This window comes from Camelus dromedarius, unplaced genomic scaffold, assembly GCF_036321535.1.
Source record: "Camelus dromedarius isolate mCamDro1 unplaced genomic scaffold, mCamDro1.pat HAP1_SCAFFOLD_14, whole genome shotgun sequence".
NCBI lineage: Eukaryota > Metazoa > Chordata > Mammalia > Artiodactyla > Camelidae > Camelus > Camelus dromedarius.
This window is the reverse complement of record NW_026989760.1, coordinates 153,256-225,344: the sequence shown is the minus strand read 5'-3', so window position 1 is coordinate 225,344 and position 72,089 is coordinate 153,256.

Sequence of the window (72,089 nt, the reverse complement as noted above, 5' to 3'; positions counted from 1 at the left end):
AGCGGAGAGACGTTCGTTCATCTAGCACCAAGGGAACGGGTTGCAGGAGACACTTTTTCTCTGCTTTCTCAGTCTGTTTCCTAGTGCCGGTTTGAAGTTCCTGCAGTTTTCACTGTAAAACCGTGTTGGAGCTAGTACCTCCCCATATATATGTATGGAATGGAGTTTGCAACTGAAAAGAAACTTTGTGTTCCCAACAATCTAGATGAAGGACGGCTTTCACACACACTTATCTCTCAGAACTGAGCAAGCGGAGAGACGTTCATTCATCTAGCACCAATGGAACGGGTTGCAGGAGACACTTTTTCTCTGCTTTCTCAGTCTGTTTCCTAGTGCCGGTTTGAAGTTCCTGCAGTTTTCTCTGTAAAACCGAGTTGGAGCTAGTACTTCCCCATATATATGTATGGAATAGTGTTTGCAACTGAAAAGAAACTTTGTGTTCCCAACAAGATTGGTGAAGGACGGCTTTCACACACACTTAGCTCTCAGAACTGAGCAAGTGGAGAGACGTTCGTTCATCTAGCACAAAGGAAACGGGTTGCAGTAGACACTTTTCTCTTATATATCAGTCAGTTTCCTAGTGCCGGTTTGAAGTTCCTGCAGTTTTCACGGTAAAACCTTGTTGGAGCTAGTACCTCCCCGTATATATGTATGGAGTGGAGTTTGCAACTGAAAAGAAACTTTGTGTTCCCAACAATCTAGATGAAGGACGGCTTTCACACACAATTAACTCTCGGAACTGAGCAAGCGGAGAGACGTTCGTTCATCTAGCACCAAGGGAACGGGTTGCAGGAGACACTTTTTCTCTGCTTTCTCAGTCTGTTTCCTAGTGCCGGTTTGAAGTTCCTGCAGTTTTCACTGTAAAACCGAGTTGGAGCTAGTACCTCCCCATATATATGTATGGAATGGAGTTTGCAACTGAAAAGAAACTTTGTGTTCCCAACAAGCTAGGTGAAGGACGGCTTTCACACACACTTATCTCTCAGAACTGAGCAAGTGGAGAGACGTTCGTTCATCTAGCACCAATGGAACGGGTTGCAGGAGACACTTTTTCTCTGCTTTCTCAGTCTGCTTCCTAATGCCGGTTTGAAGTTCCAGCAGTTTTCACTGTCAAACCGAGTTAGAGCTAGTACTTCCCCATATATATGTATGGAATGGAGTTTGCAAATGAGAAGAAACTTTGTGTTCCCAACAAGCTTGGTAAAGGACGGCTTTCACAAATACTTAGCTCTCAGAACTGAGCAAGTGGAGAGACGTTCGTTCATCTAGCACAAATGAAACGTGTTGCAGGAGACACTTTTCTCTGCTTTCTCAGTCTGTTTCCTAGTGCCGGTTTGAAGTTCCTGCAGTTTTCACTGTAAAACAGTGTTGGAGCTAGTACCTCCCCATATATATGTATGGAATAGAGTTTGCAACTGAAAAGAAACTTTGTGTTCCCAACAAGCTTGGTAAAGGACGGCTTTCACAAATACTTAGCTCTCAGAACTGAGCAAGTGGAGAGACGTTCGTTCATCTAGCACAAAGGAAACGGGTTGCAGGAGACACTTTTCTCTTATATATCAGTCTGTTTCCTACTGCCGGTTTGAAGTTCCTGCAGTTTTCACTGTAAAAACGAGTTGGAGCTAGTACCTCCCCATATATATGTATGGAATGGAGTTGGCAACTGAAAAGAAACTTTGTGTTCCCAACAATCTAGATGAAGGACGGCTTTCACACACACTTAACTCTCGGAAGTGAGCAAGCGGAGAGACGTTCGTTGATCTAGCACCAAGGGAACGGGTTGCAGGAGGCACTTTTTCTCTGCTTTCTCAGTCTGTTTCCAAGTGCCGGTTTGAAGTTCCTGCAGTTTTCACTGTAAAACCGAGTTGGAGCTAGTACCTCCCCATTTATATGTATGGAATAGAGTTTGCAACTGAAAAGAAACTTTGTGTTCCCAACAATCTAGATGAAGGACGGCTTTCACACACACTTATCTCTCGGAACTGAGCAAGTGGAGAGACGTTCGTTCATCTAGCACCAATGGAACGGGTTGCAGGAGACACTTTTTCTAGGCTTTCTCAGACTTTTCCTAATGCCGGTTTGAAGTTCCTGCAGTTTTCACTGTAAAAACGAGTTGGAACTATTACTTCCCCATATATATGTATGGAATGGAGTTTGCAACTGAAAAGAAACTTTGTGTTCCCAACAAGCTTGGTGAAGGACTGCTTTCACACACACTTAGCTCTCAGAAATGAGCAAGTGGAGAGACGTTCGTTCATCTAGCACAAAGGAAACGGGTTACAGGGGACACTTTTCTCTTATATATCAGTCTGTTTCCTAGTGCCGGTTTGAAGTTCCTGCAGTTTTCACTGTAATACCGTGTTGGAGCTAGTACCTCCCCGTATATATGTATGGAATGGAGTTTGCAACTGAAAAGAAACTTTGTGTTCCCAACAATCTACATGAAGGACGGCTTTCACACACACTTAACTCTCGGAACTGAGCAAGCGAAGAGACGTTCGTTCATCTAGCACGAAGGGAACGGGTTGCAGGAGACACTTTTTCTCTGCTTTCTCAGTCTGTTTCCCAGTGCCGGTTTGAAGTTCCTGCAGTTTTCACTGTAAAACCGAGTTGGAGCTAGTACCTCCCATTATATATGTATGGAATGGAGTTTGCAACTGAAAAGAAACTTTGTGTTCCCAACAAGCTAGGTGAAGGACGGCTTTCACACACACTTTTCTCTCGGAACTGAGCAAGTAGAAAGTCGTTCGTTCATCTAGCACCAAGGGAAAGGGTTGCAGGAGACACATTTTCTCTGCTTTCTCAGTCTGTTTCCTAGTGCCGGTTTGAAGTTCCTGCAGTTTTCACTGTAAAACCGACTTGGAGCTAGTACCTCCCCATATATATGTATGGATTGGAGTTTGCAACTGAAAAGAAACTTTGTGTTCCCAACAATCTAGATGAAGGACGGCTTTCACACACAATTAGCTCTCAGAACTGAGCAAGTGGAGAGACGTTCGTTCATCTAGCACAAAGGAAACGGGTTGCAGTAGACACTTTTCTCTTATATATCAGTCTGTTTCCTAGTGCCGCTTTGAAGTTCCTGCAGTTTTCACTGTAAAACCGTGTTGGAGCTAGTACCTCCCCATATATATGTATGGAATGGTGTTTGCAACTGAAAAGAAACTTTGTGTTCCCAACAATCTAGGTGAAGGACGGCTTTCACACACACTTATCTCTCGGAACTGAGCAAGTGGAGAGACGTTCGTTCATCTAGCACCAAGGGAACGGGTTGCAGGAGACACTTTTTCTCTGCTTTCTCAGTCTGTTTCCTACTGCCGGTTTGAAGTTCCTGCAGTTTTCACTGTAAAACCGAGTTGGAGCTAGTACCTCCCCATATATATGTATGGAATGGAGTTTGCAACTGAAAAGAAACTTTGTGTTCCCAACAAGCTAGGTGAAGGACGGCTTTCACACACACTTTTCTCTCGGAACTGAGCAAGTAGAAAGTCGTTCGTTCATCTAGCACCAAGGGAAAGGGTTGCAGGAGACACTTATTCTCTGCTTTCTCAGTCTTTTCCTAATGCCGGTTTGAAGTTCCTGCAGTTTTCAATGTAAAAAGGAGTTGGAGCTAGTACTTCCCCATATATATGTATGGAATGGAGTTTGCAACTGAAAAGAAACTTTGTGTTCCCAACAAGCTTGGTGAAGGACGGCTTTCACACACACTTAGCTCTCAGAACTGAGCAAGTGGAGAGACGTTCGTTCACCTAGCACAAAGGAAACGGTTTGCAGGAGACACTTTTCTCTTATATATCAGTCTGTTTCCTAGTGCCGGTTTGAAGTTCCTGCAGTTTTCACTGTAAAACCGAGTTGGAGCTAGTACCTCCCCATATATATGCATGGATTGGAGTTTGCAACTGAAAAGAAACTTTGTGTTCCCAACAATTTAGATGAAGGACGGCTTTCACACACAATTAGCTCTCAGAACTGAGCAAGTGGAGAGACGTTCGTTCATCTAGCACAAAGGAAACGGGTTGCAGTAGACACTTTTCTCTTATATATCAGTCTGTTTCCTAGTGCCGCTTTGAAGTTCCTGCAGTTTTCACTGTAAAACCGTGTTGGAGCTAGTACCTCCCCATATATATGTATGGAATGGAGTTTGCAACTGAGAAGAAACTTTGTGTTCCCAACAATCTAGATGAAGGACGGCTTTCACACACACTTAACTCTCGGAACTGAGCAAGCGGAGAGACTTTCGTTCATCAAGCACCAAGGGAACGGGTTGCAGGAGACACTTTTTCTCTGCTTTCTCAGTCTGTTTCCCAGTGCCGGTTTGAAGTTCCTGCAGTTTTCACTGTAAAACCGAGTTGGAGCTAGTACCTCCCCATATATATGTATGGAATGGTGTTTGCAACTGAAAAGAAACTTTGTGTTCCCAACAAGCTAGGTGAAGGACGGCTTTCACACACACTTATCTCTCGGAACTGAGCAAGTGGAGAGACGTTCGTTCATCTAGCACCAAGGGAACGGGTTGCAGGAGACAATTTTTCTCTGCTTTCTCAGTCTGTTTCCTACTGCCGGTTTGAAGTTCCTGCAGTTTTCACTGTAAAACCGAGTTGGAGCTAGTACCTCCCCATATATATGTATGGAATGGAGTTTGCAACTGAAAAGAAACCATGTTTTCCCAACAAGCTTGGTGAAGGACGGCTTTCACACACACTTAGCTCTCAGAACTGAGCAAGTGGAGAGACGTTCGTTCACCTAGCACAAAGGAAACGGTTTGCAGGAGACACTTTTCTCTTATATATCAGTCTGTTTCCTAGTGCCGGTTTAAAGTTCCTTCAGTTTTCACTGTAAAACCGAGTTGGAGCTAGTACCTCCCCATATATATGTATGGATTGGAGTTTGCAACTGAAAAGAAACTTTGTGTTCCCAACAATCTAGATGAAGGACGGCTTTCACACACAATTAGCTCTCAGAACTGAGCAAGTGGAGAGACGTTCGTTCATCTAGCACAAAGGAAACGGGTTGCAGTAGACACTTTTCTCTTATATATCAGTCTGTTTCCTAGTGCCGCTTTGAAGTTCCTGCAGTTTTCACTGTAAAACCGTGTTGGAGCTAGTACCTCCCCATATATATGTATGGAATGGTGTTTGCAACTGAAAAGAAACTTTGTGTTCCCAACAAGCTAGGTGAAGGACGGCTTTCACACACACTTATCTCTCGGAACTGAGCAAGTGGAGAGACGTTCGTTCATCTAGCACCAAGGGAACGGGTTGCAGGAGACACTTTTTCTCTGCTTTCTCAGTCTGTTTCCTACTGCCGGTTTGAAGTTCCTGCAGTTTTCACTGTAAAACCGAGTTGGAGCTAGTACCTCCCCATATATATATATGGAATGGAGTTTGCAACTGAAAAGAAACTTTGTGTTCCCAACAAGCTAGGTGAAGGACGGCTTTCACACACACTTTTCTCTCGGAACTGAGCAAGTAGAAAGTCGTTCGTTCATCTAGCACCAAGGGAAAGGGTTGCAGGAGACACTTTTTCTCTGTTTTCTCAGTCTTTTCCTAATGCCGGTTTGAAGTTCCTGCAGTTTTCAATGTAAAAAGGAGTTGGAGCTAGTACTTCCCCATATATATGTATGGAATGGAGTTTGCAACTGAAAAGAAACTTTGTGTTCCCAACAAGCTTGGTGAAGGACGGCTTTCACACACACTTAGCTCTCAGAACTGAGCAAGTGGAGAGACGTTCGTTCACCTAGCACAAAGGAAACGGTTTGCAGGAGACACTTTTCTCTTATATATCAGTCTGTTTCCTAGTGCCGGTTTGAAGTTCCTGCAGTTTTCACTGTAAAACCGAGTTGGAGCTAGTACCTCCCCATATATATGTATGGATTGGAGTTTGCAACTGAAAAGAAACTTTGTGTTCCCAACAATCTAGATGAAGGACGGCTTTCACACACAATTAGCTCTCAGAACTGAGCAAGTGGAGAGACGTTCGTTCATCTAGCACAAAGGAAACGGGTTGCAGTAGACACTTTTCTCTTATATATCAGTCTGTTTCCTAGTGCCGCTTTGAAGTTACTGCAGTTTTCACTGTAAAACCGTGTTGGAGCTAGTACCTCCCCATATATATGTATGGAATGGAGTTTGCAACTGAAAAGAAACTTTGTGTTCCCAACAATCAGGATGAAGGACGGCTTTCACACACACTTAACTCTCGGAACTGAGCAAGCGGAGAGACTTTCGTTCATCAAGCACCAAGGGAACGGGTTGCAGGAGACACTTTTTCTCTGCTTTCTCAGTCTGTTTCCCAGTGCCGGTTTGAAGTTCCTGCAGTTTTCACTGTAAAACCGAGTTGGAGCTAGTACCTCCCCATATATATGTATGGAATGGAGTTTGCAACTGAAAAGAAACTTTGTGTTCCCAACAAGCTAGGTGAAGGACGGCTTTCACACACACTTTTCTCTCGGAACTGAGCAAGTAGAAAGTCGTTCGTTCATCTAGCACCAAGGAAAAGGGTTGCAGGAGACACTTTTTCTCTGCTTTCTCAGTCTTTTCCTAATGCCGGTTTGAAGTTCCTGCAGTTTTCAATGTAAAAAGGAGTTGGAGCTAGTACTTCCCCATATATATGTATGGAATGGAGTTTGCAACTGAAAAGAAACTTTGTGTTCCCAACAAGCTTGGTGAAGGACGGCTTTCACACACACTTAGCTCTCAGAACTGAGCAAGTGGAGAGACGTTCGTTCACCTAGCACAAAGGAAACGGTTTGCAAGAGACACTTTTCTCTTATATATCAGTCTGTTTCCTAGTGCCGGTTTGAAGTTCCTGCAGTTTTCACTGTAAAACCGTGTTGGAGCTAGTACCTCCCCATATATATGTATCGAATGGAGTTTGCAACTGAAAAGAAACTTTGTGTTCCCAACAAGCTTGGTGAAGGACGGCTTTCACACACACTTAGCTCTGAGAACTGAGCAAGTGGAGAGACGTTCGTTCATCTAGCACAAAGGAAACGGGTTGCAGTAGACACTTTTCTCTTATATATCAGTCTGTTTCCTAGTGCCGGTTTGAAGTTCCTGCAGTTTTCACTGTAAAACCGAGTTGGAGCTAGTACCTCCCCGTATATATGTATGGAATGGAGTTTGCAACTGAAAAGAAACTTTGTGTTCCCAACAATCTAGATGAAGGACGGCTTTCACACACACTTAACTCTCGGAACTGAGCAAGCGGAGAGACGTTCGTTCATCTAGCACCAAGGGAACGGGTTGCAGGAGACACTTTTTCTCTGCTTTCTCAGTCTGTTTCCCAGTGCCGGTTTGAAGTTCCTGCAGTTTTCACTGTAAAACAGATTTGGAGCTAGTACCTCCCCATATATATGTATGGAATGGAGTTTGCAACTGAAAAGAAACTTTGTGTTCTCAACAAGCATGGTGAAGGACGGCTTTCACACACACATAACTCTCAGAACTGAGCAAGTGGAAAGAAGTTCGTTCATCTAGCACAAAGGAAACGGGTTGCAGGAGACACTTTTCTCTGCTTTCTCAGTCTGTTTCCTAGTGCCGGTTTGAAGTTCCTGCAGTTTTCACTGTAAAACCGAGTTGGAGCTAGTACCTCCCCATATATATGTATGGAATGGAGTTTGCAACTGAAAAGAAACTTTGTGTTCCCAACAATCTAGATGAAGGACGGCTTTCACACACACAATTAGCTCTCGGAACTGAGCAAGTGGAGAGACGTTCGTTCATCTAGCACAAAGGAATCGGGTTGCAGGAGAAACTTTTCTCTTATATATCAGTGTGTTTCCTAGTGCCGGTTTGAAGTTCCTGCAGTTTTCACTGTAAAACCGAGTTGGAGCATGTACCTCCCCATATATATGTGTGGAATGGAGTTTGCATCTGAAAAGAAACTTTGTGTTCCCAACAAGCTTGGTGAAGGACGGCTTTCACACACAATTAGCTCTCAGAACTGAGCAAGTGGAGAGACGTTCGTTCATCTAGCACAAAGGTAACGGGTTGCAGTAGACACTTTTCTCTTATATATCAGTCTGTTTCCTAGTGCCGGTTTGAAGTTCCTGCAGTTTTCACTGTAAAACCGAGTTGGAGCTAGTACCTCCCCGTATATATGTATGGAATGGAGTTTGCAACTGAGAAGAAACTTTGTGTTCCCAACAATCTAGATGAAGGACGGCTTTCACACACACTTAACTCTCGGAACTGAGCAAGCGGAGAGACGTTCGTTCATCTAGCACCAAGGGAACGGGTTGCAGGAGACACTTTTTCTCTGCTTTCTCAGTCTGTTTCCCAGTGCCGGTTTGAAGTTCCTGCAGTTTTCACTGTAAAACAGAGTTGGAGCTAGTACCTCCCCATATATATGTATGGAATGGAGTTTGCAACTGAAAAGAAACTTTGTGTTCTCAACAAGCATGGTGAAGGACGGCTTTCACACACACATAACTCTCAGAACTGAGCAAGTGGAAAGAAGTTCGTTCATCTAGCACAAAGGAAACGGGTTGCAGGAGACACTTTTCTCTGCTTTCTCAGTCTGTTTCCTAGTGCCGGTTTGAAGTTCCTGCAGTTTTCACTGTAAAACCGAGTTGGAGCTAGTACATCCCCTTATATATGTATGGAATGGAGTTTGCAACTGAAAAGAAACTTTGTGTTCCCAACAATCTAGATGAAGGACGGCTTTCACACACAATTAGCTCTCGGAACTGAGCAAGTGGAGAGACGTTCGTTCATCTAGCACAAAGGAAACGGGTTGCAGGAGAAAATTTTCTCTTATATATCAGACTGTTTCCTAGTGCCGGTTTGAAGTTCCTGCAGTTTTCACTGTAAAACCGAGTTGGAGCTAGTACCTCCCCATATATATGTGTGGAATGGAGTTTGCAACTGAAAAGAAACTTTGTGTTCCCAACAATTTAGATGAAGGACGGCTTTCACACACAATTAGCTCTCAGAACTGAGCAAGTGGAGAGACGTTCGTTCATCTAGCACAAAGGAAACGGGTTGCAGTAGACACTTTTCTCTTATATATCAGTCTGTTTCCTAGTGCCGCTTTGAAGTTCCTGCAGTTTTCACTGTAAAACCGTGTTGGAGCTAGTACCTCCCCATATATATGTATGGAATGGAGTTTGCAACTGAAAAGAAACTTTGTGTTCCCAACAATCAGGATAAAGGACGGCTTTCACACACACTTAACTCTCGGAACTGAGCAAGCGGAGAGACTTTCGTTCATCAAGCACCAAGGGAACGGGTTGCAGGAGACACTTTTTCTCTGCTTTCTCAGTCTGTTTCCCAGTGCCGGTTTGAAGTTCCTGCAGTTTTCACTGTAAAACAGAGTTGGAGCTAGTACCTCCCCATATATATGTATGGAATGGTGTTTGCAACTGAAAAGAAACTTTGTGTTCCCAACAAGCTAGGTGAAAGACGGCTTTCACACACACTTATCTCTCGGAACTGAGCAAGTGGAGAGACGTTCGTTCATCTAGCACCAAGGGAACGGGTTGCAGGAGACACTTTTTCTCTGCTTTCTCAGTCTGTTTCCCAGTGCCGGTTTGAAGTTCCTGCAGTTTTCACTGTAAAACAGAGTTGGAGCTAGTACCTCCCCATATATATGTATGGAATGGAGTTTGCAACTGAAAAGAAACTTTGTGTTCTCAACAAGCATGGTGAAGGACGGCTTTCACACACACATAACTCTCAGAACTGAGCAAGTGGAAAGAAGTTCGTTCATCTAGCACAAAGGAAACGGGTTGCAGGAGACACTTTTCTCTGCTTTCTCAGTCTGTTTCCTAGTGCCGGTTTGAAGTTCCTGCAGTTTTCACTGTAAAACCGAGTTGGAGCTAGTACATCCCCTTATATATGTATGGAATGGAGTTTGCAACTGAAAAGAAACTTTGTGTTCCCAACAATCTAGATGAAGGACGGCTTTCACACACAATTAGCTCTCGGAACTGAGCAAGTGGAGAGACGTTCGTTCATCTAGCACAAAGGAAACGGGTTGCAGGAGAAAATTTTCTCTTATATATCAGACTGTTTCCTAGTGCCGGTTTGAAGTTCCTGCAGTTTTCACTGTAAAACCGAGTTGGAGCTAGTACCTCCCCATATATATGTGTGGAATGGAGTTTGCAACTGAAAAGAAACTTTGTGTTCCCAACAATTTAGATGAAGGACGGCTTTCACACACAATTAGCTCTCAGAACTGAGCAAGAGGAGAGACGTTCGTTCATCTAGCACAAAGGAAACGGGTTGCAGTAGACACTTTTCTCTTATATATCAGTCTGTTTCCTAGTGCCGCTTTGAAGTTCCTGCAGTTTTCACTGTAAAACCGTGTTGGAGCTAGTACCTCCCCATATATATGTATGGAATGGAGTTTGCAACTGAAAAGAAACTTTGTGTTCCCAACAATCAGGATGAAGGACGGCTTTCACACACACTTAACTCTCGGAACTGAGCAAGCGGAGAGACTTTCGTTCATCAAGCACCAAGGGAACGGGTTGCAGGAGACACTTTTTCTCTGCTTTCTCAGTCTGTTTCCCAGTGCCGGTTTGAAGTTCCTGCAGTTTTCACTGTAAAACAGAGTTGGAGCTAGTACCTCCCCATATATATGTATGGAATGGTGTTTGCAACTGAAAAGAAACTTTGTGTTCCCAACAAGCTAGGTGAAAGACGGCTTTCACACACACTTATCTCTCGGAACTGAGCAAGTGGAGAGACGTTCGTTCATCTAGCACCAAGGGAACGGGTTGCAGGAGACACTTTTTCTCTGCTTTCTCAGTCTGTTTCCCAGTGCCGGTTTGAAGTTCCTGCAGTTTTCACTGTAAAACAGAGTTGGAGCTAGTACCTCCCCATATATATGTATGGAATGGAGTTTGCAACTGAAAAGAAACTTTGTGTTCTCAACAAGCATGGTGAAGGACGGCTTTCACACACACATAACTCTCAGAACTGAGCAAGTGGAAAGAAGTTCGTTCATCTAGCACAAAGGAAACGGGTTGCAGGAGACACTTTTCTCTGCTTTCTCAGTCTGTTTCCTAGTGCCGGTTTGAAGTTCCTGCAGTTTTCACTGTAAAACCGAGTTGGAGCTAGTACATCCCCTTATATATGTATGGAATGGAGTTTGCAACTGAAAAGAAACTTTGTGTTCCCAACAATCTAGATGAAGGACGGCTTTCACACACAATTAGCTCTCGGAACTGAGCAAGTGGAGAGACGTTCGTTCATCTAGCACAAAGGAAACGGGTTGCAGGAGAAAATTTTCTCTTATATATCAGACTGTTTCCTAGTGCCGGTTTGAAGTTCCTGCAGTTTTCACTGTAAAACCGAGTTGGAGCTAGTACCACCCCATATATATGTGTGGAATGGAGTTTGCAACTGAAAAGAAACTTTGTGTTCCCAACAATTTAGATGAAGGACGGCTTTCACACACAATTAGCTCACAGAACTGAGCAAGTGGAGAGACGTTCGTTCATCTAGCACAAAGGAAACGGGTTGCAGTAGACACTTTTCTCTTATATATCAGTCTGTTTCCTAGTGCCGCTTTGAAGTTCCTGCAGTTTTCACTGTAAAACCGTGTTGGAGCTAGTACCTCCCCATATATATGTATGGAATGGAGTTTGCAACTGAAAAGAAACTTTGTGTTCCCAACAATCAGGATGAAGGACGGCTTTCACACACACTTAACTCTCGGAACTGAGCAAGCGGAGAGACTTTCGTTCATCAAGCACCAAGGGAACGGGTTGCAGGAGACACTTTTTCTCTGCTTTCTCAGTCTGTTTCCCAGTGCCGGTTTGAAGTTCCTGCAGTTTTCACTGTAAAACAGAGTTGGAGCTAGTACCTCCCCATATATATGTATGGAATGGTGTTTGCAACTGAAAAGAAACTTTGTGTTCCCAACAAGCTAGGTGAAAGACGGCTTTCACACACACTTATCTCTCGGAACTGAGCAAGTGGAGAGACGTTCGTTCATCTAGCACCAAGGGAACGGGTTGCAGGAGACACTTTTTCTCTGCTTTCTCAGTCTGTTTCCCAGTGCCGGTTTGAAGTTCCTGCAGTTTTCACTGTAAAACAGAGTTGGAGCTAGTACCTCCCCATATATATGTATGGAATGGAGTTTGCAACTGAAAAGAAACTTTGTGTTCTCAACAAGCATGGTGAAGGACGGCTTTCACACACACATAACTCTCAGAACTGAGCAAGTGGAAAGAAGTTCGTTCATCTAGCACAAAGGAAACGGGTTGCAGGAGACACTTTTCTCTGCTTTCTCAGTCTGTTTCCTAGTGCCGGTTTGAAGTTCCTGCAGTTTTCACTGTAAAACCGAGTTGGAGCTAGTACATCCCCTTATATATGTATGGAATGGAGTTTGCAACTGAAAAGAAACTTTGTGTTCCCAACAATCTAGATGAAGGACGGCTTTCACACACAATTAGCTCTCGGAACTGAGCAAGTGGAGAGACGTTCGTTCATCTAGCACAAAGGAAACGGGTTGCAGGAGAAAATTTTCTCTTATATATCAGACTGTTTCCTAGTGCCGGTTTGAAGTTCCTGCAGTTTTCACTGTAAAACCGAGTTGGAGCTAGTACCTCCCCATATATATGTGTGGAATGGAGTTTGCAACTGAAAAGAAACTTTGTGTTCCCAACAATTTAGATGAAGGACGGCTTTCACACACAATTAGCTCTCAGAACTGAGCAAGAGGAGAGACGTTCGTTCATCTAGCACAAAGGAAACGGGTTGCAGTAGACACTTTTCTCTTATATATCAGTCTGTTTCCTAGTGCCGCTTTGAAGTTCCTGCAGTTTTCACTGTAAAACCGTGTTGGAGCTAGTACCTCCCCATATATATGTATGGAATGGAGTTTGCAACTGAAAAGAAACTTTGTGTTCCCAACAATCAGGATGAAGGACGGCTTTCACACACACTTAACTCTCGGAACTGAGCAAGCGGAGAGACTTTCGTTCATCAAGCACCAAGGGAACGGGTTGCAGGAGACACTTTTTCTCTGCTTTCTCAGTCTGTTTCCCAGTGCCGGTTTGAAGTTCCTGCAGTTTTCACTGTAAAACAGAGTTGGAGCTAGTACCTCCCCATATATATGTATGGAATGGTGTTTGCAACTGAAAAGAAACTTTGTGTTCCCAACAAGCTAGGTGAAAGACGGCTTTCACACACACTTATCTCTCGGAACTGAGCAAGTGGAGAGACGTTCGTTCATCTAGCACCAAGGGAACGGGTTGCAGGAGACACTTTTTCTCTGCTTTCTCAGTCTGTTTCCTACTGCCGGTTTGAAGTTCCTGCAGTTTTCACTGTAAAACCGAGTTGGAGCTAGTACCTCCCCATATATATGTATGGAATGGAGTTTGCAACTGAAAAGAAACCTTGTTTTCCCAACAAGCTTGGTGAAGGACGGCTTTCACACACACTTAGCTCTCAGAACTGAGCAAGTGGAGAGACGTTCGTTCACCTAGCACAAAGGAAACGGTTTGCAGGAGACACTTTTCTCTTATATATCAGTCTGTTTCCTAGTGCCGGTTTGAAGTTCCTGCAGTTTTCACTGTAAAACCGAGTTGGAGCTAGTACCTCCCCATATATATGTATGGATTGGAGTTTGCAACTGAAAAGAAACTTTGTGTTCCCAACAATCTAGATGAAGGACGGCTTTCACACACAATTAGCTCTCAGAACTGAGCAAGTGGAGAGACGTTCGTTCATCTAGCACAAAGGAAACGGGTTGCAGTAGACACTTTTCTCTTATATATCAGTCTGTTTCCTAGTGCCGCTTTGAAGTTCCTGCAGTTTTCACTGTAAAACCGTGTTGGAGCTAGTACCTCCCCATATATATGTATGGAATGGTGTTTGCAACTGAAAAAAAACTTTGTGTTCCCAACAAGCTAGGTGAAGGACGTCTTTCACACACACTTATCTCTCGGAACTGAGCAAGGGGAGAGACGTTCGTTCATCTAGCACCAAGGGAACGGGTTGCAGGAGACACTTTTTCTCTGCTTTCTCAGTCTGTTTCCTACTGCCGGTTTGAAGTTCCTGCAGTTTTCACTGTAAAACCGAGTTGGAGGTAGTACCTCCCCATATATATGTATGGAATGGAGTTTGCAACTGAAAAGAAACTTTGTGTTCCCAACAAGCTAGGTGAAGGACGGCTTTCACACACACTTTTCTCTCCGAACTGAGCAAGTAGAAAGTCGTTCGTTCATCTAGCACCAAGGGAAAGGGTTGCAGGAGACACTTTTTCTCTGCTTTCTCAGTCTTTTCCTAATGCCGGTTTGAAGTTCCTGCAGTTTTCAATGTAAAAAGGAGTTGGAGCTAGTACTTCCCCATATATATGTATGGAATGGAGTTTGCAACTGAAAAGAAACTTTGTGTTCCCAACAAGCTTGGTGAAGGACGGCTTTCACACACACTTAGCTCTCAGAACTGAGCAAGTGGAGAGACGTTCGTTCACCTAGCACAAAGGAAACGGTTTGCAGGAGACACTTTTCTCTTATATATCAGTCTGTTTCCTAGTGCCGGTTTGAAGTTCCTGCAGTTTTCACTGTAAAACCGAGTTGGAGCTAGTACCTCCCCATATATATGTATGGATTGGAGTTTGGAACTGAAAAGAAACTTTGTGTTCCCAACAATCTAGATGAAGGACGGCTTTCACACACAATTAGCTCTCAGAACTGAGCAAGTGGAGAGACGTTCGTTCATCTAGCACAAAGGAAACGGGTTGCAGTAGACACTTTTCTCTTATATATCAGTCTGTTTCCTAGTGCCGCTTTGAAGTTCCTGCAGTTTTCACTGTAAAACCGTGTTGGAGCTAGTACCTCCCCATATATATGTATGGAATGGAGTTTGCAACTGAAAAGAAACTTTGTGTTCCCAACAATCAGGATGAAGGACGGCTTTCACACACACTTAACTCTCGGAACTGAGCAAGCGGAGAGACTTTCGTTCATCAAGCACCAAGGGAACGGGTTGCAGGAGACACTTTTTCTCTGCTTTCTCAGTCTGTTTCCCAGTGCCGGTTTGAAGTTCCTGCAGTTTTCACTGTAAAACCGAGTTGGAGCTAGTACCTCCCCATATATATGTATGGAATGGAGTTTGCAACTGAAAAGAAACTTTGTGTTCCCAACAAGCTAGGTGAAGGACGGCTTTCACACACACTTTTCTCTCGGAACTGAGCAAGTAGAAAGTCGTTCGTTCATCTAGCACCAAGGGAAAGGGTTGCAGGAGACACTTTTTCTCTGCTTTCTCAGTCTTTTCCTAATGCCGGTTTGAAGTTCCTGCAGTTTTCAATGTAAAAAGGAGTTGGAGCTAGTACTTCCCCATATATATGTATGGAATGGAGTTTGCAACTGAAAAGAAACTTTGTGTTCCCAACAAGCTTGGTGAAGGACGGCTTTCACACACACTTAGCTCTCAGAACTGAGCAAGTGGAGAGACGTTCGTTCACCTAGCACAAAGGAAACGGTTTGCAAGAGACACTTTTCTCTTATATATCAGTCTGTTTCCTAGTGCCGGTTTGAAGTTCCTGCAGTTTTCACTGTAAAACCGTGTTGGAGCTAGTACCTCCCCATATATATGTATCGAATGGAGTTTGCAACTGAAAAGAAACTTTGTGTTCCCAACAAGCTTGGTGAAGGACGGCTTTCACACACACTTAGCTCTGAGAACTGAGCAAGTGGAGAGACGTTCGTTCATCTAGCACAAAGGAAACGGGTTGCAGTAGACACTTTTCTCTTATATATCAGTCTGTTTCCTAGTGCCGGTTTGAAGTTCCTGCAGTTTTCACTTTAAAACCGAGTTGGAGCTAGTACCTCCCCGTATATATGTATGGAATGGAGTTTGCAACTGAAAAGAAACTTTGTGTTCCCAACAATCTAGATGAAGGACGGCTTTCACACACACTTAACTCTCGGAACTGAGCAAGCGGAGAGACGTTCGTTCATCTAGCACCAAGAGAACGGGTTGCAGGAGACACTTTTTCTCTGCTTTCTCAGTCTGTTTCCCAGTGCCGGTTTGAAGTTCCTGCAGTTTTCACTGTAAAACAGAGTTGGAGCTAGTACCTCCCCATATATATGTATGGAATGGAGTTTGCAACTGAAAAGAAACTTTGTGTTCTCAACAAGCATGGTGAAGGACGGCTTTCACACACACATAACTCTCAGAACTGAGCAAGTGGAAAGAAGTTCGTTCATCTAGCACAAAGGAAACGGGTTGCAGGAGACACTTTTCTCTGCTTTCTCAGTCTGTTTCCTAGTGCCGGTTTGAAGTTCCTGCAGTTTTCACTGTAAAACCGAGTTGGAGCTAGTACCTCCCCATATATATGTATGGAATGGAGTTTGCAACTGAAAAGAAACTTTGTGTTCCCAACAATCTAGATGAAGGACGGCTTTCACACACACAATTAGCTCTCGGAACTGAGCAAGTGGAGAGACGTTCGTTCATCTAGCACAAAGGAAACGGGTTGCAGGAGAAACTTTTCTCTTATATATCAGTCTGTTTCCTAGTGCCGGTTTGAAGTTCCTGCAGTTTTCACTGTAAAACCGAGTTGGAGCATGTACCTCCCCATATATATGTGTGGAATGGAGTTTGCAACTGAAAAGAAACTTTGTGTTCCCAACAAGCTTGGTGAAGGACGGCTTTCACACACAATTAGCTCTCAGAACTGAGCAAGTGGAGAGACGTTCGTTCATCTAGCACAAAGGAAACGGGTTGCAGTAGACACTTTTCTCTTATATATCAGTCTGTTTCCTAGTGCCGGTTTGAAGTTCCTGCAGTTTTCACTGTAAAACCGAGTTGGAGCTAGTACCTCCCCGTATATATGTATGGAATGGAGTTTGCAACTGAGAAGAAACTTTGTGTTCCCAACAATCTAGATGAAGGACGGCTTTCACACACACTTAACTCTCGGAACTGAGCAAGCGGAGAGACGTTCGTTCATCTAGCACCAAGGGAACGGGTTGCAGGAGATACTTTTTCTCTGCTTTCTCAGTCTGTTTCCCAGTGCCGGTTTGAAGTTCCTGCAGTTTTCACTGTAAAACAGAGTTGGAGCTAGTACCTCCCCATATATATGTATGGAATGGAGTTTGCATCTGAAAAGAAACTTTGTGTTCTCAACAAGCATGGTGAAGGACGGCTTTCACACACACATAACTCTCAGAACTGAGCAAGTGGAAAGAAGTTCGTTCATCTAGCACAAAGGAAACGGGTTGCAGGAGACACTTTTCTCTGCTTTCTCAGTCTGTTTCCTAGTGCCGGTTTGAATTTCCTGCAGTTTTCACTGTAAAACCGAGTTGGAGCTAGTACCTCCCCATATATATCTATGGAATGGAGTTTGCAACTGAAAAGAAACTTTGTGTTCCCAACAATCTAGATGAAGGACGGCTTTCACACACAATTAGCTCTCGGAACTGAGCAAGTGGAGAGACGTTCGTTCATCTAGCACAAAGGAAACGGGTTGCAGGAGAAAATTTTCTCTTATATATCAGACTGTTTCCTAGTGCCGGTTTGAAGTTCCTGCAGTTTTCACTGTAAAACCGAGTTGGAGCTAGTACCTCCCCATATATATGTGTGGAATGGAGTTTGCAACTGAAAAGAAACTTTGTGTTCCCAACAAGCTTGGTGAAGGACGGCTTTCACACACAATTAGCTCTCAGAACTGAGCAAGTGGAGAGACGTTCGTTCATCTAGCACAAAGGAAACGGGTTGCAGTAGACACTTTTCTCTTATATATCAGTCTGTTTCCTAGTGCCGGTTTGAAGTTCCTGCAGTTTTCACTGTAAAACCGTGTTGGAGCTAGTACCTCCCCATATATATGTATGGAATGGAGTTTGCAACTGAAAAGAAACTTTGTGTTCCCAACAATCTAGATGAAGGACGGTTTTCACACACACTTAACTCTCGGAACTGAGCAAGTGGAGAGACGTTCGTTCATCTAGCACCAAGGAAAGGGTTGCAGGAGACACTTTTTCTCTGCTTTCTCAGTCTGTTTCCTAGTGCCGGTTTGAAGTTCCTGCAGTTTTCACTGTAAAACCGAGTTGGAGCTAGTACATCCCCTTATATATGTATGGAATGGAGTTTGCAACTGAAAAGAAACTTTGTGTTCCCAACAAGCTAGGTGAAGGACGGCTTTCACACACACTTAACTCTCGGAACTGAGCAAGTGGAGAGACGTTCGTTCATCTAGCACCAAGGGAAAGGGTTGCAGGAGACACTTTTTCTCTGCTTTCTCAGTCTGTTTCCTAGTGCCGGTTTGAAGTTCCTGCAGTTTTCACTGTAAAACCGAGTTGGAGCTAGTACCTCCCCATATATATGTATGGAATGGTGTTAGCAACTGAAAAGAAACTTTGTGTTCCCAACAAGCTAGGTGAAGGACGGCTTTCACACACACTTATCTCTCAGAACTGAGTAAGTGGAGAGACGTTCGTTCATCTAGCACCAATGGAACGGGTTGCAGGAGACACTTTTTCTCTGCTTTCTCAGACTTTTCCTAATGCCGGTTTGAAGTTCCTGCAGTTTTCACTGTAAAAACGAGTTGGAGCTAGTACTTCCCCATATATATGTATGGAATGGTGTTTGCAACTGAAAAGAAACTTTGTGTTCCCAACAAGCTTGGTGAAGAACTGCTTTCACACACACTTAGTTCTCAGAACTGAGCAAGTGGAGAGACGTTCGTTCATCTAGCACAAAGGAAACGGGTTGCAGGAGACACTTTTCTCTTATATATCAGTCTGTTTCCTAGTGCCGGTTTGAAGTTCCTGCAGTTTTCACTGTAAAACCGAGTTGGAGCTAGTACCTCCCCATATATATGTATGGAATGGAGTTTGCAACTGAAAAGAAACTTTGTGTTCCCAACAATCTAGATGAAGGACGGCTTTCACACACACTTATCTCTCGGAACTGAGCAAGCGGAGAGACGTTCGTTCATCTAGCACAAAGGAAACGGGTTGCAGGAGACACTTTTTCTCTGCTTTCTCAGTCTGTTTTCTAGTGCCGGTTTGAAGTTCCTGCAGTTTTCACTGTAAAACCGAGTTGGAGCTAGTACCTCCCCATATATATGTATGGAATGGAGTTTGCAACTGAAAAGAAACTTTGTGTTCCCAACAAGCTTGGTGAAGGACGGCTTTCACACACACTTAGCCCTGAGAACTGAGCAAGTGGAGAGACGTTCGTTCATCTAGCACAAATGAAACGGTTTGCAGTAGACACTTTTCTCTTATATATCAGTCTGTTTCCTAGTGCCGGTTTCAAGTTCCTGCAGTTTTCACTGTAAAACCTTGTTGTTGCTAGTACCTCCCCGTATATATGTATGGAATGGAGTTTGCAACTGAAAAGAAACTTTGTGTTCCCAACAATCTAGATGAAGGACGGCTTTCACACACACTTAACTCTCGGAACTGAGCAAGCGGAGAGACGTTCGTTCATCTAGCACCAAGGGAACGTTTTGCAAGAGACACTTTTTCTCTGCTTTCTCAGTCTGTTTCCCAGTGCCGGTTTGAAGATCCTGCAGTTTTCACTGTCAAACCGAGTTAGAGCTAGTACTTCCCCATATATATGTATGGAATGGAGTTTGCAACTGAAAAGAAACTTTGTGTTCCCAACAAGCTTGGTAAAGGACGGCTTTCACAAATACTTAGCTCTCAGAACTGAGCAAGTGGAGAGACGTTCGTTCATCTAGCACCAAGGGAACGGGTTGCAGGAGACACTTTTTCTCTGCTTTCTCAGTCTGTTTCCTAGTGCCGGTTTGATGTTCCTGCAGTTTTCTCTGTAAAACCGAGTTGGAGCTAGTACTTCCCCATATATATGTATGGAATGGAGTTTGCAACTGAAAAGAAACTTTGTGTTCCCAACAAGCTTGGTGAAGGACGGCTTTCACACACACTTAGCTCTCAGAACTGAGCAAGTGGAGAGACGTTCGTTCATCTAGCACAAAGGAAACGGGTTGCAGTAGACACTTTTCTCTTATATATCAGTCTGTTTCCTAGTGCCGGTTTGAAGTTCCTGCAGTTTTCACTGTAAAACCGTGTTGGAGCTAGTACCTCCCCATATATATGTATGGAATGGAGTTTGCAACTGAAAAGAAACTTTGTGTTCCCAACAATCTAGATGAAGGACGGCTTTCACACACACTTAACTCTCGGAACTGAGCAAGTGGAGAGACGTTCGTTCATCTAACACCAAGGGAAAGGGTTGCAGGAGACACTTTTTCTCTGCTTTCTCATTCTGTTTCCTAATGCCGGTTTGAAGTTCCTGCAGTTTTCACTGTAAAACCGTGTTGGAGCTAGTACCTCCCCATATATATGTATGGAATGGAGTTTGCAACTGAAAAGAAACTTTGTGTTCCCAACAATCTAGATGAAGGACGGCTTTCACACACACTTAACTCTCGGAACTGAGCAAGTGGAGAGACGTTCGTTCATCTAACACCAAGGGAAAGGGTTGCAGGAGACACTTTTTCTCTGCTTTCTCAGTCTGTTTCCTAGTGCCGGTTTGAAGTTCCTGCAGTTTTCACTGTAAAACCGAGTTGGAGCTAGTACCTCCCCTTATATATGTATGGAATGGAGTTTGCAACTGAAAAGAAACTTTGTGTTCCCAACAAGCTAGGTGAAGGACGGCTTTCACACACACTTATGTCTCAGAACTGAGCAAGTGGAGAGACGTTCGTTCATCTAGCACCAATGGAACGGGTTGCAGGAGACAATTTTCTCTGCTTTCTCAGTCTTTTCCTAATGCCGGTTTGAAATTCCTGCAGTTTTCAATGTAAAAACGAGTTGGAGCTAGTACTTCCCCATATATATGTATGGAATGGAGTTTGCAAATGAAAAGAAACTTTGTGTTCCCAACAAGCTTGGTGAAGGACGGCTTTCACACACACTTAGCCCTGAGAACTGAGCAAGTGGAGAGACGTTCGTTCATCTAGCACAAATGAAACGGTTTGCAGTAGACACTTTTCTCTTATATATCAGTCTGTTTCCTAGTGCCGGTTTCAAGTTCCTGCAGTTTTCACTGTAAAACCTTGTTGTTGCTAGTACCTCCCCGTATATATGTATGGAATGGAGTTTGCAACTGAAAAGAAACTTTGTGTTCCCAACAATCTAGATGAAGGACGGCTTTCACACACACTTAACTCTCGGAACTGAGCAAGCGGAGAGACGTTCGTTCATCTAGCACCAAGGGAACGTTTTGCAAGAGACACTTTTTCTCTGCTTTCTCAGTCTGTTTCCCAGTGCCGGTTTGAAGATCCTGCAGTTTTCACTGTCAAACCGAGTTAGAGCTAGTACTTCCCCATATATATGTATGGAATGGAGTTTGCAACTGAAAAGAAACTTTGTGTTCCCAACAAGCTTGGTAAAGGACGGCTTTCACAAATACTTAGCTCTCAGAACTGAGCAAGTGGAGAGACGTTCGTTCATCTAGCACCAAGGGAACGGGTTGCAGGAGACACTTTTTCTCTGCTTTCTCAGTCTGTTTCCTAGTGCCGGTTTGATGTTCCTGCAGTTTTCTCTGTAAAACCGAGTTGGAGCTAGTACTTCCCCATATATATGTATGGAATGGAGTTTGCAACTGAAAAGAAACTTTGTGTTCCCAACAAGCTTGGTGAAGGACGGCTTTCACACACACTTAGCTCTCAGAACTGAGCAAGTGGAGAGACGTTCGTTCATCTAGCACAAAGGAAACGGGTTGCAGTAGACACTTTTCTCTTATATATCAGTCTGTTTCCTAGTGCCGGTTTGAAGTTCCTGCAGTTTTCACTGTAAAACCGTGTTGGAGCTAGTACCTCCCCATATATATGTATGGAATGGAGTTTGCAACTGAAAAGAAACTTTGTGTTCCCAACAATCTAGATGAAGGACGGCTTTCACACACACTTAACTCTCGGAACTGAGCAAGTGGAGAGACGTTCGTTCATCTAACACCAAGGGAAAGGGTTGCAGGAGACACTTTTTCTCTGCTTTCTCATTCTGTTTCCTAATGCCGGTTTGAAGTTCCTGCAGTTTTCACTGTAAAACCGTGTTGGAGCTAGTACCTCCCCATATATATGTATGGAATGGAGTTTGCAACTGAAAAGAAACTTTGTGTTCCCAACAATCTAGATGAAGGACGGCTTTCACACACACTTAACTCTCGGAACTGAGCAAGTGGAGAGACGTTCGTTCATCTAACACCAAGGGAAAGGGTTGCAGGAGACACTTTTTCTCTGCTTTCTCAGTCTGTTTCCTAGTGCCGGTTTGAAGTTCCTGCAGTTTTCACTGTAAAACCGAGTTGGAGCTAGTACCTCCCCTTATATATGTATGGAATGGAGTTTGCAACTGAAAAGAAACTTTGTGTTCCCAACAAGCTAGGTGAAGGACGGCTTTCACACACACTTATGTCTCAGAACTGAGCAAGTGGAGAGACGTTCGTTCATCTAGCACCAATGGAACGGGTTGCAGGAGACAATTTTCTCTGCTTTCTCAGTCTTTTCCTAATGCCGGTTTGAAATTCCTGCAGTTTTCAATGTAAAAACGAGTTGGAGCTAGTACTTCCCCATATATATGTATGGAATGGAGTTTGCAAATGAAAAGAAACTTTGTGTTCCCAACAAGCATTGTGAAGGACGGCTTTCACACACACTTAGCTCTCAGAACTGAGCAAGTGGAGAGACGTTCGTTCATCTAGCACAAAGGAAACGGGTTGCAGGAGACACTTTTCTCTTATATATCAGTCTGTTTCCTACTGCCGGTTTGAAGTTCCTGCAGTTTTCACTGTAAAACCGTGTTGGAGCTAGTACCTCCCCATATATATGTATGGAATGGAGTTTGCAACTGAAAAGAAACTTTGTGTTCCCAACAAGCTTGGTGAAGGACGGCTTTCACACACACTTAGCCCTGAGAACTGAGCAAGTGGAGAGACGTTCGTTCATCTAGCACAAATGAAACGGGTTGCAGTAAACACTTTTCTCTTATATATCAGTCTGTTTCCTAGTGCCGGTTTCAAGTTCCTGCAGTTTTCACTGTAAAACCTTGTTGGAGCTAGTACCTCCCCGTATATATGTATGGAATGGAGTTTGCAACTGAAAAGAAACTTTGTGTTCCCAACAATCTAGATGAAGGACGGCTTTCACACACACTTAACTCTCGGAATTGAGCAAGCGGAGAGTCATTCGTTCATCTAGCACCAAGGGAACGGGTTGCAGGACACACTTTTTGTCTGCTTTCTCAGTCTGTTTCCCAGTGCCGGTTTGAAGTTCCTGCAGTTTTCACTGTCAAACCGAGTTAGAGCTTGTACTTCCCCATATATATGTATGGAATGGAGTTTGCAACTGAAAAGAAACTTTGTGTTCCCAACAAGCTTGGTAAAGGACGGCTTTCAAAAATACTTAGCTATCAGAACTGAGCAAGTGGAGAGACGTTCGTTCATCTAGCACAAAAGAAACGGGTTGCAGGAGACACTTTTTCTCTGCTTTCTCAGTCTGTTTCCTAGTGCCGGTTTGAAGTTCCTGCAGTTTTCACTGTAAAACCGTGTTGGAGCTAGTACCTCCCCATATATATGTATGGAATGGTGTTAGCAACTGAAAAGAAACTTTGTGTTCCCAACAAGCTTGGTGAAGGACGGCTTTCACACACACTTATGTCTCAGAACTGAGCAAGTGGAGAGACGTTCGTTCATCTAGCACCAATGGAACGGGTTGCAGGAGACACTTTTCTCTGCTTTCTCAGTCTGTTTCCCAGTGCCGGTTTGAAGATCCTGCAGTTTTCACTGTCAAACCGAGTTAGAGCTAGTACTTCCCCATATATATGTATGGAATGGAGTTTGCAACTGAAAAGAAACTTTGTGTTCCCAACAAGCTTGGTAAAGGACGGCTTTCACAAATACTTAGCTCTCAGAACTGAGCAAGTGGAGAGACGTTCGTTCATCTAGCACCAAGGGAACGGGTTGCAGGAGACACTTTTTCTCTGCTTTCTCAGTCTGTTTCCTAGTGCCGGTTTGATGTTCCTGCAGTTTTCTCTGTAAAACCGAGTTGGAGCTAGTACTTCCCCATATATATGTATTAAATGGAGTTTGCAACTGAAAAGAAACTTTGTGTTCCCAACAAGCTTGGTGAAGGACGGCTTTCACACACACTTTGCTCTCAGAACTGAGCAAGTGGAGAGACGTTCGTTCATCTAGCACAAAGGAAACGGGTTGCAGTAGACACTTTTCTCTTATATATCAGTCTGTTTCCTAGTGCCGGTTTGAAGTTCCTGCAGTTTTCACTGTAAAACCTTGTTGGAGCTAGTACCTCCCCATATATATTTATGGAATGGAGTTTGCAACTGAAAAGAAACTTTGTGTTCCCAACAATCTAGATGAAGGACGGCTTTCACACACACTTATCTCTCAGAACTGAGCAAGCGGAGAGACGTTCGTTCATCTAGCACCAAGGGAACGGGTTACAGGAGACACTTTTTCTCTGCTTTCTCAGTCTGTTTCCTAGTGCCAGTTTGAAGTTCCTGCAGTTTTCTCTGTAAAACCGAGTTGGAGCTAGTACTTCCCCATATATATGTATGGAATGGTGTTTGCAACTGAAAAGAAACTTTGTGTTCCCAACAAGATTGGTGAAGGACGGCTTTCACACACACATAGCTCTCAGAAATGAGCAAGTGGAGAGACGTTCGTTCATCTAGCACAAAGGAAACGGGTTGCAGTAGACACTTTTCCTTATATATCAGTCTGTTTCCTAGTGCCGGTTTGAAGTTCCTGCAGTTTTCACTGTAAAACAGTGTTGGAGCTAGTACCTCCCCATATATATGTATGGAATGGTGTTTGCAACTGAAAAGAAACTTTGTGTTCCCAACAAGCTTGGTGAAGGACGGCTTTCACACACACTTAGCCCTGAGAACTGAACAAGTGGAGAGACGTTCGTTCATCTAGCACAAATGAAACGGGTTGCAGTAGACACTTTTCTCTTATATATCAGTCTGTTTCCTAGTGCCGGTTTGAAGTTCCTGCAGTTTTCACTGTAAAACCTTGTTGGAGCTAGTACCTCCCCGTATATATTTATGGAATGGAGTTTGCAACTGAAAAGAAACTTTGTGTTCCCAACAATCTAGATGAATGACGGCTTTCACACACAATTAACTCTCGGAACTGAGCAAGCGGAGAGACTTTCGTTCATCTAGCACCAAGGGAACGGGTTGCAGGACACACTTTTTCTCTGCTTTCTCAGTCTGTTTCCCAGTGCCGGTTTGAAGTTCCTGCAGTTTTTAGTGTAAAACCGATTTGGAGCTAGTACCTCCCCATATATATGTATGGAATGGAGTTTGCAACTGAAAAGAAACTTTCTGTTCCCAACAAGCTAGGTGAAGGACGGCTTTCACACACACTTATCTCTCAGAACTGAGCAAGTGGAGAGACGTTCGTTCATCTAGCACCAATGGAACGGGTTGCAGGAGACACTTTTCTCTTATATATCAGTCTGTTTCCTAATGCCGGTTTGAAGTTCCTGCAGTTTTCACTGTCAAACCGAGTTAGAGCTAGTACTTCCCCATATATATGTATCGAATGGAGTTTGCAACTGAAAAGAAACTTTGTGTTCCCAACAAGCTTGGTAAAGGACGGCTTTCACAAATACTTAGCTCTCAGAACTGAGCAAGTGGAGAGACGTTCGTTCATCTAGCACAAAGGAAACGTGTTGCAGGAGACACTTTTCTCTGCTTTCTCAGTCTGTTTCCTAGTGCCGGTTTGAAGTTCCTGCAGTTTTCACTGTAAAACCGTGTTGGAGCTAGTACCTCCCCATATATATGTATGGAATGGAGTTTGCAACTGAAAAGGAACTTTGTGTTCCCAACAATCTAGATGAAGGACGGCTTTCACACACACTTATCTCTCAGAACTGAGCAAGTGGAGAGACGTTCGTTCATCTAGCACCAATGGAACGGGTTGCAGGGGACACTTTTTCTAGGCTTTCTCAGTCTTTTCCTAATGCCGGTTTGAAGTTCCTGCAGTTTTCACTGTAAAAACGAGTTGGAGCTAGTACTTCCCCATATATATGTATGGAATGGAGTTTGCAACTGAAAAGAAACTTTGTGTTCCCAACAAGCTTGGTGAAGGACAGCTTTCACACACAATTAGCTCTCAGAACTGAGCAAGTGGAGAGACGTTCGTTCATCTAGCACAAAGGAAACGGTTTGCAGGAGACACTTTTCTCTTATATATCAGTCTGTTTCCTACTGCCGGTTTGAAGTTCCTGCAGCTTTCACTGTAAAATCGAGTTGGAGCTAGTACCTCCCCATATATATGTATGGAATGGAGTTTGCAACTGAAAAGAAACTTTGTGTTCCCAACAATCTAGATGAAGTACGGCTTTCACACACACTTAACTCTCGGAACTGAGCAAGCGGAGAGACGTTCGTTCATCTAGCACCAAGGGAACGGGTTGCAGGAGACACTTTTTCTCTGCTTTCTCAGTCTGTTTCCAAGTGCCGGTTTGAAGTTCCTGCAGTTTTCACTGTAAAACCGAGTTGGAGCTAGTACCTCCCCATTTATATGTATGGAATAGAGATTGCAACTGAAAAGAAACTTTGTGTTCCCAACAATCTAGATGAAGGACGGCTTTCACACACACTTATCCCTCGGAACTGAGCAAGTGGAGAGACGTTCGTTCATCTAGCACCAATGGAACGGGTTGCAGGAGACACTTTTTCTAGGTTTTCTCAGTCTTTTCCTAATGCCGGTTTGAAGTTCCTGCAGTTTTCACTGTAAAAACGAGTTGGAGCTAGTACTTCCCCATATATATGTATGGAATGGAGTTTGCAACTGAAAAGAAACTTTGTGTTCCCAACAAGCTTGGTGAAGGACAGCTTTCACACACACTTAGCTCTCAGAACTGAGCAAGGGCAGAGACGTTCGTTCATCTAGCACAAAGGAAACGGGTTGCAGGGGACACTTTTCTCTTATATATCAGTCTGTTTCCTAGTGCCGGTTTGTAGTTCCTGCAGTTTTCACTGTAAAACCGAGTTGGAGCTAGTACCTCCCCATATATATGTATGGAATGGTGTTTGCAACTGAAAAGAAACTTTGTGTTCCCAACAAGCTAGGTGAAGGACGGCTTTCACACACACTTATCTCTCGGAACTGAGCAAATGGAGAGACGTTCGTTCATCTATCACCAAGGGAACGGGTTGCAGGAGACACTTTTTCTCTGCTTTCTCAGTCTGTTTCCTAATGCTGGTTTGAAGTTCATGCAGTTTTCACTGTAAAACCGAGTTGGAGCTAGTACCTCCCCTTATATATGTATGGAATGGAGTTTGCAAATGAAAAGAAACTTTGTGTTCCCAACAAGCTAGGTGAAGGACGGCTTTCACACACACTTTTCTCTCGGAACTGAGCAAGTAGAAAGTCGTTCGTTCATCTAGCACCAAGGGAAAGGTTGCAGGAGACACTTTTTCTCTGCTTTCTCAGTCTGTTTCCTAGTGCCGGTTTGAAGTTCCTGCAGTTTTCACTGTAAAAACGAGTTGGAGCTAGTACCTCCCCATATATATGTATGGAATGGAGTTTTCAACTGAAAAGAAACTTTGTGTTCCCAACAAGCTAGGTGAAGGACGGCTTTCACACACACTTTTCTCTCGGAACTGAGCAAGTGGAGAGACTTTCGTTCATCTAGCACCAAGGGAACGGGTTGCAGGAGACACTATTTCTCTGCTTTCTCAGTCTGTTTCCTAGTGCCGGTTTGTAGTTCCTGCAGTTTTCTCTGTAAAACCGAGTTGGAGCTACTACTTCCCCATATATATGTATGGAATGGAGGTTGCAACTGAAAAGAAACTTTGTGTTCCCAACAAGCTTGGTGAAGGACAGCTTTCACACACACTTAGCTCTCAGAACTGAGCAAGTGGAGAGACTTTCGTTCATCTAGCACCAATGGAACGGGTTGCAGGAGACACTTTTTCTAGGTTTTCTCAGTCTTTTCCTAATGCCGGTTTGAAGTTCCTGCAGTTTTCACTGTAAAAACGAGTTGGAGCTAGTACTTCCCCATATATATGTATGGAATGGAGTTTGCAACTGAAAAGAAACTTTGTGTTCCCAACAAGCTTGGTGAAGGACAGCTTTCACACACACTTAGCTCTCAGAACTGAGCAAGTGGAGAGACGTTCGTTCATCTAGCACAAAGGAAACCGGTTGCAGGGGACACTTTTCTCTTATATATCAGTCTGTTTCCTAGTGCCGGTTTGAAGTTCCTGCAGTTTTCACTGTAAAACCGAGTTGGAGCTAGTACCTCCCCATATATATGTATGGAATGGTGTTTGCAACTGAAAAGAAACTTTGTGTTCCCAACAAGCTAGGTGAAGGACGGCTTTCACACACACTTATCTCTCGGAACTGAGCAAGTGGAGAGACGTTCGTTCATCTATCACCAAGGGAACGGGTTGCAGGAGACACTTTTTCTCTGCTTTCTCAGTCTGTTTCCTAATGCCGGTTTGAAGTTCCAGCAGTTTTCACTGTAAAACCGAGTTGGAGCTAGTACCTCCCCTTATATATGTATGGAATGGAGTTTGCAAATGAAAAGAAACTTTGTGTTCCCAACAAGCTAGGTGAAGGACGGCTTTCACACACACTTTTCTCTCGGAACTGAGCAAGTAGAAAGTCGTTCGTTCATCTAGCACCAAGGGAAAGGGTTGCAGGAGACACTTTTTCTCTGCTTTCTCAGTCTGTTTCCTAGTGCCGGTTTGAAGTTCCTGCAGTTTTCACTGTAAAACCGAGTTGGAGCTAGTACCTCCCCATATATATGTATGGAATGGAGTTTTCAACTGAAAAGAAACTTTGTGTTCCCAACAAGCTAGGTGAAGGACGGCTTTCACACACACTTTTCTCTCGGAACTGAGCAAGTGGAGAGACTTTCGTTCATCTAGCACCAAGGGAACGGGTTGCAGGAGACACTATTTCTCTGCTTTCTCAGTCTGTTTCCTAGTGCCGGTTTGTAGTTCCTGCAGTTTTCTCTGTAAAACCGAGTTGGAGCTACTACTTCCCCATATATATGTATGGAATGGAGGTTGCAACTGAAAAGAAACTTTGTGTTCCCAACAAGCTTGGTGAAGGACAGCTTTCACACACACTTAGCTCTCAGAACTGAGCAAATGGAGAGACGTTCGTTCATCTATCACCAAGGGAACGGGTTGCAGGAGACACTTTTTCTCTGCTTTCTCAGTCTGTTTCCTAATGCTGGTTTGAAGTTCATGCAGTTTTCACTGTAAAACCGAGTTGGAGCTAGTACCTCCCCATTTATATGTATGGAATAGAGATTGCAACTGAAAAGAAACTTTGTGTTCCCAACAATCTAGATGAAGGACGGCTTTCACACACACTTATCCCTCGGAACTGAGCAAGTGGAGAGACGTTCGTTCATCTAGCACCAATGGAACGGGTTGCAGGAGACACTTTTTCTAGGTTTTCTCAGTCTTTTCCTAATGCCGGTTTGAAGTTCCTGCAGTTTTCACTGTAAAAACGAGTTGGAGCTAGTACTTCCCCATATATATGTATGGAATGGAGTTTGCAACTGAAAAGAAACTTTGTGTTCCCAACAAGCTTGGTGAAGGACAGCTTTCACACACACTTAGCTCTCAGAACTGAGCAAGGGCAGAGACGTTCGTTCATCTAGCACAAAGGAAACGGGTTGCAGGGGACACTTTTCTCTTATATATCAGTCTGTTTCCTAGTGCCGGTTTGTAGTTCCTGCAGTTTTCACTGTAAAACCGAGTTGGAGCTAGTACCTCCCCATATATATGTATGGAATGGTGTTTGCAACTGAAAAGAAACTTTGTGTTCCCAACAAGCTAGGTGAAGGACGGCTTTCACACACACTTATCTCTCGGAACTGAGCAAATGGAGAGACGTTCGTTCATCTATCACCAAGGGAACGGGTTGCAGGAGACACTTTTTCTCTGCTTTCTCAGTCTGTTTCCTAATGCTGGTTTGAAGTTCATGCAGTTTTCACTGTAAAACCGAGTTGGAGCTAGTACCTCCCCTTATATATGTATGGAATGGAGTTTGCAAATGAAAAGAAACTTTGTGTTCCCAACAAGCTAGGTGAAGGACGGCTTTCACACACACTTTTCTCTCGGAACTGAGCAAGTAGAAAGTCGTTCGTTCATCTAGCACCAAGGGAAAGGTTGCAGGAGACACTTTTTCTCTGCTTTCTCAGTCTGTTTCCTAGTGCCGGTTTGAAGTTCCTGCAGTTTTCACTGTAAAAACGAGTTGGAGCTAGTACCTCCCCATATATATGTATGGAATGGAGTTTTCAACTGAAAAGAAACTTTGTGTTCCCAACAAGCTAGGTGAAGGACGGCTTTCACACACACTTTTCTCTCGGAACTGAGCAAGTGGAGAGACTTTCGTTCATCTAGCACCAAGGGAACGGGTTGCAGGAGACACTATTTCTCTGCTTTCTCAGTCTGTTTCCTAGTGCCGGTTTGTAGTTCCTGCAGTTTTCTCTGTAAAACCGAGTTGGAGCTACTACTTCCCCATATATATGTATGGAATGGAGGTTGCAACTGAAAAGAAACTTTGTGTTCCCAACAAGCTTGGTGAAGGACAGCTTTCACACACACTTAGCTCTCAGAACTGAGCAAGTGGAGAGACTTTCGTTCATCTAGCACCAATGGAACGGGTTGCAGGAGACACTTTTTCTAGGTTTTCTCAGTCTTTTCCTAATGCCGGTTTGAAGTTCCTGCAGTTTTCACTGTAAAAACGAGTTGGAGCTAGTACTTCCCCATATATATGTATGGAATGGAGTTTGCAACTGAAAAGAAACTTTGTGTTCCCAACAAGCTTGGTGAAGGACAGCTTTCACACACACTTAGCTCTCAGAACTGAGCAAGTGGAGAGACGTTCGTTCATCTAGCACAAAGGAAACCGGTTGCAGGGGACACTTTTCTCTTATATATCAGTCTGTTTCCTAGTGCCGGTTTGAAGTTCCTGCAGTTTTCACTGTAAAACCGAGTTGGAGCTAGTACCTCCCCATATATATGTATGGAATGGTGTTTGCAACTGAAAAGAAACTTTGTGTTCCCAACAAGCTAGGTGAAGGACGGCTTTCACACACACTTATCTCTCGGAACTGAGCAAGTGGAGAGACGTTCGTTCATCTATCACCAAGGGAACGGGTTGCAGGAGACACTTTTTCTCTGCTTTCTCAGTCTGTTTCCTAATGCCGGTTTGAAGTTCCAGCAGTTTTCACTGTAAAACCGAGTTGGAGCTAGTACCTCCCCTTATATATGTATGGAATGGAGTTTGCAAATGAAAAGAAACTTTGTGTTCCCAACAAGCTAGGTGAAGGACGGCTTTCACACACACTTTTCTCTCGGAACTGAGCAAGTAGAAAGTCGTTCGTTCATCTAGCACCAAGGGAAAGGGTTGCAGGAGACACTTTTTCTCTGCTTTCTCAGTCTGTTTCCTAGTGCCGGTTTGAAGTTCCTGCAGTTTTCACTGTAAAACCGAGTTGGAGCTAGTACCTCCCCATATATATGTATGGAATGGAGTTTTCAACTGAAAAGAAACTTTGTGTTCCCAACAAGCTAGGTGAAGGACGGCTTTCACACACACTTTTCTCTCGGAACTGAGCAAGTGGAGAGACTTTCGTTCATCTAGCACCAAGGGAACGGGTTGCAGGAGACACTATTTCTCTGCTTTCTCAGTCTGTTTCCTAGTGCCGGTTTGTAGTTCCTGCAGTTTTCTCTGTAAAACCGAGTTGGAGCTACTACTTCCCCATATATATGTATGGAATGGAGGTTGCAACTGAAAAGAAACTTTGTGTTCCCAACAAGCTTGGTGAAGGACAGCTTTCACACACACTTAGCTCTCAGAACTGAGCAAGTGGAGAGACTTTCGTTCATCTAGCACCAATGGAACGGGTTGCAGGAGACACTTTTTCTAGGTTTTCTCAGTCTTTTCCTAATGCCGGTTTGAAGTTCCTGCAGTTTTCACTGTAAAAACGAGTTGGAGCTAGTAATTCCCCATATATATGTATGGAATGGAGTTTGCAACTGAAAAGAAACTTTGTGTTCCCAACAAGCTTGGTGAAGGACAGCTTTCACACACACTTAGCTCTCAGAACTGAGCAAGTGGAGAGACGTTCGTTCATCTAGCACAAAGGAAACGGGTTGCAGGGGACACTTTTCTCTTATATATCAGTCTGTTTCCTAGTGCCGGTTTGAAGTTCCTGCAGTTTTCACTGTAAAACCGAGTTGGAGCTAGTACCTCCCCATATATATGTATGGAATGGTGTTTGCAACTGAAAAGAAACTTTGTGTTCCCAACAAGCTAGGTGAAGGACGGCTTTCACACACACTTATCTCTCGGAACTGAGCAAGTGGAGAGACGTTCGTTCATCTATCACCAAGGGAACGGGTTGCAGGAGACACTTTTTCTCTGCTTTCTCAGTCTGTTTCCTAATGCCGGTTTGAAGTTCCAGCAGTTTTCACTGTAAAACCGAGTTGGAGCTAGTACCTCCCCTTATATATGTATGGAATGGAGTTTGCAAATGAAAAGAAACTTTGTGTTCCCAACAAGCTAGGTGAAGGACGGCTTTCACACACACTTTTCTCTCGGAACTGAGCAAGTAGAAAGTCGTTCGTTCATCTAGCACCAAGGGAAAAGGTTGCAGGAGACACTTTTTCTCTGCTTTCTCAGTCTGTTTCCTAGTGCCGGTTTGAAGTTCCTGCAGTTTTCACTGTAAAACCGAGTTGGAGCTAGTACCTCCCCATATATATGTATGGAATGGTGTTTGCAACTGAAAAGAATCTTTGTGTTCCCAACAAGCTAGGTGAAGGACGGGTTTCACACACACTTATCTCTCAGAACTCAGCAAGTGGAGAGACGTTCGTTCATCTAGCACCAATGGAACGGGTTGCAGGAGACACATTTTCTCTGCATTCTCAGTCTGTTTCCTAATGCCGGTTTGAAGTTCCTGCAGTTTTCACTGTAAAACAGAGTTGGAGCTAGTACCTCCCCATATATATGTATGGAATGGAGTTTGCAACTGAAAAGACACTTTGTGTTCCCAACAAGCTTGGTGAAGGACGGCTTTCACACACACTTAGCCCTGAGAACTGAGCAAGTGGAGAGACGTTCGTTCATCTAGCACAAATGAAACGGGTTGCAGTAGACACTTTTCTCTTATATATCAGTCTGTTTCCTAGTGCCGGTTTGAAGTTCCTGCAGTTTTCACTGTAAAACCTTGTTGGAGCTAGTACCTCCCCGTATATATTTATGGAATGGAGTTTGCAACTGAAAAGAAACTTTGTGTTCCCAACAATCTAGATGAATGACGGCTTTCACACACAATTAACTCTCGGAACTGAGCAAGCGGAGAGACGTTCGTTCATCTAGCACCAAGGGAACGGGTTGCAGGACACACTTTTTCTCTGCTTTCTCAGTCTGTTTCCCAGTGCCGGTTTGAAGTTCCTGCAGTTTTCAGTGTAAAACCGATTTGGAGCTAGTACCTCCCCATATATATGTATGGAATGGAGTTTGCAACTGAAAAGAAACTTTCTGTTCCCAACAAGCTAGGTGAAGGACGGCTTTCACACACACTTATCTCTCAGAACTGAGCAAGTGGAGAGACGTTCGTTCATCTAGCACCAATGGAACGGGTTGCAGGAGACACTTTTCTCTTATATATCAGTCTGTTTCCTAATGCCGGTTTGAAGTTCCTGCAGTTTTCACTGTCAAACCGAGTTAGAGCTAGTACTTCCCCATATATATGTATGGAATGGAGTTTGCAACTGAAAAGAAACTTTGTGTTCCCAACAAGCTTGGTAAAGGACGGCTTTCACAAATACTTAGCTCTCAGAACTGAGCAAGTGGAGAGACGTTCGTTCATCTAGCACAAAGGAAACGTGTTGCAGGAGACACTTTTCTCTGCTTTCTCAGTCTGTTTCCTAGTGCCGGTTTGAAGTTCCTGCAGTTTTCACTGTAAAACCGTGTTGGAGCTAGTACCTCCCCATATATATGTATGGAATGGAGTTTGCAACTGAAAAGGAACGTTGTGTTCCCAACAATCTAGATGAAGGACGGCTTTCAAAAATACTTAGCTATCAGAACTGAGCAAGTGGAGAGACGTTCGTTCATCTAGCACAAAAGAAACGGGTTGCAGGAGACACTTTTTCTCTGCTTTCTCAGTCTGTTTCCTAGTGCCGGTTAGAATTTCCTGCAGTTTTCACTGTAAAACTGTGTTGGAGCTAGTACCTCCCCATATATATGTATGGAATGGAGTTTGCAACTGAAAAGAAACTTTCTGTTCCCAACAAGCTAGGTGAAGGACGGCTTTCACACACACTTATGTCTCAGAACTGAGCAAGTGGAGAGACGTTCGTTCATCTAGCACAAAGGAAACGGGTTGCAGTAGACACTTTTCTCTTATATATCAGTCTGTTTCCTAGTGCCGGTTTGAAGTTCCTGCAGTTTTCACTGTAAAACAGTGTTGGAGCTAGTACCTCCCCATATATATGTATGGAATGGAGTTTGCAACTGAAAAGAAACTTTGTGTTCCCAACAAGCTTGGTGAAGGACGGCTTTCACACACACTTAGCCCTGAGAACTGAGCAAGTGGAGAGACGTTCGTTCATCTAGCACAAATGAAACGGGTTGCAGGAGACACTTTTGTCTTATATATCAGTCTGTTTCCTAGTGCCGGTTTGAAGTTCCTGCAGTTTTCACTGTAAAACCTTGTTGGAGCTAGTACCTCCCCGTATATATTTATGGAATGGAGTTTGCAACTGAAAAGAAACTTTGTGTTCCCAACAATCTAGATGAATGACGGCTTTCACACACAATTAACTCTCGGAACTGAGCAAGCGGAGAGACGTTCGTTCATCTAGCACCAAGGGAACGGGTTGCAGGACACACTTTTTCTCTGCTTTCTCAGTCTGTTTCCCAGTGCCGGTTTGAAGTTCCTGCAGTTTTCAGTGTAAAACCGATTTGGAGCTAGTACCTCCCCATATATATGTATGGAATGGAGTTTGCAACTGAAAAGAAACTTTCTGTTCCCAACAAGCTAGGTGAAGGACGGCTTTCACACACACTTATCTCTCAGAACTGAGCAAGTGGAGACTCGTTCGTTCATCTAGCACCAATGGAACGGGTTGCAGGAGACACTTTTCTCTTATATATCAGTCTGTTTCCTAATGCCGGTTTGAAGTTCCTGCAGTTTTCACTGTCAAACCGAGTTAGAGCTAGTACTTCCCCATATATATGTATGGAATGGAGTTTGCAACTGAAAAGAAACTTTGTGTTCCCAACAAGCTTGGTAAAGGACGGCTTTCACAAATACTTAGCTCTCAGAACTGAGCAAGTGGAGAGACGTTCGTTCATCTAGCACAAAGGAAACGTGTTGCAGGAGACACTTTTCTCTGCTTTCTCAGTCTGTTTCCTAGTGCCGGTTTGAAGTTCCTGCAGTTTTCACTGTAAAACCGTGTTGGAGCTAGTACCTCCCCATATATATGTATGGAATGGAGTTTGCAACTGAAAAGGAACGTTGTGTTCCCAACAATCTAGATGAAGGACGGCTTTCACACACACTTATCTCTCAGAACTGAGCAAGTGGAGAGACGTTCGTTCATCTAGCACCAATGGAACGGTTTGCAGGAGACACTTTTTCTAGGCTTTCTCAGTCTTTTCCTAATGCCGGTTTGAAGTTCCTGCAGTTTTCACTGTAAAAACGAGTTCGAGCTAGTACTTCCCCTTATATATGTATGGAATAGAGTTTGCAACTGAAAAGAAACTTTGTGTTCCCAACAAGCTTGGTGAAGGACGGCTTTCACACACACTTAGCTCTCAGAACTGAGCAAGTGGAGAGACGTTCGTTCATCTAGCACAAAGGAAACGGGTTGCAGGAGACACTTTTTTCTTATATATCAGTCTGTTTCCTACTGCCGGTTTGAAGTTCCTGCAGCTTTCACTGTAAAATCAAGTTGGAGCTAGTACCTCCCCATATATATGTATGGAATGGAGTTTGCAACTGAAAAGAAACTTTGTGTTCCCAACAATCTAGATGAAGGACGGCTTTCACACACACTTAACTCTCGGAACTGAGAAAGCGGAGAGACGTTCGTTCATCTAGCCCCAAGGGAACGGGTTGAAGGAGACAATTTTTCTCTGCTTTCTCAGTCTGTTTCCCAGTGCCGGTTTGAAGTTCCTGCAGTTTTCACTGTAAAACCGAGTTGGAGCTAGTACCTCCCCTTATATATGTATGAAATGGAGTTTGCAAATGAAAAGAAACTTTGTGTTCCCAACAAGCTAGGTGAAGGACGGCTTTCACACACACTTTTCTCTCGGAACTGAGCAAGTAGAAAGTCGTTCGTTCATCTAGCACCAAGGGAAAGGTTGCAGGAGACACTTTTTCTCTGCTTTCTCAGTCTGTTTCCTAGTGCCGGTTTGAAGTTCCTGCAGTTTTCACTGTAAAACCGAGTTGGAGCTAGTACCTCCCCTTATATATGTATGGAATGGTGTTTGCAACTGAAAAGAATCTTTGTGTTCCCAACAAGCTAGGTGAAGGACGGCTTTCACACACACTTATCTCTCAGAACTGAGCAAGTGGAGAGACGTTCGTTCATCTAGCACCAATGGAACGGGTTGCAGGAGACACATTTTCTCTGCATTCTCAGTCTGTTTCCTAATGCCCGTTTGAAGTTCCTGCAGTTTTCACTGTAAAACAGATTTGGAGCTAGTACCTCCCCATATATATGTATGGAATGGAGTTTGCAACTGAAAAGAAACTTTGTTTTCTCAACAAGCATGGTGAAGGACGGCTTTCACACACACATAACTCTCAGAACTGAGCAAGTGGAAAGAAGTTCGTTCATCTAGCACAAAGAAAACGGGTTGCAGGAGACACTTTTCTCTGCTTTCTCAGTCTGTTTCCTAGTGCCGGTTTGAAGTTCCTGCAGTTTTCACTGTAAAACCGAGTTGTAGCTAGTACCTCCCCATATATATGTATGGAATGGAGTTTGCAACTGAAAAGAAATTTGTGTTCCCAACAATCTAGATGAAGGACGACTTTCACACACAATTAGCTCTCGGAACTGAGCAAGTGGAGAGACGTTCGTTCATCTAGCACAAAGGAAACGGGTTGCAGTAGACACTTTTCTCTTATATATCAGTCTCTTTCCTAGTGCCGGTTTGAAGTTCTTGCAGTTTTCACTGTAAAACCGTGTTGGAGCTAGTACCTCCCCATATATATGTATGGAATGGAGTTTGCAACTGAAAAGAAACTTTGTGTTCCCAACAATCTAGATGAAGGACGGCTTTCACACACACTTAACTCTCGGAACTGAGCAAGCGGAGAGACGTTCGTTCATCAAGCACCAAGGGAACGGGTTGCAGGAGACACTTTTTCTCTGCTTTCTCAGTCTGTTTCCCAGTGCCGGTTTGAAGTTCCTGCAGTTTTCACTGTAAAACCGAGTTGGAGCTAGTACCTCCCCATATATATGTATGGAATGGAGTTTTCAACTGAAAAGAAACTTTGTGTTCCCAACAAGATAGGTGAAGGACGGCTTTCACACACACTTTTCTCTCGGAACTGAGCAAGTAGAAAGTCGTTCGTTCATCTAGCACCAAGGGAAAGGGTTACAGGAGACACTTTTTCTCTGCTTTCTCAGTCTTTTCCTAATGCCGGTTTGAAGTTCCTGCAGTTTTCAATGTAAAAACGAGTTGGAGCTAGTACTTCCCCATATATATGTATGGAATGGAGTTTGCAACTGAAAAGAAACTTTGTGTTCCCAACAAGCTTGGTGAAGGACGGCTTTCACACACACTTAGCTCTCAGAACTGAGCAAGTGGAGAGACTTTCGTTCATCTAGCACCAAGGGAACGGGTTGCAGGAGACACTTTTTCTCTGCTTTCTCAGTCTGTTTCCTAGTGCCGGTTTGTAGTTCCTGCAGTTTTCTCTGTAAAACCGAGTTGGAGCTAGTACTTAGCCATATATATGTATGGAATGGAGTTTGCAACTGAAAAGAAACTTTGTGTTCCCAACAAGCTTGGTGAAGGACGGCTTTCACACACACTTAGCTCTCAGAACTGAGCAAGTGGAGAGACGTTCGTTCATCTAGCACAAAGAAAACGGGTTGTAGGAGACACTTTTCTCGGCTTTCTCAGTCTGTTTCCTAGTGCCGGTTTGAAGTTCCTGCAGTTTTCACTGTAAAACCGAGTTGTAGCTAGTACCTCCCCATATATATGTATGGAATGGAGTTTGCAACTGAAAAGAAACTTTGTGTTCCCAACAATCTAGATGAAGGTCGGCTTTCACACACAATTAGCTCTCAGAACTGAGCAAGTGGAGAGACGTTCGTTCATCTAGCACAAAGGAAACGGGTTGCAGTAGACACTTTTCTCTTATATATCAGTCTGTTTCCTTGTGCCGGTTTGAAGTTCCTGCAGTTTTCACTGTAAAACCGTGTTGGAGCTAGTACCTCCCCATATATATGTATGGAATGGAGTTTGCAACTGAAAAGAAACTTTGTGTTCCCAACAATCTAGATGAAGGACGGCTTTCACACACACTTAACTCTCGGAACTGAGCAAGCGGAGAGACGTTCGTTCATCAAGCACCAAGGGAACGGGTTGCAGGAGACACTTTTTCTCTGCTTTCTCAGTCTGTTTTCCAGTGCCGGTTTGAAGTTCCTGCAGTTTTCACTGTAAAACCGAGTTGGAGCTAGTACCTCCCCATATATATGTATGGAATGGAGTTTTCAACTGAAAATAAACTTTGTGTTCCCAACAAGCTAGGTGAAGGACGGCTTTCACACACACTTTTCTCTCGGAACTGAGCAAGTAGAAAGTCGTTCGTTCATCTAGCACCAAGGGAAAGGGTTACAGGAGACACTTTTTCTCTGCTTTCTCAGTCTTTTCCTAATGCCGGTTTGAAGTTCCTGCAGTTTTCAATGTAAAAACGAGTTGGAGCTAGTACTTCCCCATATATATGTATGGAATGGAGTTTGCAACTGAAAAGAAACTTTGTGTTCCCAACAAGCTTGGTGAAGGACGGCTTTCACACACACTTAGCTCTCAGAACTGAGCAAGTGGAGAGACTTTCGTTCATCTAGCACCAAGGGAACGGGTTGCAGGAGACACTTTTTCTCTGCTTTCTCAGTCTGTTTCCTAGTGCCGGTTTGTAGTTCCTGCAGTTTTCTCTGTAAAACCGAGTTGGAGCTAGTACTTCCCCATATATATGTATGGAATGGAGTTTGCAACTGAAAAGAAACTTTGTGTTCCCAACAAGCTTGTTGAAGGACGGCTTTCACACACAATTAGCTCTCAGAACTGAGCAAGTGGAGAGACGTTCGTTCATCTAGCACAAAGGAAACGGGTTGCAGTAGACACTTTTCTCTTATATATCAGTCTGTTTCCTAGTGCCGGTTTGAAGTTCCTGCAGTTTTCACTGTAAAACAGTGTTGGAGCTAGTACCACCCCATATATATGTATGGAATGGAGTTTGCAACTGAAAAGAAACTTTGTGTTCCCAACAAGCTTGGTGAAGGCGGCTTTCACACACACTTAGCCCTGAGAACTGAGCAAGTGGAGAGACGTTCGTTCATCTAGCACAAATGACACGGGTTGCAGTAGACACTTTTCTCTTATATATCAGTCTGTTTCCTAGTGCCGGTTTGAAGTTCCTGCAGTTTTAACTGTAAAACCTTGTTGGAGCTTGTACCTCCCCGTATATAAGTATGGAATGGAGTTTGCAACTTAAAAGAAACTTTGTGTTCCCAACAATCTAGATGAAGGACGGCTTTCAAACACACTTATCTCTCAGAACTGAGCAAGTGGAGAGACGTTCGTTCATCTAGCACCAATGGAACGGGTTGCAGGAGAAACTTTTTCTCTGCTTTCTCAGTCTGTTTCCTAATGCCGGTTTGAAGTTCCTGCAGTTTTCACTGTCAAACCGAGTTAGAGCTTGTACTTCCCCATATATATGTATGGAATGGAGTTTGCAACTGAAAAGAAACTTTGTGTTCCCAACAAGCTTGGTAAAGGACGGCTTTCACAAATACTTAGCTCTCAGAACTGAGCAAGTGGAGAGACGTTCGTTCATCTAGCACCAAGGGAACGGGTTGCAGGAGACACTTTTTCTCTGCTTTCTTAGTCTGTTTCCTAGTGCCGGTTTGAAGTTCCTGCAGTTTTCACTGTAAAACCGTGTTGGAGCTAGTACCTCCCCATATATATGTATGGAATGGAGTTTGCAACTGAAAAGAAACTTTGTGTTCCCAACAATCTAGATGAAGGACGGCTTTCACACACACTTATCTCTCAGAACTTAGCAAGCGGAGAGACGTTCGTTCATCTAGCACCAAGGGAACGGGTTGCAGGAGACACTTTTTCTCTGCTTTCTCAGTCTGTTTCCTAGTGCCGGTTTGAAGTTCCTGCAGTTTTCACTGTAAAACCTTGTTGGAGCTAGTACCTCCCCATATATATGTATGGAATGGAGTTTGCAACTGAAAAGAAACTTTGTGTTCCCAACAAGCTTGGTGAAGGACGGCTTTCACACACACTTAGCTCTCAGAACTGAGCAAGTGGAGAGACTTTCGTTCATCTAGCACCAAGGGAACGGGTTGCAGGAGACACTTTTTCTCTGCTTTCTCAGTCTGTTTCCTAGTGCCGGTTTGTAGTTCCTGCAGTTTTCTCTGTAAAACCGAGTTGGAGCTAGTACTTCCCCATATATATGTATGGAATGGAGTTTGCAACTGAAAAGAAACTTTGTGTTCCCAACAAGCTTGTTGAAGGACGGCTTTCACACACAATTAACTCTCAGAACTGAGCAAGTGGAGAGACGTTCGTTCATCTAGCACAAAGGAAACGGGTTGCAGTAGACACTTTTCTCTTATATATCAGTCTGTTTCCTAGTGCCGGTTTGAAGTTCCTGCAGTTTTCACTGTAAAACAGTGTTGGAGCTAGTACCACCCCATATATATGTATGGAATGGAGTTTGCAACTGAAAAGAAACTTTGTGTTCCCAACAAGCTTGGTGAAGGCGGCTTTCACACACACTTAGCCCTGAGAACTGAGCAAGTGGAGAGACGTTCGTTCATCTAGCACAAATGACACGGGTTGCAGTAGACACTTTTCTCTTATATATCAGTCTGTTTCCTAGTGCCGGTTTGAAGTTCCTGCAGTTTTCACTGTAAAACCTTGTTGGAGCTTGTACCTCCCCGTATATATGTATGGAATGGAGTTTGCAACTGAAAAGAAACTTTGTGTTCCCAACAATCTAGATGAAGGACGGCTTTCACACACACTTAACTCTCGGAACTGAGCAAGCGGAGAGACGTTCGTTCATCTAGCACCAAGGGAACGGGTTGCAGGACACACTTTTTCTCTGCTTTCTCAGTCTGTTTCCCAGTGCCGGTTTGAAGTTCCTGCAGTTTTCACTGTAAAACCGAGTTGGAGCTAGTACCTCCCCATATATATGTATGGAATGGAGTTTGCAACTGAAAAGAAACTTTGTGTTCCCAACAAGCTAGGTGAAGGACGGCTTTCACACACAATTAGCTCTCAGAACTGAGCAAGTGGAGAGACGTTCGTTCATCTAGCACCAATGGAACGGGTTGCAGGAGACACTTTTTCTCTGCTTTCTTAGTCTGTTTCCTAGTGCCGGTTTGAAGTTCCTGCAGTTTTCACTGTAAAACCGTGTTGGAGCTAGTACCTCCCCATATATATGTATGGAATGGAGTTTGCAACTGAAAAGAAACTTTGTGTTCCCAACAATCTAGATGAAGGACGGCTTTCACACACACTTATCTCTCAGAACTTAGCAAGCGGAGAGACGTTCGTTCATCTAGCACCAAGGGAACGGGTTGCAGGAGACACTTTTTCTCTGCTTTCTCAGTCTGTTTCCTAGTGCCGGTTTGAAGTTCCTGCAGTTTTCACTGTAAAACCGTGTTGGAGCTAGTACCTCCCCATATATATGTATGGAATGGAGTTTGCAACTGAAAAGAAACTTTGTGTTCCCAACAATCTAGATGAAGGACGGCTTTCACACACACTTATCTCTCAGAACTGAGCAAGCGGAGAGACGTTCATTCATCTAGCACCAATGGAACGGGTTGCAGGAGACACTTTTTCTCTGCTTTCTCAGTCTGTTTCCTAGTGCCGGTTTGAAGTTCCTGCAGTTTTCTCTGTAAAACCGAGTTGGAGCTAGTACTTCCCCATATATATGTATGGAATAGTGTTTGCAACTGAAAAGAAACTTTGTGTTCCCAACAAGATTGGTGAAGGACGGCTTTCACACACACTTAGCTCTCAGAACTGAGCAAGTGGAGAGACGTTCGTTCATCTAGCACAAAGGAAACGGGTTGCAGTAGACACTTTTCTCTTATATATCAGTCTGTTTCCTAGTGCCGGTTTGAAGTTCCTGCAATTTTCACTGTAAAACAGTGTTGGAGCTAGTACCTCCCCATATATATGTATGGAATGGAGTTTGCAACTGAAAAGAAACTTTGTGTTCCCAACAAGCTTGGTGAAGGACGGCTTTCACACACACTTAGCCCTGAGAACTGAGCAAGTGGAGAGACGTTCGTTCATCTAGCACAAATGAAACGGGTTGCAGTAGACACTTTTCTCTTATATATCAGTCAGTTTCCTAGTGCCGGTTTGAAGTTCCTGCAGTTTTCACGGTAAAACCTTGTTGGAGCTAGTACCTCCCCGTATATATGTATGGAGTGGAGTTTGCAACTGAAAAGAAACTTTGTGTTCCCAACAATCTAGATGAAGGACGGCTTTCACACACAATTAACTCTCGGAACTGAGCAAGCGGAGAGACGTTCGTTCATCTAGCACCAAGGGAACGGGTTGCAGGAGACACTTTTTCTCTGCTTTCTCAGTCTGTTTCCTAGTGCCGGTTTGAAGTTCCTGCAGTTTTCACTGTAAAACCGAGTTGGAGCTAGTACCTCCCCATATATATGTATGGAATGGAGTTTGCAACTGAAAAGAAACTTTGTGTTCCCAACAAGCTAGGTGAAGGACGGCTTTCACACACACTTATCTCTCAGAACTGAGCAAGTGGAGAGACGTTCGTTCATCTAGCACCAATGGAACGGGTTGCAGGAGACACTTTTTCTCTGCTTTCTCAGTCTGCTTCCTAATGCCGGTTTGAAGTTCCTGCAGTTTTCACTGTCAAACCGAGTTAGAGCTAGTACTTCCCCATATATATGTATGGAATGGAGTTTGCAAATGAGAAGAAACTTTGTGTTCCCAACAAGCTTGGTAAAGGACGGCTTTCACAAATACTTAGCTCTCAGAACTGAGCAAGTGGAGAGACGTTCGTTCATCTAGCACAAATGAAACGTGTTGCAGGAGACACTTTTCTCTGCTTTCTCAGTCTGTTTCCTAGTGCCGGTTTGAAGTTCCTGCAGTTTTCACTGTAAAACCGAGTTGGAGCTAGTACCTCCCCATATATATGTATGGAATAGAGTTTGCAACTGAAAAGAAACTTTGTGTTCCCAACAAGCTTGGTAAAGGACGGCTTTCACAAATACTTAGCTCTCAGAACTGAGCAAGTGGAGAGACGTTCGTTCATCTAGCACAAAGGAAACGGGTTGCAGGAGACACTTTTCTCTTATATATCAGTCTGTTTCCTACTGCCGGTTTGAAGTTCCTGCAGTTTTCACTGTAAAAACGAGTTGGAGCTAGTACCTCCCCATATATATGTATGGAATGGAGTTGGCAACTGAAAAGAAACTTTGTGTTCCCAACAATCTAGATGAAGGACGGCTTTCACACACACTTAACTCTCGGAAGTGAGCAAGCGGAGAGACGTTCGTTGATCTAGCACCAAGGGAACGGGTTGCAGGAGGCACTTTTTCTCTGCTTTCTCAGTCTGTTTCCAAGTGCCGGTTTGAAGTTCCTGCAGTTTTCACTGTAAAACCGAGTTGGAGCTAGTACCTCCCCATTTATATGTATGGAATAGAGTTTGCAACTGAAAAGAAACTTTGTGTTCCCAACAATCTAGATGAAGGACGGCTTTCACACACACTTATCTCTCGGAACTGAGCAAGTGGAGAGACGTTCGTTCATCTAGCACCAATGGAACGGGTTGCAGGAGACACTTTTTCTAGGCTTTCTCAGACTTTTCCTAATGCCGGTTTGAAGTTCCTGCAGTTTTCACTGTAAAAACGAGTTGGAACTATTACTTCCCCATATATATGTATGGAATGGAGTTTGCAACTGAAAAGAAACTTTGTGTTCCCAACAAGCTTGGTGAAGGACTGCTTTCACACACACTTAGCTCTCAGAAATGAGCAAGTGGAGAGACGTTCGTTCATCTAGCACAAAGGAAACGGGTTACAGGGGACACTTTTCTCTTATATATCAGTCTGTTTCCTAGTGCCGGTTTGAAGTTCCTGCAGTTTTCACTGTAAAACCGTGTTGGAGCTAGTACCTCCCCGTATATATGTATGGAATGGAGTTTGCAACTGAAAAGAAACTTTGTGTTCCCAACAATCTACATGAAGGACGGCTTTCACACACACTTAACTCTCGGAACTGAGCAAGCGAAGAGACGTTCGTTCATCTAGCACGAAGGGAACGGGTTGCAGGAGACACTTTTTCTCTGCTTTCTCAGTCTGTTTCCCAGTGCCGGTTTGAAGTTCCTGCAGTTTTCACTGTAAAACCGAGTTGGAGCTAGTACCTCCCATTATATATGTATGGAATGGAGTTTGCAACTGAAAAGAAACTTTGTGTTCCCAACAAGCTAGGTGAAGGACGGCTTTCACACACACTTTTCTCTCGGAACTGAGCAAGTAGAAAGTCGTTCGTTCATCTAGCACCAAGGGAAAGGGTTGCAGGAGACACATTTTCTCTGCTTTCTCAGTCTGTTTCCTAGTGCCGGTTTGAAGTTCCTGCAGTTTTCACTGTAAAACCGACTTGGAGCTAGTACCTCCCCATATATATGTATGGATTGGAGTTTGCAACTGAAAAGAAACTTTGTGTTCCCAACAATCTAGATGAAGGACGGCTTTCACACACAATTAGCTCTCAGAACTGAGCAAGTGGAGAGACGTTCGTTCATCTAGCACAAAGGAAACGGGTTGCAGTAGACACTTTTCTCTTATATATCAGTCTGTTTCCTAGTGCCGCTTTGAAGTTCCTGCAGTTTTCACTGTAAAACCGTGTTGGAGCTAGTACCTCCCCATATATATGTATGGAATGGTGTTTGCAACTGAAAAGAAACTTTGTGTTCCCAACAATCTAGGTGAAGGACGGCTTTCACACACACTTATCTCTCGGAACTGAGCAAGTGGAGAGACGTTCGTTCATCTAGCACCAAGGGAACGGGTTGCAGGAGACACTTTTTCTCTGCTTTCTCAGTCTGTTTCCTACTGCCGGTTTGAAGTTCCTGCAGTTTTCACTGTAAAACCGAGTTGGAGCTAGTACCTCCCCATATATATGTATGGAATGGAGTTTGCAACTGAAAAGAAACTTTGTGTTCCCAACAAGCTAGGTGAAGGACGGCTTTCACACACACTTTTCTCTCGGAACTGAGCAAGTAGAAAGTCGTTCGTTCATCTAGCACCAAGGGAAAGGGTTGCAGGAGACACTTATTCTCTGCTTTCTCAGTCTTTTCCTAATGCCGGTTTGAAGTTCCTGCAGTTTTCAATGTAAAAAGGAGTTGGAGCTAGTACTTCCCCATATATATGTATGGAATGGAGTTTGCAACTGAAAAGAATCTTTGTGTTCCCAACAAGCTTGGTGAAGGACGGCTTTCACACACACTTAGCTCTCAGAACTGAGCAAGTGGAGAGACGTTCGTTCACCTAGCACAAAGGAAACGGTTTGCAGGAGACACTTTTCTCTTATATATCAGTCTGTTTCCTAGTGCCGGTTTGAAGTTCCTGCAGTTTTCACTGTAAAACCGAGTTGGAGCTAGTACCTCCCCATATATATGCATGGATTGGAGTTTGCAACTGAAAAGAAACTTTGTGTTCCCAACAATTTAGATGAAGGACGGCTTTCACACACAATTAGCTCTCAGAACTGAGCAAGTGGAGAGACGTTCGTTCATCTAGCACAAAGGAAACGGGTTGCAGTAGACACTTTTCTCTTATATATCAGTCTGTTTCCTAGTGCCGCTTTGAAGTTCCTGCAGTTTTCACTGTAAAACCGTGTTGGAGCTAGTACCTCCCAATATATATGTATGGAATGGAGTTTGCAACTGAGAAGAAACTTTGTGTTCCCAACAATCTAGATGAAGGACGGCTTTCACACACACTTAACTCTCGGAACTGAGCAAGCGGAGAGACTTTCGTTCATCAAGCACCAAGGGAACGGGTTGCAGGAGACACTTTTTCTCTGCTTTCTCAGTCTGTTTCCCAGTGCCGGTTTGAAGTTCCTGCAGTTTTCACTGTAAAACCGAGTTGGAGCTAGTACCTCCCCATATATATGTATGGAATGGTGTTTGCAACTGAAAAGAAACTTTGTGTTCCCAACAAGCTAGGTGAAGGACGGCTTTCACACACACTTATCTCTCGGAACTGAGCAAGTGGAGAGACGTTCGTTCATCTAGCACCAAGGGAACGGGTTGCAGGAGACAATTTTTCTCTGCTTTCTCAGTCTGTTTCCTACTGCCGGTTTGAAGTTCCTGCAGTTTTCACTGTAAAACCGAGTTGGAGCTAGTACCTCCCCATATATATGTATGGAATGGAGTTTGCAACTGAAAAGAAACCATGTTTTCCCAACAAGCTTGGTGAAGGACGGCTTTCACACACACTTAGCTCTCAGAACTGAGCAAGTGGAGAGACGTTCGTTCACCTAGCACAAAGGAAACGGTTTGCAGGAGACACTTTTCTCTTATATATCAGTCTGTTTCCTAGTGCCGGTTTAAAGTTCCTTCAGTTTTCACTGTAAAACCGAGTTGGAGCTAGTACCTCCCCATATATATGTATGGATTGGAGTTTGCAACTGAAAAGAAACTTTGTGTTCCCAACAATCTAGATGAAGGACGGCTTTCACACACAATTAGCTCTCAGAACTGAGCAAGTGGAGAGACGTTCGTTCATCTAGCACAAAGGAAACGGGTTGCAGTAGACACTTTTCTCTTATATATCAGTCTGTTTCCTAGTGCCGCTTTGAAGTTCCTGCAGTTTTCACTGTAAAACCGTGTTGGAGCTAGTACCTCCCCATATATATGTATGGAATGGTGTTTGCAACTGAAAAGAAACTTTGTGTTCCCAACAAGCTAGGTGAAAGACGGCTTTCACACACACTTATCTCTCGGAACTGAGCAAGTGGAGAGACGTTCGTTCATCTAGCACCAAGGGAACGGGTTGCAGGAGACACTTTTTCTCTGCTTTCTCAGTCTGTTTCCTACTGCCGGTTTGAAGTTCCTGCAGTTTTCACTGTAAAACCGAGTTGGAGCTAGTACCTCCCCATATATATATATGGAATGGAGTTTGCAACTGAAAAGAAACTTTGTGTTCCCAACAAGCTAGGTGAAGGACGGCTTTCACACACACTTTTCTCTCGGAACTGAGCAAGTAGAAAGTCGTTCGTTCATCTAGCACCAAGGGAAAGGGTTGCAGGAGACACTTTTTCTCTGTTTTCTCAGTCTTTTCCTAATGCCGGTTTGAAGTTCCTGCAGTTTTCAATGTAAAAAGGAGTTGGAGCTAGTACTTCCCCATATATATGTATGGAATGGAGTTTGCAACTGAAAAGAAACTTTGTGTTCCCAACAAGCTTGGTGAAGGACGGCTTTCACACACACTTAGCTCTCAGAACTGAGCAAGTGGAGAGACGTTCGTTCACCTAGCACAAAGGAAACGGTTTGCAGGAGACACTTTTCTCTTATATATCAGTCTGTTTCCTAGTGCCGGTTTGAAGTTCCTGCAGTTTTCACTGTAAAACCGAGTTGGAGCTAGTACCTCCCCATATATATGTATGGATTGGAGTTTGCAACTGAAAAGAAACTTTGTGTTCCCAACAATCTAGATGAAGGACGGCTTTCACACACAATTAGCTCTCAGAACTGAGCAAGTGGAGAGACGTTCGTTCATCTAGCACAAAGGAAACGGGTTGCAGTAGACACTTTTCTCTTATATATCAGTCTGTTTCCTAGTGCCGCTTTGAAGTTCCTGCAGTTTTCACTGTAAAACCGTGTTGGAGCTAGTACCTCCCCATATATATGTATGGAATGGAGTTTGCAACTGAAAAGAAACTTTGTGTTCCCAACAATCAGGATGAAGGACGGCTTTCACACACACTTAACTCTCGGAACTGAGCAAGCGGAGAGACTTTCGTTCATCAAGCACCAAGGGAACGGGTTGCAGGAGACACTTTTTCTCTGCTTTCTCAGTCTGTTTCCCAGTGCCGGTTTGAAGTTCCTGCAGTTTTCACTGTAAAACCGAGTTGGAGCTAGTACCTCCCCATATATATGTATGGAATGGAGTTTGCAACTGAAAAGAAACTTTGTGTTCCCAACAAGCTAGGTGAAGGACGGCTTTCACACACACTTTTCTCTCGGAACTGAGCAAGTAGAAAGTCGTTCGTTCATCTAGCACCAAGGAAAAGGGTTGCAGGAGACACTTTTTCTCTGCTTTCTCAGTCTTTTCCTAATGCCGGTTTGAAGTTCCTGCAGTTTTCAATGTAAAAAGGAGTTGGAGCTAGTACTTCCCCATATATATGTATGGAATGGAGTTTGCAACTGAAAAGAAACTTTGTGTTCCCAACAAGCTTGGTGAAGGACGGCTTTCACACACACTTAGCTCTCAGAACTGAGCAAGTGGAGAGACGTTCGTTCACCTAGCACAAAGGAAACGGTTTGCAAGAGACACTTTTCTCTTATATATCAGTCTGTTTCCTAGTGCCGGTTTGAAGTTCCTGCAGTTTTCACTGTAAAACCGTGTTGGAGCTAGTACCTCCCCATATATATGTATCGAATGGAGTTTGCAACTGAAAAGAAACTTTGTGTTCCCAACAAGCTTGGTGAAGGACGGCTTTCACACACACTTAGCTCTGAGAACTGAGCAAGTGGAGAGACGTTCGTTCATCTAGCACAAAGGAAACGGGTTGCAGTAGACACTTTTCTCTTATATATCAGTCTGTTTCCTAGTGCCGGTTTGAAGTTCCTGCAGTTTTCACTGTAAAACCGAGTTGGAGCTAGTACCTCCCCGTATATATGTATGGAATGGAGTTTGCAACTGAAAAGAAACTTTGTGTTCCCAACAATCTAGATGAAGGACGGCTTTCACACACACTTAACTCTCGGAACTGAGCAAGCGGAGAGACGTTCGTTCATCTAGCACCAAGGGAACGGGTTGCAGGAGACACTTTTTCTCTGCTTTCTCAGTCTGTTTCCCAGTGCCGGTTTGAAGTTCCTGCAGTTTTCACTGTAAAACAGATTTGGAGCTAGTACCTCCCCATATATATGTATGGAATGGAGTTTGCAACTGAAAAGAAACTTTGTGTTCTCAACAAGCATGGTGAAGGACGGCTTTCACACACACATAACTCTCAGAACTGAGCAAGTGGAAAGAAGTTCGTTCATCTAGCACAAAGGAAACGGGTTGCAGGAGACACTTTTCTCTGCTTTCTCAGTCTGTTTCCTAGTGCCGGTTTGAAGTTCCTGCAGTTTTCACTGTAAAACCGAGTTGGAGCTAGTACCTCCCCATATATATGTATGGAATGGAGTTTGCAACTGAAAAGAAACTTTGTGTTCCCAACAATCTAGATGAAGGACGGCTTTCACACACACAATTAGCTCTCGGAACTGAGCAAGTGGAGAGACGTTCGTTCATCTAGCACAAAGGAATCGGGTTGCAGGAGAAACTTTTCTCTTATATATCAGTGTGTTTCCTAGTGCCGGTTTGAAGTTCCTGCAGTTTTCACTGTAAAACCGAGTTGGAGCATGTACCTCCCCATATATATGTGTGGAATGGAGTTTGCATCTGAAAAGAAACTTTGTGTTCCCAACAAGCTTGGTGAAGGACGGCTTTCACACACAATTAGCTCTCAGAACTGAGCAAGTGGAGAGACGTTCGTTCATCTAGCACAAAGGTAACGGGTTGCAGTAGACACTTTTCTCTTATATATCAGTCTGTTTCCTAGTGCCGGTTTGAAGTTCCTGCAGTTTTCACTGTAAAACCGAGTTGGAGCTAGTACCTCCCCGTATATATGTATGGAATGGAGTTTGCAACTGAGAAGAAACTTTGTGTTCCCAACAATCTAGATGAAGGACGGCTTTCACACACACTTAACTCTCGGAACTGAGCAAGCGGAGAGACGTTCGTTCATCTAGCACCAAGGGAACGGGTTGCAGGAGACACTTTTTCTCTGCTTTCTCAGTCTGTTTCCCAGTGCCGGTTTGAAGTTCCTGCAGTTTTCACTGTAAAACAGAGTTGGAGCTAGTACCTCCCCATATATATGTATGGAATGGAGTTTGCAACTGAAAAGAAACTTTGTGTTCTCAACAAGCATGGTGAAGGACGGCTTTCACACACACATAACTCTCAGAACTGAGCAAGTGGAAAGAAGTTCGTTCATCTAGCACAAAGGAAACGGGTTGCAGGAGACACTTTTCTCTGCTTTCTCAGTCTGTTTCCTAGTGCCGGTTTGAAGTTCCTGCAGTTTTCACTGTAAAACCGAGTTGGAGCTAGTACATCCCCTTATATATGTATGGAATGGAGTTTGCAACTGAAAAGAAACTTTGTGTTCCCAACAATCTAGATGAAGGACGGCTTTCACACACAATTAGCTCTCGGAACTGAGCAAGTGGAGAGACGTTCGTTCATCTAGCACAAAGGAAACGGGTTGCAGGAGAAAATTTTCTCTTATATATCAGACTGTTTCCTAGTGCCGGTTTGAAGTTCCTGCAGTTTTCACTGTAAAACCGAGTTGGAGCTAGTACCTCCCCATATATATGTGTGGAATGGAGTTTGCAACTGAAAAGAAACTTTGTGTTCCCAACAATTTAGATGAAGGACGGCTTTCACACACAATTAGCTCTCAGAACTGAGCAAGTGGAGAGACGTTCGTTCATCTAGCACAAAGGAAACGGGTTGCAGTAGACACTTTTCTCTTATATATCAGTCTGTTTCCTAGTGCCGCTTTGAAGTTCCTGCAGTTTTCACTGTAAAACCGTGTTGGAGCTAGTACCTCCCCATATATATGTATGGAATGGAGTTTGCAACTGAAAAGAAACTTTGTGTTCCCAACAATCAGGATGAAGGACGGCTTTCACACACACTTAACTCTCGGAACTGAGCAAGCGGAGAGACTTTCGTTCATCAAGCACCAAGGGAACGGGTTGCAGGAGACACTTTTTCTCTGCTTTCTCAGTCTGTTTCCCAGTGCCGGTTTGAAGTTCCTGCAGTTTTCACTGTAAAACAGAGTTGGAGCTAGTACCTCCCCATATATATGTATGGAATGGTGTTTGCAACTGAAAAGAAACTTTGTGTTCCCAACAAGCTAGGTGAAAGACGGCTTTCACACACACTTATCTCTCGGAACTGAGCAAGTGGAGAGACGTTCGTTCATCTAGCACCAAGGGAACGGGTTGCAGTAGACACTTTTTCTCTGCTTTCTCAGTCTGTTTCCCAGTGCCGGTTTGAAGTTCCTGCAGTTTTCACTGTAAAACAGAGTTGGAGCTAGTACCTCCCCATATATATGTATGGAATGGAGTTTGCAACTGAAAAGAAACTTTGTGTTCTCAACAAGCATGGTGAAGGACGGCTTTCACACACACATAACTCTCAGAACTGAGCAAGTGGAAAGAAGTTCGTTCATCTAGCACAAAGGAAACGGGTTGCAGGAGACACTTTTCTCTGCTTTCTCAGTCTGTTTCCTAGTGCCGGTTTGAAGTTCCTGCAGTTTTCACTGTAAAACCGAGTTGGAGCTAGTACATCCCCTTATATATGTATGGAATGGAGTTTGCAACTGAAAAGAAACTTTGTGTTCCCAACAATCTAGATGAAGGACGGCTTTCACACACAATTAGCTCTCGGAACTGAGCAAGTGGAGAGACGTTCGTTCATCTAGCACAAAGGAAACGGGTTGCAGGAGAAAATTTTCTCTTATATATCAGACTGTTTCCTAGTGCCGGTTTGAAGTTCCTGCAGTTTTCACTGTAAAACCGAGTTGGAGCTAGTACCTCCCCATATATATGTGTGGAATGGAGTTTGCAACTGAAAAGAAACTTTGTGTTCCCAACAATTTAGATGAAGGACGGCTTTCACACACAATTAGCTCTCAGAACTGAGCAAGAGGAGAGACGTTCGTTCATCTAGCACAAAGGAAACGGGTTGCAGTAGACACTTTTCTCTTATATATCAGTCTGTTTCCTAGTGCCGCTTTGAAGTTCCTGCAGTTTTCACTGTAAAACCGTGTTGGAGCTAGTACCTCCCCATATATATGTATGGAATGGAGTTTGCAACTGAAAAGAAACTTTGTGTTCCCAACAATCAGGATGAAGGACGGCTTTCACACACACTTAACTCTCGGAACTGAGCAAGCGGAGAGACTTTCGTTCATCAAGCACCAAGGGAACGGGTTGCAGGAGACACTTTTTCTCTGCTTTCTCAGTCTGTTTCCCAGTGCCGGTTTGAAGTTCCTGCAGTTTTCACTGTAAAACAGAGTTGGAGCTAGTACCTCCCCATATATATGTATGGAATGGTGTTTGCAACTGAAAAGAAACTTTGTGTTCCCAACAAGCTAGGTGAAAGACGGCTTTCACACACACTTATCTCTCGGAACTGAGCAAGTGGAGAGACGTTCGTTCATCTAGCACCAAGGGAACGGGTTGCAGGAGACACTTTTTCTCTGCTTTCTCAGTCTGTTTCCTACTGCCGGTTTGAAGTTCCTGCAGTTTTCACTGTAAAACCGAGTTGGAGCTAGTACCTCCCCATATATATGTATGGAATGGAGTTTGCAACTGAAAAGAAACCTTGTTTTCCCAACAAGCTTGGTGAAGGACGGCTTTCACACACACTTAGCTCTCAGAACTGAGCAAGTGGAGAGACGTTCGTTCACCTAGCACAAAGGAAACGGTTTGCAGGAGACACTTTTCTCTTATATATCAGTCTGTTTCCTAGTGCCGGTTTGAAGTTCCTGCAGTTTTCACTGTAAAACCGAGTTGGAGCTAGTACCTCCCCATATATATGTATGGATTGGAGTTTGCAACTGAAAAGAAACTTTGTGTTCCCAACAATCTAGATGAAGGACGGCTTTCACACACAATTAGCTCTCAGAACTGAGCAAGTGGACAGACGTTCGTTCATCTAGCACAAAGGAAACGGGTTGCAGTAGACACTTTTCTCTTATATATCAGTCTGTTTCCTAGTGCCGCTTTGAAGTTCCTGCAGTTTTCACTGTAAAACCGTGTTGGAGCTAGTACCTCCCCATATATATGTATGGAATGGTGTTTGCAACTGAAAAGAAACTTTGTGTTCCCAACAAGCTAGGTGAAGGACGTCTTTCACACACACTTATCTCTCGGAACTGAGCAAGGGGAGAGACGTTCGTTCATCTAGCACCAAGGGAACGGGTTGCAGGAGACACTTTTTCTCTGCTTTCTCAGTCTGTTTCCTACTGCCGGTTTGAAGTTCCTGCAGTTTTCACTGTAAAACCGAGTTGGAGGTAGTACCTCCCCATATATATGTATGGAATGGAGTTTGCAACTGAAAAGAAACTTTGTGTTCCCAACAAGCTAGGTGAAGGACGGCTTTCACACACACTTTTCTCTCCGAACTGAGCAAGTAGAAAGTCGTTCGTTCATCTAGCACCAAGGGAAAGGGTTGCAGGAGACACTTTTTCTCTGCTTTCTCAGTCTTTTCCTAATGCCGGTTTGAAGTTCCTGCAGTTTTCAATGTAAAAAGGAGTTGGAGCTAGTACTTCCCCATATATATGTATGGAATGGAGTTTGCAACTGAAAAGAAACTTTGTGTTCCCAACAAGCTTGGTGAAGGACGGCTTTCACACACACTTAGCTCTCAGAACTGAGCAAGTGGAGAGACGTTCGTTCACCTAGCACAAAGGAAACGGTTTGCAGGAGACACTTTTCTCTTATATATCAGTCTGTTTCCTAGTGCCGGTTTGAAGTTCCTGCAGTTTTCACTGTAAAACCGAGTTGGAGCTAGTACCTCCCCATATATATGTATGGATTGGAGTTTGGAACTGAAAAGAAACTTTGTGTTCCCAACAATCTAGATGAAGGACGGCTTTCACACACACTTAACTCTCGGAACTGAGCAAGCGGAGAGACTTTCGTTCATCAAGCACCAAGGGAACGGGTTGCAGGAGACACTTTTTCTCTGCTTTCTCAGTCTGTTTCCCAGTGCCGGTTTGAAGTTCCTGCAGTTTTCACTGTAAAACAGAGTTGGAGCTAGTACCTCCCCATATATATGTATGGAATGGTGTTTGCAACTGAAAAGAAACTTTGTGTTCCCAACAAGCTAGGTGAAAGACGGCTTTCACACACACTTATCTCTCGGAACTGAGCAAGTGGAGAGACGTTCGTTCATCTAGCACCAAGGGAACGGGTTGCAGGAGACACTTTTTCTCTGCTTTCTCAGTCTGTTTCCCAGTGCCGGTTTGAAGTTCCTGCAGTTTTCACTGTAAAACAGAGTTGGAGCTAGTACCTCCCCATATATATGTATGGAATGGAGTTTGCAACTGAAAAGAAACTTTGTGTTCTCAACAAGCATGGTGAAGGACGGCTTTCACACACACATAACTCTCAGAACTGAGCAAGTGGAAAGAAGTTCGTTCATCTAGCACAAAGGAAACGGGTTGCAGGAGACACTTTTCTCTGCTTTCTCAGTCTGTTTCCTAGTGCCGGTTTGAAGTTCCTGCAGTTTTCACTGTAAAACCGAGTTGGAGCTAGTACATCCCCTTATATATGTATGGAATGGAGTTTGCAACTGAAAAGAAACTTTGTGTTCCCAACAATCTAGATGAAGGACGGCTTTCACACACAATTAGCTCTCGGAACTGAGCAAGTGGAGAGACGTTCGTTCATCTAGCACAAAGGAAACGGGTTGCAGGAGAAAATTTTCTCTTATATATCAGACTGTTTCCTAGTGCCGGTTTGAAGTTCCTGCAGTTTTCACTGTAAAACCGAGTTGGAGCTAGTACCTCCCCATATATATGTGTGGAATGGAGTTTGCAACTGAAAAGAAACTTTGTGTTCCCAACAATTTAGATGAAGGACGGCTTTCACACACAATTAGCTCTCAGAACTGAGCAAGAGGAGAGACGTTCGTTCATCTAGCACAAAGGAAACGGGTTGCAGTAGACACTTTTCTCTTATATATCAGTCTGTTTCCTAGTGCCGCTTTGAAGTTCCTGCAGTTTTCACTGTAAAACCGTGTTGGAGCTAGTACCTCCCCATATATATGTATGGAATGGAGTTTGCAACTGAAAAGAAACTTTGTGTTCCCAACAATCAGGATGAAGGACGGCTTTCACACACACTTAACTCTCGGAACTGAGCAAGCGGAGAGACTTTCGTTCATCAAGCACCAAGGGAACGGGTTGCAGGAGACACTTTTTCTCTGCTTTCTCAGTCTGTTTCCCAGTGCCGGTTTGAAGTTCCTGCAGTTTTCACTGTAAAACAGAGTTGGAGCTAGTACCTCCCCATATATATGTATGGAATGGTGTTTGCAACTGAAAAGAAACTTTGTGTTCCCAACAAGCTAGGTGAAAGACGGCTTTCACACACACTTATCTCTCGGAACTGAGCAAGTGGAGAGACGTTCGTTCATCTAGCACCAAGGGAACGGGTTGCAGGAGACACTTTTTCTCTGCTTTCTCAGTCTGTTTCCTACTGCCGGTTTGAAGTTCCTGCAGTTTTCACTGTAAAACCGAGTTGGAGCTAGTACCTCCCCATATATATGTATGGAATGGAGTTTGCAACTGAAAAGAAACCTTGTTTTCCCAACAAGCTTGGTGAAGGACGGCTTTCACACACACTTAGCTCTCAGAACTGAGCAAGTGGAGAGACGTTCGTTCACCTAGCACAAAGGAAACGGTTTGCAGGAGACACTTTTCTCTTATATATCAGTCTGTTTCCTAGTGCCGGTTTGAAGTTCCTGCAGTTTTCACTGTAAAACCGAGTTGGAGCTAGTACCTCCCCATATATATGTATGGATTGGAGTTTGCAACTGAAAAGAAACTTTGTGTTCCCAACAATCTAGATGAAGGACGGCTTTCACACACAATTAGCTCTCAGAACTGAGCAAGTGGACAGACGTTCGTTCATCTAGCACAAAGGAAACGGGTTGCAGTAGACACTTTTCTCTTATATATCAGTCTGTTTCCTAGTGCCGCTTTGAAGTTCCTGCAGTTTTCACTGTAAAACCGTGTTGGAGCTAGTACCTCCCCATATATATGTATGGAATGGTGTTTGCAACTGAAAAGAAACTTTGTGTTCCCAACAAGCTAGGTGAAGGACGTCTTTCACACACACTTATCTCTCGGAACTGAGCAAGGGGAGAGACGTTCGTTCATCTAGCACCAAGGGAACGGGTTGCAGGAGACACTTTTTCTCTGCTTTCTCAGTCTGTTTCCTACTGCCGGTTTGAAGTTCCTGCAGTTTTCACTGTAAAACCGAGTTGGAGGTAGTACCTCCCCATATATATGTATGGAATGGAGTTTGCAACTGAAAAGAAACTTTGTGTTCCCAACAAGCTAGGTGAAGGACGGCTTTCACACACACTTTTCTCTCCGAACTGAGCAAGTAGAAAGTCGTTCGTTCATCTAGCACCAAGGGAAAGGGTTGCAGGAGACACTTTTTCTCTGCTTTCTCAGTCTTTTCCTAATGCCGGTTTGAAGTTCCTGCAGTTTTCAATGTAAAAAGGAGTTGGAGCTAGTACTTCCCCATATATATGTATGGAATGGAGTTTGCAACTGAAAAGAAACTTTGTGTTCCCAACAAGCTTGGTGAAGGACGGCTTTCACACACACTTAGCTCTCAGAACTGAGCAAGTGGAGAGACGTTCGTTCACCTAGCACAAAGGAAACGGTTTGCAGGAGACACTTTTCTCTTATATATCAGTCTGTTTCCTAGTGCCGGTTTGAAGTTCCTGCAGTTTTCACTGTAAAACCGAGTTGGAGCTAGTACCTCCCCATATATATGTATGGATTGGAGTTTGGAACTGAAAAGAAACTTTGTGTTCCCAACAATCTAGATGAAGGACGGCTTTCACACACAATTAGCTCTCAGAACTGAGCAAGTGGAGAGACGTTCGTTCATCTAGCACAAAGGAAACGGGTTGCAGTAGACACTTTTCTCTTATATATCAGTCTGTTTCCTAGTGCCGCTTTGAAGTTCCTGCAGTTTTCACTGTAAAACCGTGTTGGAGCTAGTACCTCCCCATATATATGTATGGAATGGAGTTTGCAACTGAAAAGAAACTTTGTGTTCCCAACAATCAGGATGAAGGACGGCTTTCACACACACTTAACTCTCGGAACTGAGCAAGCGGAGAGACTTTCGTTCATCAAGCACCAAGGGAACGGGTTGCAGGAGACACTTTTTCTCTGCTTTCTCAGTCTGTTTCCCAGTGCCGGTTTGAAGTTCCTGCAGTTTTCACTGTAAAACCGAGTTGGAGCTAGTACCTCCCCATATATATGTATGGAATGGAGTTTGCAACTGAAAAGAAACTTTGTGTTCCCAACAAGCTAGGTGAAGGACGGCTTTCACACACACTTTTCTCTCGGAACTGAGCAAGTAGAAAGTCGTTCGTTCATCTAGCACCAAGGGAAAGGGTTGCAGGAGACACTTTTTCTCTGCTTTCTCAGTCTTTTCCTAATGCCGGTTTGAAGTTCCTGCAGTTTTCAATGTAAAAAGGAGTTGGAGCTAGTACTTCCCCATATATATGTATGGAATGGAGTTTGCAACTGAAAAGAAACTTTGTGTTCCCAACAAGCTTGGTGAAGGACGGCTTTCACACACACTTAGCTCTCAGAACTGAGCAAGTGGAGAGACGTTCGTTCACCTAGCACAAAGGAAACGGTTTGCAAGAGACACTTTTCTCTTATATATCAGTCTGTTTCCTAGTGCCGGTTTGAAGTTCCTGCAGTTTTCACTGTAAAACCGTGTTGGAGCTAGTACCTCCCCATATATATGTATCGAATGGAGTTTGCAACTGAAAAGAAACTTTGTGTTCCCAACAAGCTTGGTGAAGGACGGCTTTCACACACACTTAGCTCTGAGAACTGAGCAAGTGGAGAGACGTTCGTTCATCTAGCACAAAGGAAACGGGTTGCAGTAGACACTTTTCTCTTATATATCAGTCTGTTTCCTAGTGCCGGTTTGAAGTTCCTGCAGTTTTCACTTTAAAACCGAGTTGGAGCTAGTACCTCCCCGTATATATGTATGGAATGGAGTTTGCAACTGAAAAGAAACTTTGTGTTCCCAACAATCTAGATGAAGGACGGCTTTCACACACACTTAACTCTCGGAACTGAGCAAGCGGAGAGACGTTCGTTCATCTAGCACCAAGAGAACGGGTTGCAGGAGACACTTTTTCTCTGCTTTCTCAGTCTGTTTCCCAGTGCCGGTTTGAAGTTCCTGCAGTTTTCACTGTAAAACAGAGTTGGAGCTAGTACCTCCCCATATATATGTATGGAATGGAGTTTGCAACTGAAAAGAAACTTTGTGTTCTCAACAAGCATGGTGAAGGACGGCTTTCACACACACATAACTCTCAGAACTGAGCAAGTGGAAAGAAGTTCGTTCATCTAGCACAAAGGAAACGGGTTGCAGGAGACACTTTTCTCTGCTTTCTCAGTCTGTTTCCTAGTGCCGGTTTGAAGTTCCTGCAGTTTTCACTGTAAAACCGAGTTGGAGCTAGTACCTCCCCATATATATGTATGGAATGGAGTTTGCAACTGAAAAGAAACTTTGTGTTCCCAACAATCTAGATGAAGGACGGCTTTCACACACACAATTAGCTCTCGGAACTGAGCAAGTGGAGAGACGTTCGTTCATCTAGCACAAAGGAAACGGGTTGCAGGAGAAACTTTTCTCTTATATATCAGTCTGTTTCCTAGTGCCGGTTTGAAGTTCCTGCAGTTTTCACTGTAAAACCGAGTTGGAGCATGTACCTCCCCATATATATGTGTGGAATGGAGTTTGCAACTGAAAAGAAACTTTGTGTTCCCAACAAGCTTGGTGAAGGACGGCTTTCACACACAATTAGCTCTCAGAACTGAGCAAGTGGAGAGACGTTCGTTCATCTAGCACAAAGGAAACGGGTTGCAGTAGACACTTTTCTCTTATATATCAGTCTGTTTCCTAGTGCCGGTTTGAAGTTCCTGCAGTTTTCACTGTAAAACCGAGTTGGAGCTAGTACCTCCCCGTATATATGTATGGAATGGAGTTTGCAACTGAGAAGAAACTTTGTGTTCCCAACAATCTAGATGAAGGACGGCTTTCACACACACTTAACTCTCGGAACTGAGCAAGCGGAGAGACGTTCGTTCATCTAGCACCAAGGGAACGGGTTGCAGGAGATACTTTTTCTCTGCTTTCTCAGTCTGTTTCCCAGTGCCGGTTTGAAGTTCCTGCAGTTTTCACTGTAAAACAGAGTTGGAGCTAGTACCTCCCCATATATATGTATGGAATGGAGTTTGCATCTGAAAAGAAACTTTGTGTTCTCAACAAGCATGGTGAAGGACGGCTTTCACACACACATAACTCTCAGAACTGAGCAAGTGGAAAGAAGTTCGTTCATCTAGCACAAAGGAAACGGGTTGCAGGAGACACTTTTCTCTGCTTTCTCAGTCTGTTTCCTAGTGCCGGTTTGAATTTCCTGCAGTTTTCACTGTAAAACCGAGTTGGAGCTAGTACCTCCCCATATATATCTATGGAATGGAGTTTGCAACTGAAAAGAAACTTTGTGTTCCCAACAATCTAGATGAAGGACGGCTTTCACACACAATTAGCTCTCGGAACTGAGCAAGTGGAGAGACGTTCGTTCATCTAGCACAAAGGAAACGGGTTGCAGGAGAAAATTTTCTCTTATATATCAGACTGTTTCCTAGTGCCGGTTTGAAGTTCCTGCAGTTTTCACTGTAAAACCGAGTTGGAGCTAGTACCTCCCCATATATATGTGTGGAATGGAGTTTGCAACTGAAAAGAAACTTTGTGTTCCCAACAAGCTTGGTGAAGGACGGCTTTCACACACAATTAGCTCTCAGAACTGAGCAAGTGGAGAGACGTTCGTTCATCTAGCACAAAGGAAACGGGTTGCAGTAGACACTTTTCTCTTATATATCAGTCTGTTTCCTAGTGCCGGTTTGAAGTTCCTGCAGTTTTCACTGTAAAACCGTGTTGGAGCTAGTACCTCCCCATATATATGTATGGAATGGAGTTTGCAACTGAAAAGAAACTTTGTGTTCCCAACAATCTAGATGAAGGACGGTTTTCACACACACTTAACTCTCGGAACTGAGCAAGTGGAGAGACGTTCGTTCATCTAGCACCAAGGAAAGGGTTGCAGGAGACACTTTTTCTCTGCTTTCTCAGTCTGTTTCCTAGTGCCGGTTTGAAGTTCCTGCAGTTTTCACTGTAAAACCGAGTTGGAGCTAGTACATCCCCTTATATATGTATGGAATGGAGTTTGCAACTGAAAAGAAACTTTGTGTTCCCAACAAGCTAGGTGAAGGACGGCTTTCACACACACTTAACTCTCGGAACTGAGCAAGTGGAGAGACGTTCGTTCATCTAGCACCAAGGGAAAGGGTTGCAGGAGACACTTTTTCTCTGCTTTCTCAGTCTGTTTCCTAGTGCCGGTTTGAAGTTCCTGCAGTTTTCACTGTAAAACCGAGTTGGAGCTAGTACCTCCCCATATATATGTATGGAATGGTGTTAGCAACTGAAAAGAAACTTTGTGTTCCCAACAAGCTAGGTGAAGGACGGCTTTCACACACACTTATCTCTCAGAACTGAGTAAGTGGAGAGACGTTCGTTCATCTAGCACCAATGGAACGGGTTGCAGGAGACACTTTTTCTCTGCTTTCTCAGACTTTTCCTAATGCCGGTTTGAAGTTCCTGCAGTTTTCACTGTAAAAACGAGTTGGAGCTAGTACTTCCCCATATATATGTATGGAATGGAGTTTGCAACTGAAAAGAAACTTTGTGTTCCCAACAAGCTTGGTGAAGGACGGCTTTCACACACACTTAGCTCTCAGAACTGAGCAAGTGGAGAGACGTTCGTTCACCTAGCACAAAGGAAACGGTTTGCAAGAGACACTTTTCTCTTATATATCAGTCTGTTTCCTAGTGCCGGTTTGAAGTTCCTGCAGTTTTCACTGTAAAACCGTGTTGGAGCTAGTACCTCCCCATATATATGTATCGAATGGAGTTTGCAACTGAAAAGAAACTTTGTGTTCCCAACAAGCTTGGTGAAGGACGGCTTTCACACACACTTAGCTCTGAGAACTGAGCAAGTGGAGAGACGTTCGTTCATCTAGCACAAAGGAAACGGGTTGCAGTAGACACTTTTCTCTTATATATCAGTCTGTTTCCTAGTGCCGGTTTGAAGTTCCTGCAGTTTTCACTTTAAAACCGAGTTGGAGCTAGTACCTCCCCGTATATATGTATGGAATGGAGTTTGCAACTGAAAAGAAACTTTGTGTTCCCAACAATCTAGATGAAGGACGGCTTTCACACACACTTAACTCTCGGAACTGAGCAAGCGGAGAGACGTTCGTTCATCTAGCACCAAGAGAACGGGTTGCAGGAGACACTTTTTCTCTGCTTTCTCAGTCTGTTTCCCAGTGCCGGTTTGAAGTTCCTGCAGTTTTCACTGTAAAACAGAGTTGGAGCTAGTACCTCCCCATATATATGTATGGAATGGAGTTTGCAACTGAAAAGAAACTTTGTGTTCTCAACAAGCATGGTGAAGGACGGCTTTCACACACACATAACTCTCAGAACTGAGCAAGTGGAAAGAAGTTCGTTCATCTAGCACAAAGGAAACGGGTTGCAGGAGACACTTTTCTCTGCTTTCTCAGTCTGTTTCCTAGTGCCGGTTTGAAGTTCCTGCAGTTTTCACTGTAAAACCGAGTTGGAGCTAGTACCTCCCCATATATATGTATGGAATGGAGTTTGCAACTGAAAAGAAACTTTGTGTTCCCAACAATCTAGATGAAGGACGGCTTTCACACACACAATTAGCTCTCGGAACTGAGCAAGTGGAGAGACGTTCGTTCATCTAGCACAAAGGAAACGGGTTGCAGGAGAAACTTTTCTCTTATATATCAGTCTGTTTCCTAGTGCCGGTTTGAAGTTCCTGCAGTTTTCACTGTAAAACCGAGTTGGAGCATGTACCTCCCCATATATATGTGTGGAATGGAGTTTGCAACTGAAAAGAAACTTTGTGTTCCCAACAAGCTTGGTGAAGGACGGCTTTCACACACAATTAGCTCTCAGAACTGAGCAAGTGGAGAGACGTTCGTTCATCTAGCACAAAGGAAACGGGTTGCAGTAGACACTTTTCTCTTATATATCAGTCTGTTTCCTAGTGCCGGTTTGAAGTTCCTGCAGTTTTCACTGTAAAACCGAGTTGGAGCTAGTACCTCCCCGTATATATGTATGGAATGGAGTTTGCAACTGAGAAGAAACTTTGTGTTCCCAACAATCTAGATGAAGGACGGCTTTCACACACACTTAACTCTCGGAACTGAGCAAGCGGAGAGACGTTCGTTCATCTAGCACCAAGGGAACGGGCTGCAGGAGATACTTTTTCTCTGCTTTCTCAGTCTGTTTCCCAGTGCCGGTTTGAAGTTCCTGCAGTTTTCACTGTAAAACAGAGTTGGAGCTAGTACCTCCCCATATATATGTATGGAATGGAGTTTGCATCTGAAAAGAAACTTTGTGTTCTCAACAAGCATGGTGAAGGACGGCTTTCACACACACATAACTCTCAGAACTGAGCAAGTGGAAAGAAGTTCGTTCATCTAGCACAAAGGAAACGGGTTGCAGGAGACACTTTTCTCTGCTTTCTCAGTCTGTTTCCTAGTGCCGGTTTGAATTTCCTGCAGTTTTCACTGTAAAACCGAGTTGGAGCTAGTACCTCCCCATATATATCTATGGAATGGAGTTTGCAACTGAAAAGAAACTTTGTGTTCCCAACAATCTAGATGAAGGACGGCTTTCACACACAATTAGCTCTCGGAACTGAGCAAGTGGAGAGACGTTCGTTCATCTAGCACAAAGGAAACGGGTTGCAGGAGAAAATTTTCTCTTATATATCAGACTGTTTCCTAGTGCCGGTTTGAAGTTCCTGCAGTTTTCACTGTAAAACCGAGTTGGAGCTAGTACCTCCCCATATATATGTGTGGAATGGAGTTTGCAACTGAAAAGAAACTTTGTGTTCCCAACAAGCTTGGTGAAGGACGGCTTTCACACACAATTAGCTCTCAGAACTGAGCAAGTGGAGAGACGTTCGTTCATCTAGCACAAAGGAAACGGGTTGCAGTAGACACTTTTCTCTTATATATCAGTCTGTTTCCTAGTGCCGGTTTGAAGTTCCTGCAGTTTTCACTGTAAAACCGTGTTGGAGCTAGTACCTCCCCATATATATGTATGGAATGGAGTTTGCAACTGAAAAGAAACTTTGTGTTCCCAACAATCTAGATGAAGGACGGTTTTCACACACACTTAACTCTCGGAACTGAGCAAGTGGAGAGACGTTCGTTCATCTAGCACCAAGGAAAGGGTTGCAGGAGACACTTTTTCTCTGCTTTCTCAGTCTGTTTCCTAGTGCCGGTTTGAAGTTCCTGCAGTTTTCACTGTAAAACCGAGTTGGAGCTAGTACATCCCCTTATATATGTATGGAATGGAGTTTGCAACTGAAAAGAAACTTTGTGTTCCCAACAAGCTAGGTGAAGGACGGCTTTCACACACACTTAACTCTCGGAACTGAGCAAGTGGAGAGACGTTCGTTCATCTAGCACCAAGGGAAAGGGTTGCAGGAGACACTTTTTCTCTGCTTTCTCAGTCTGTTTCCTAGTGCCGGTTTGAAGTTCCTGCAGTTTTCACTGTAAAACCGAGTTGGAGCTAGTACCTCCCCATATATATGTATGGAATGGTGTTAGCAACTGAAAAGAAACTTTGTGTTCCCAACAAGCTAGGTGAAGGACGGCTTTCACACACACTTATCTCTCAGAACTGAGTAAGTGGAGAGACGTTCGTTCATCTAGCACCAATGGAACGGGTTGCAGGAGACACTTTTTCTCTGCTTTCTCAGACTTTTCCTAATGCCGGTTTGAAGTTCCTGCAGTTTTCACTGTAAAAACGAGTTGGAGCTAGTACTTCCCCTTATATATGTATGGAATGGTGTTTGCAACTGAAAAGAAACTTTGTGTTCCCAACAAGCTTGGTGAAGAACTGCTTTCACACACACTTAGTTCTCAGAACTGAGCAAGTGGAGAGACGTTCGTTCATCTAGCACAAAGGAAACGGGTTGCAGGAGACACTTTTCTCTTATATATCAGTCTGTTTCCTAGTGCCGGTTTGAAGTTCCTGCAGTTTTCACTGTAAAACCGAGTTGGAGCTAGTACCTCCCCATATATATGTATGGAATGGAGTTTGCAACTGAAAAGAAACTTTGTGTTCCCAACAATCTAGATGAAGGACGGCTTTCACACACACTTATCTCTCGGAACTGAGCAAGCGGAGAGACGTTCGTTCATCTAGCACAAAGGAAACGGGTTGCAGGAGACACTTTTTCTCTGCTTTCTCAGTCTGTTTTCTAGTGCCGGTTTGAAGTTCCTGCAGTTTTCACTGTAAAACAGAGTTGGAGCTAGTACCTCCCCATATATATGTATGGAATGGAGTTTGCAACTGAAAAGAAACTTTGTGTTCCCAACAAGCTTGGTGAAGGACGGCTTTCACACACACTTAGCCCTGAGAACTGAGCAAGTGGAGAGACGTTCGTTCATCTAGCACAAATGAAACGGTTTGCAGTAGACACTTTTCTCTTATATATCAGTCTGTTTCCTAGTGCCGGTTTCAAGTTCCTGCAGTTTTCACTGTAAAACCTTGTTGTTGCTAGTACCTCCCCGTATATATGTATGGAATGGAGTTTGCAACTGAAAAGAAACTTTGTGTTCCCAACAATCTAGATGAAGGACGGCTTTCACACACACTTAACTCTCGGAACTGAGCAAGCGGAGAGACGTTCGTTCATCTAGCACCAAGGGAACGTTTTGCAAGAGACACTTTTTCTCTGCTTTCTCAGTCTGTTTCCCAGTGCCGGTTTGAAGATCCTGCAGTTTTCACTGTCAAACCGAGTTAGAGCTAGTACTTCCCCATATATATGTATGGAATGGAGTTTGCAACTGAAAAGAAACTTTGTGTTCCCAACAAGCTTGGTAAAGGACGGCTTTCACAAATACTTAGCTCTCAGAACTGAGCAAGTGGAGAGACGTTCGTTCATCTAGCACCAAGGGAACGGGTTGCAGGAGACACTTTTTCTCTGCTTTCTCAGTCTGTTTCCTAGTGCCGGTTTGATGTTCCTGCAGTTTTCTCTGTAAAACCGAGTTGGAGCTAGTACTTCCCCATATATATGTATGGAATGGAGTTTGCAACTGAAAAGAAACTTTGTGTTCCCAACAAGCTTGGTGAAGGACGGCTTTCACACACACTTAGCTCTCAGAACTGAGCAAGTGGAGAGACGTTCGTTCATCTAGCACAAAGGAAACGGGTTGCAGTAGACACTTTTCTCTTATATATCAGTCTGTTTCCTAGTGCCGGTTTGAAGTTCCTGCAGTTTTCACTGTAAAACCGTGTTGGAGCTAGTACCTCCCCATATATATGTATGGAATGGAGTTTGCAACTGAAAAGAAACTTTGTGTTCCCAACAATCTAGATGAAGGACGGCTTTCACACACACTTAACTCTCGGAACTGAGCAAGTGGAGAGACGTTCGTTCATCTAACACCAAGGGAAAGGGTTGCAGGAGACACTTTTTCTCTGCTTTCTCATTCTGTTTCCTAATGCCGGTTTGAAGTTCCTGCAGTTTTCACTGTAAAACCGTGTTGGAGCTAGTACCTCCCCATATATATGTATGGAATGGAGTTTGCAACTGAAAAGAAACTTTGTGTTCCCAACAATCTAGATGAAGGACGGCTTTCACACACACTTAACTCTCGGAACTGAGCAAGTGGAGAGACGTTCGTTCATCTAACACCAAGGGAAAGGGTTGCAGGAGACACTTTTTCTCTGCTTTCTCAGTCTGTTTCCTAGTGCCGGTTTGAAGTTCCTGCAGTTTTCACTGTAAAACCGAGTTGGAGCTAGTACCTCCCCTTATATATGTATGGAATGGAGTTTGCAACTGAAAAGAAACTTTGTGTTCCCAACAAGCTAGGTGAAGGACGGCTTTCACACACACTTATGTCTCAGAACTGAGCAAGTGGAGAGACGTTCGTTCATCTAGCACCAATGGAACGGGTTGCAGGAGACAATTTTCTCTGCTTTCTCAGTCTTTTCCTAATGCCGGTTTGAAATTCCTGCAGTTTTCAATGTAAAAACGAGTTGGAGCTAGTACTTCCCCATATATATGTATGGAATGGAGTTTGCAAATGAAAAGAAACTTTGTGTTCCCAACAAGCATTGTGAAGGACGGCTTTCACACACACTTAGCTCTCAGAACTGAGCAAGTGGAGAGACGTTCGTTCATCTAGCACAAAGGAAACGGGTTGCAGGAGACACTTTTCTCTTATATATCAGTCTGTTTCCTACTGCCGGTTTGAAGTTCCTGCAGTTTTCACTGTAAAACCGTGTTGGAGCTAGTACCTCCCCATATATATGTATGGAATGGAGTTTGCAACTGAAAAGAAACTTTGTGTTCCCAACAAGCTTGGTGAAGGACGCCTTTCACACACACTTAGCCCTGAGAACTGAGCAAGTGGAGAGACGTTCGTTCATCTAGCACAAATGAAACGGGTTGCAGTAAACACTTTTCTCTTATATATCAGTCTGTTTCCTAGTGCCGGTTTCAAGTTCCTGCAGTTTTCACTGTAAAACCTTGTTGGAGCTAGTACCTCCCCGTATATATGTATGGAATGGAGTTTGCAACTGAAAAGAAACTTTGTGTTCCCAACAATCTAGATGAAGGACGGCTTTCACACACACTTAACTCTCGGAATTGAGCAAGCGGAGAGTCATTCGTTCATCTAGCACCAAGGGAACGGGTTGCAGGACACACTTTTTGTCTGCTTTCTCAGTCTGTTTCCCAGTGCCGGTTTGAAGTTCCTGCAGTTTTCACTGTCAAACCGAGTTAGAGCTTGTACTTCCCCATATATATGTATGGAATGGAGTTTGCAACTGAAAAGAAACTTTGTGTTCCCAACAAGCTTGGTAAAGGACGGCTTTCAAAAATACTTAGCTATCAGAACTGAGCAAGTGGAGAGACGTTCGTTCATCTAGCACAAAAGAAACGGGTTGCAGGAGACACTTTTTCTCTGCTTTCTCAGTCTGTTTCCTAGTGCCGGTTTGAAGTTCCTGCAGTTTTCACTGTAAAACCGTGTTGGAGCTAGTACCTCCCCATATATATGTATGGAATGGTGTTAGCAACTGAAAAGAAACTTTGTGTTCCCAACAAGCTTGGTGAAGGACGGCTTTCACACACACTTATGTCTCAGAACTGAGCAAGTGGAGAGACGTTCGTTCATCTAGCACCAATGGAACGGGTTGCAGGAGACACTTTTCTCTGCTTTCTCAGTCTGTTTCCCAGTGCCGGTTTGAAGATCCTGCAGTTTTCACTGTCAAACCGAGTTAGAGCTAGTACTTCCCCATATATATGTATGGAATGGAGTTTGCAACTGAAAAGAAACTTTGTGTTCCCAACAAGCTTGGTAAAGGACGGCTTTCACAAATACTTAGCTCTCAGAACTGAGCAAGTGGAGAGACGTTCGTTCATCTAGCACCAAGGGAACGGGTTGCAGGAGACACTTTTTCTCTGCTTTCTCAGTCTGTTTCCTAGTGCCGGTTTGATGTTCCTGCAGTTTTCTCTGTAAAACCGAGTTGGAGCTAGTACTTCCCCATATATATGTATGGAATGGAGTTTGCAACTGAAAAGAAACTTTGTGTTCCCAACAAGCTTGGTGAAGGACGGCTTTCACACACACTTTGCTCTCAGAACTGAGCAAGTGGAGAGACGTTCGTTCATCTAGCACAAAGGAAACGGGTTGCAGTAGACACTTTTCTCTTATATATCAGTCTGTTTCCTAGTGCCGGTTTGAAGTTCCTGCAGTTTTCACTGTAAAACCGTGTTGGAGCTAGTACCTCCCCATATATATGTATGGAATGGAGTTTGCAACTGAAAAGAAACTTTGTGTTCCCAACAATCTAGATGAAGGACGGCTTTCACACACACTTAACTCTCGGAACTGAGCAAGTGGAGAGACGTTCGTTCATCTAACACCAAGGGAAAGGGTTGCAGGAGACACTTTTTCTCTGCTTTCTCAGTCTGTTTCCTAATGCCGGTTTGAAGTTCCTGCAGTTTTCACTGTAAAACCGTGTTGGAGCTAGTACCTCCCCATATATATGTATGGAATGGAGTTTGCAACTGAAAAGAAACTTTGTGTTCCCAACAATCTAGATGAAGGACGGCTTTCACACACACTTAACTCTCGGAACTGAGCAAGTGGAGAGACGTTCGTTCATCTAACACCAAGGGAAAGGGTTGCAGGAGACACTTTTTCTCTGCTTTCTCAGTCTGTTTCCCAGTGCCGGTTTGAAGTTCCTGCAGTTTTCACTGTCAAACCGAGTTAGAGCTTGTACTTCCCCATATATATGTATGGAATGGAATTTGCAACTGAAAAGAAACTTTGTGTTCCCAACAAGCTTGGTAAAGGACGGCTTTCACAAATACTTAGCTCTCAGAACTGAGCAAGTGGAGAGACGTTCGTTCATCTAGCACCAAGGGAACGGGTTGCAGGAGACACTTTTTCTCTGCTTTCTCAGTCTGTTTCCTAGTGCCGGTTTGATGTTCCTGCAGTTTTCTCTGTAAAACCGAGTTGGAGCTAGTACTTCCCCATATATATGTATGGAATGGAGTTTGCAACTGAAAAGAAACTTTGTGTTCCCAACAAGCTTGGTGAAGGACGGCTTTTACACACACTTAGCTCTCGGAACTGAGCAAGTGGAGAGACGTTCGTTCATCTAACACCAAGGGAAAGGGTTGCAGGAGACACTTTTTCTCTGCTTTCTCAGTCTGTTTCCTAATGCCGGTTTGAAGTTCCTGCAGTTTTCACTGTAAAACCGTGTTGGAGCTAGTACCTCCCCATATATATGTATGGAATGGAGTTTGCAACTGAAAAGAAACTTTGTGTTCCCAACAATCTAGATGAAGGACGGCTTTCACACACACTTATGTCTCAGAACTGAGCAAGTGGAGAGACGTTCGTTCATCTAGCACCAATGGAACGGGTTGCAGGAGACACTTTTTCTCTGCTTTCTCAGTCTTTTCCTAATGCCGGTTTGAAGTTCCTGCAGTTTTCAATGTAAAAACGAGTTGGAGCAAGTACTTCCCCATATATATGTATGGAATGGAGTTTGCAACTGAAAAGAAACTTTGTGTTCCCAACAATCTAGATGAAGGACGGCTTTAACACACACTTAGCTCTCAGAACTGAGCAAGTGGAGAGACGTTCGTTCATCTAGCACAAAGGAAACGGGTTGCAGGAGACACTTTTCTCTTATATATCAGTCTGTTTCCTAGTGCCGGTTTGAAGTTCCTGCAGTTTTCACTGTAAAACCGTGTTGGAGCTAGTACCTCCCCATATATATGTATGGAATGGAGTTTGCAACTGAAAAGAAACTTTGTGTTCCCAACAAGCTTGGTGAAGGACGCCTTTCACACACACTTAGCCCTGAGAACTGAGCAAGTGGAGAGACGTTCGTTCATCTAGCACAAATGAAACGGGTTGCAGTAGACACTTTTCTCTTATATATCAGTCTGTTTCCTAGTGCCGGTTTCAAGTTCCTGCAGTTTTCACTGTAAAACCTTGTTGGAGCTAGTACCTCCCCGTATATATGTATGGAATGGAGTTTGCAACTGAAAAGAAACTTTGTGTTCCCAACAATCTAGATGAAGGACGGCTTTCACACACACTTAACTCTCGGAACTGAGCAAGCGGAGAGACATTCGTTCATCTAGCACCAAGGGAACGGGTTGCAGGACACACTTTTTCTCTGCTTTCTCAGTCTGTTTCCCAGTGCCGGTTTGAAGTTCCTGCAGTTTTCACTGTCAAACCGAGTTAGAGCTTGTACTTCCCCATATATATGTATGGAATGGAGTTTGCAACTGAAAAGAAACTTTGTGTTCCCAACAAGCTTGGTAAAGGACGGCTTTCAAAAATACTTAGCTATCAGAACTGAGCAAGTGGAGAGACGTTCGTTCATCTAGCACAAAAGAAACGGGTTGCAGGAGACACTTTTTCTCTGCTTTCTCAGTCTGTTTCCTAGTGCCGGTTTGAAGTTCCTGCAGTTTTCACTGTAAAACCGTGTTGGAGCTAGTACTTCCCCATATATATGTATGGAATGGTGTTAGCAACTGAAAAGAAACTTTGTGTTCCCAACAAGCTAGGTGAAGGACGGCTTTCACACACACTTAGCTCTCAGAACTGAGCAAGTGGAGAGACGTTCGTTCATCTAGCACCAATGGAACGGGTTGCAGGAGACACTTTTTCTCTGCTCTCTCAGTCTTTTCCTAATGCCGGTTTGAAGTTCCTGCAGTTTTCAATGTAAAAACGAGTTGGAGCTAGTACTACCCCATATATATGTATGGAATGGGGTTTGCAACTGAAAAGAAACTTTGTGTTCCCAACAAGCTTGGTGAAGGACGGCTTTCACACACACTTAGCTCTCAGAACTGAGCAAGTGGAGAGACGTTCGTTCATCCAGCACAAAGGAAACGGGTTGCAGGAGACACTTTTCTCTTATATATCAGTCTGTTTCCTAGTGCCGGTTTGAAGTTCCTGCAGTTTTCACTGTAAAACCTTGTTGGAGCTAGTACCTCCCCATATATATTTATGGAATGGAGTTTGCAACTGAAAAGAAACTTTGTGTTCCCAACAATCTAGATGAAGGACGGCTTTCACACACACTTATCTCTCAGAACTGAGCAAGCGGAGAGACGTTCGTTCATCTAGCACCAAGGGAACGGGTTACAGGAGACACTTTTTCTCTGCTTTCTCAGTCTGTTTCCTAGTGCCAGTTTGAAGTTCCTGCAGTTTTCTCTGTAAAACCGAGTTGGAGCTAGTACTTCCCCATATATATGTATGGAATGGTGTTTGCAACTGAAAAGAAACTTTGTGTTCCCAACAAGATTGGTGAAGGACGGCTTTCACACACACATAGCTCTCAGAAATGAGCAAGTGGAGAGACGTTCGTTCATCTAGCACAAAGGAAACGGGTTGCAGTAGACACTTTTCCTTATATATCAGTCTGTTTCCTAGTGCCGGTTTGAAGTTCCTGCAGTTTTCACTGTAAAACAGTGTTGGAGCTAGTACCTCCCCATATATATGTATGGAATGGAGTTTGCAACTGAAAAGAAACTTTGTGTTCCCAACAAGCTTGGTGAAGGACGGCTTTCACACACACTTAGCCCTGAGAACTGAACAAGTGGAGAGACGTTCGTTCATCTAGCACAAATGAAACGGGTTGCAGTAGACACTTTTCTCTTATATATCAGTCTGTTTCCTAGTGCCGGTTTGAAGTTCCTGCAGTTTTCACTGTAAAACCTTGTTGGAGCTAGTACCTCCCCGTATATATTTATGGAATGGAGTTTGCAACTGAAAAGAAACTTTGTGTTCCCAACAATCTAGATGAATGACGGCTTTCACACACAATTAACTCTCGGAACTGAGCAAGCGGAGAGACTTTCGTTCATCTAGCACCAAGGGAACGGGTTGCAGGACACACTTTTTCTCTGCTTTCTCAGTCTGTTTCCCAGTGCCGGTTTGAAGTTCCTGCAGTTTTTAGTGTAAAACCGATTTGGAGCTAGTACCTCCCCATATATATGTATGGAATGGAGTTTGCAACTGAAAAGAAACTTTCTGTTCCCAACAAGCTAGGTGAAGGACGGGTTTCACACACACTTATCTCTCAGAACTGAGCAAGTGGAGAGACGTTCGTTCATCTAGCACCAATGGAACGGGTTGCAGGAG